Source organism: Oryza sativa, chromosome 7 (assembly GCF_034140825.1).
Source record: "Oryza sativa Japonica Group chromosome 7, ASM3414082v1".
Classification (NCBI taxonomy): Eukaryota; Viridiplantae; Streptophyta; class Magnoliopsida; order Poales; family Poaceae; genus Oryza; species Oryza sativa.
In genome coordinates this window covers 8,193,096-8,265,005 of record NC_089041.1, presented here as the reverse complement: position 1 = coordinate 8,265,005, position 71,910 = coordinate 8,193,096, and the positions used below count along the sequence as shown (strand labels likewise).

Below are 71,910 nucleotides of genomic sequence, written 5' to 3'. Positions count from 1 at the left end.
AATAAAAGTAACTTAAAAATATAATAAAAGTAATTATAAACATAAATATTTTTTATCATAATATAATCATGTAAGATCTTGTTATAAAGATTTAATTGTAACGAACTCAATGATGTAATTGGATTGTAGATCAGATAAGTAATGTAAGAGAAATTTTTTTATAAGAAGGAAAAAATATATATGACATAATAGCAAACATGGCATGCATGTGTAGCAAAGAAGACATGTATGTGGTGTCTCCCATTAAAACTAAATAGAGAGCTCTCTCGATTTAGATTTTACCCTCTCTAAAACATGATTAAATATCAAGCTAGTTGAGAGCTTACCTCTTACTAACAGACTCGCCAAATAGGATATTGTAATTCTTTTTTCTCCTCTAAGATATAACCAACAGTTGCACAATTGGATTCTGATATACCCAATTAACCCATAGTGAGCATGCTCTGTTTCTCTTTGTGCATACACATATTCAATCGTCCCGATCATTTCTTCCACAGAAAAAGGCACCAAATATTCATTAAGCGCATTATTTACACCAACGTTTGGCACTGTGCAATGTGGCTATATCAATCGGAATATATATTAGGTATATGGACATAGTTCGAGACGGAATTTGATTTGCTGAAAAATCAGACCTTTTGGACACAATAGTTCCATTCTGAAACTTCCGGTTATGAATCGGACCTTTTGGCTGATTTAGGTACTCTTTGTTTAGACTTAGGCTTATTGGTTTAGACTTTTCAATCAATGGCTTATCTGAACATTAAGTCGATGGATTTAATGTTTTAAGTTTAGTGGTGAAGTCATAGATCTACCTCACATAAGTAAAAAAAAATGCTTTTATAACCTAGCTTTTGGCTTAGGCCCTCTTTGTTTAGGCTTAGGCTTATTGGCCTAGACTTTTAAGTCAGCTTATTGGCTTATATGATTTATAAGCCGGTGGATTTAATGTCCTAAGTTTAGTAGTTGAGTCATACATCTACCTCACATAAGCCAAAAAAGCTTCTCCAACCTAGCTTTTGGCTTAATAGTGTTAGAGTGGCTTATGGCTTCAAAAAAAGCCAAACGGAAAAGCTGCTTGTTTGTTTAGGCTTAGACTTTTCGACTTATAAGTTGGCTTATAAGCTTAAACAAAGAGGCCCTTAGTGTTAGAGTGGCTTATGGCTTCAAAAAAGCCAAACGAAAAAACTGATTGTTTGTTTAGAGACTTTTTGGCTTATAAGCCTAAACAAATATGGCCTTATTTTAATCAAACAGATAGAAAGCGCACGCTTCTTCAGTATAGGAACTTCTGGTCCAAGTCAGTTTGTGACTTTTGAAAAGGATTTGAGTTGATTTTATGTTATATTTGAGTCCAATTGAAGGGTTTTGACCCCTGCCATTAATATAGGGGGACAATGGCTGTTTGAAACGTCACCTAGTTAACACAATCAACCTATAAATTTTACCTTTTTTGTTTATGTGAAAGTCCATTTTTTATCCTCAAATACAAAACTAGTTATTTCACCCATGTCTTTCAAAATCGGATACATATTTTCTAAAGAACATTTGTATGGTGGTTTTGATTGACATGATAGTGATTTTTTTGCTAGCATGAACTTTGTGAACCAAATTAAATGACATTGCATCAGGAACATAAAAGTATGAAATAGGAAAATCATCTCCATTTCAAACAAAACCAATGACAAACATGTATAGGTTCTGTAGCTTAGGGTAAAAAATGAAGTGTAAATTGCACTGACAGTACAGAAACTTGTGAAGTGGGTGCAACCCGATACACAAAAGCTTGCAAAACGCTTATTTCGATGCACAAACTTATTTGGTGCATGAGAACCTTCAAATGAGCATGCCCTAGTTAATCCTACTACCTACTTAGTTGTGTTTATTAGGATGTCATACAGGCACACATCAGGATGATGTCATCTTGACATGTATATATGTGCTCAACCAAATATATAATAAGAGATACCGATTATACGGACATAATATGAAATATAGCTAAAGAATGCAATGAATTGAAAACAAAGAAATAACAAAAATAAATACTCCGTTTCTAAATATTTGACACAGTTGTCTTTTTAGCACATGTTTGACCGTTCGTCTTATTTAAAAACTTTTGTGAAATATGTAAAACTATATGTATACATATAAGTATATTTAACAATGAATAAAATGATAGGAAAAGAATTAATAATTACTTAAATTTTTTTGAATAACACGAACGGTCAAACATATTTAAAAAAGTCAACGGTGTCAAATATTTAGAAACGGAGGTATTACCAAGTAGAGGCTATTCGCACATGTAGCGTGTATCATGACCCCTTATGTATGCTCATGCCATTCTAAGTAGGCTCCAACTCAGAAATTCTTTGTCATTGTCTGCCATTTTGGCCTTGTTTCGCACTCATTAAACAAGTTTGTGTACTGAAATAAGCATTTTGTAAATTCGTGTACTAGATTGCATCCAAATGTTAAGTTTGTATGCCACCAATGCAATTTACTCAAAAATAAACTTAAAGTAAAGTTCAAGTGCTAACCCTTTTTTTATCCATTTGCCTTAACGTACCCTTCTAACCACATATTATTAAGAGACAATTGCTTATTTGACTCTATTTTGAAACCTAACTACTAATATGACCTAGATTTTTTTAGTTTGCTTATTTGACCCCATTTTTCAAAATCGAAGTCACCGTTTGACCCTACTTTCACCACACTGTTAGGGTTTCATTTAGAAAAAAAGAAAATAGTGCTATTTACTAGTCAAATTGACCAAAATACCCATGGTGACAACTCAACCCTATCCATTCATTCGGTCCCAACCCCATCTATCTGGGTGCATGCGGCGTAGGAGAAGGCGGGGCGCGCGCGCAGAGGCATGGCGCCGCGGTGCCGACGGCACGTGCACGGAGAAAGGAGCGGCGGTGACGGCGGCTGTGGCGAGCGGAAGGAGCAGCAGCGGCTCGATGACGACGAGGAGGAGCAACGGCGGTAGAGCTCGGGTTGTGGCGGTGGATGATCCGTCAGCGGCTGGGCGTGCAAGCCGCGAATCCGGCGGCGTCAAGGCATGCGGGTTGCGTATCTGGTGGCGGCGGGTTGATGATGGCGGTGCGGCAGTGGTCTCAGAGACTGCAGGTCGGCAACGACGCGCGACACCTTCTCCACTCCGGCAAGCTCTCCAGCGCTCGCCGCCGCTCGCCGCCGTCCTCCGCGCCTCTCTCCCCGCGCGCGCGCCGTCACCACTCGTCCTCCGCGCCTCTCGCCTCCGCTCGCGTGTTGCCGCCGCCCGCCCTCCGCACGCCGACGAGCTCGAGCTCTGCACAGGGCGCCGCTTCCTCCCTCAGCGTGCGCGCCGGCCTTCGTCTTCTTCCGCGTGCGTGCTGGCGTCCGTCTTCCTCCACGCGCGCCGCCGCCGCCTGGTTGGCCACGACGATTGCTGTGGATTCTGTTTTTTTTATTCACAAGCTGCATGTTTTCTTATGCTATCCAATTTTTTTAATATTTTATTTATACTTTTGATAAAATAGGGTCAACTGACCAAGGGTAGAAGGGGTATTTTTTTGCTCCAATTAACACCGTTACATGCCCTTAACAGAATATGGTCACATTGAATCTTCAATTTTAAAAAGAAGGGTCAAACGAGCCAAGTTAAAAAAAAGAGAGTTAAATGGTAGTTAGGCTTAAAAAAAGAGGGTCAGATGCGCAATTGCCCCTATTATTAATTGTTTGTCTTTTGTCAATACGGTGTAAAACAATGGCCTAGAGCCTTCGGAGGCTGATGTAGGCCGGCACACTAGCACGGACTTGCTCTAATGAGTCTCTTTCTCCCGAATAAGCGTTCGACAGATTCACAACCCATAACATGGAACTTTTCGTCTGGTCAAAATTTCCAATATTCGTATAGTTGCGCGCCTTTGATGTATTACTGTTGGTTGCACTAGGGCTATTAAAATGGCTTGAGGTTCACAAGCTACTTGAGCTCGGCTCGCCCTAGGCTGGATTCGAGCTCCGCTCGAGTTCTATAAAAACCGAGCTCGAGCTTATACCAAAGCCTACTAACTTTATCGAGCTGAGCTCGATCTCTTAACGTGCCTAACAATATATGATTTTTATTGTTTATTAATAAACTAGAACATCAAATATATCATTTGTATGTGACCCACACAAGGAAGTAGCTTGTATTAGTACCATATATACTTTTCTCTTTTATTAATGTGATTAACTAAAAATTAATTATTTTTAAGAGATTATATTCTTAAAATATGCATACTTCTACTTAGAAGACTCCATTCTAAAGTGCAGACTTAGCTGGGCTGAGCTGAATTGGCGCTCTGAATAGTAGGTAGCAACACATTAACCTGCCACTTTAGAATGGGGCCTAAGCCAAGCTTGCTAGTGGAGCTTGAGTTTGATCGAGTTTGAACCAAGCTTATCTGAAAGCTCGAAGATTACACGAGTTTGATTTGAGTTTGTGTCCAGCTTGAGCCTAAGGTAGGTGAGCTCGCTCGAGCTCAGCTCATTGGCAACCTAAGTTGCATTCAGCTAGGTTGCGGCCTTTGGTGCATTACTTTGGGAACGTTTTCGCATTTAACTATTAGAAGCCGACCTATCGGGTCGTTCACTTACTATAGCAATAAAAGAAAACGCAACACTCACGTGTTCTGTTTACCAAATTCCGATGAAATATACAAACTCTTATCAGGAATTTAGAAGTTGTCACCTATGACTTGATTAATAATGGAGTACCATTATCTTGCATTCAGCTTTAAGATCAAGTTTGAGTCCTCCATTTCGCAACAAAAGAGATTCCGTATATCAGTCGACGACTTTACTCATACATGTGCCTTGACTAATTAATTGACTGTATCTTGACTTTTGTAGCTAAAATTACAGAGAACACTTACACATATGGATCATGAATAATGCAAGCGACTAATATATCAATTACCACCATACTATTAGTAGTAGAGGAGCAGCAGCAGAAGCAAGCAGCCGCGCATGGCGCCACCCTCCGCCGCCCGGCAGGTGGGACGTCGACCTCGCCGACCCGGACAAGAACGCGAGCTGGCCCCCACCGCCGCCTCCGCCGCTAGGCGCGCTGTAGTTGTAGACACCCGGCGGCGAGGGCGCCGCCGGCGCCGTCGTCGTCCCGCAGTTGCACGGCACCGCCGGCGGCGCGGGGTTGGTCGGCGGCGAGGGCCCGCCCCCGCCGGTACCTCCGCCTCCCACGGGCGACGACGGCGGCGGGGGCGAGTAGTAGTAGAACTGCTGCACCAGCGGGGGCGGCTGCTGCGCCGCGGCGGGCGCCAGCAGGAGCAATCCGGCCACGATGGCGGCGGCGACGGCGAGGAGGGGGGCTCGCAGCGGCGGCGACGGCGACATGATGAGCGCCATGCCCAGCAGCGAGCGTGTGAAATGGAGATCGATCATCGCTGCTAGCTGCTGCTATATATATTTTGGATGGATGGTCGACATGATCTGACATGGGAAGATGTGTGGCCTCGGGATTCGGGATTTATAAGGATGGGTAGCTGTATACTCATACTCCTATATTGGATCTGGCTAAGCTAGGGTTCGTGGCGATCGATCGGATTGCGTAGGTGGGGTGGTGGCGGTGGATCAGGAGCGCGCGCGGGTTGACCCGTCGCGCGCGCGCGAGGGCGGCGCTTTTCGATCGCGCACGCACGCACGCACGGCTTTAAGGGTAAGCTCAATGAATACAGTGTCTTAACCTTGAGAGTGGGTACATGAATACGGAGTAGTTGATACTAATTGTTAAAGCAATTTTCACGATGGTATAGCTAAGACCTAATTAACCACAAGATGAGACACACACATGAAATAGAAAAACTTGCTTAACTCATGTTCATGAGATGGATGAGATAGATAATTTTTTTTCTTGTAGTAGAACTTAAGCATAAGGTGCATTTCTAAGCTGAAGTTATTTCCCATAATGTACGTGGTTCCTTTTGCAAGTGTAATAATTATCTTAAGGTTACCTTTTTAATACATTGTGATTGCCTAGTGTCGAAACAAGAATTCGACAATAATAAAAGGGGGTAGCGCACGAAACCTAAAAGTGGATGGATGCGGAGACGAGGATTTAGACAGGTTCAGGCCATCTCAATGAGAGGTAATACCCTACTACTGTTTGGGGATTTAAATCCGCTTGATGTAGTATAGATCTGACGATCATATCTGCTCATGCCCCATAGAGGGCCTCCTGCCCACCTTATATAGGATGGGGGCAGGATTACAAGATAGAAACCTTAACCAATACGGTATCGGTTTCCTAAATCTAATTTACAATATTATCAAACCAGGACTTTATGCCGTTCCATAATATACAAGGAAACGTAATACCCAAGTCATGATTCCTTACATATTCCATAGATATAAGTTATCCCCTATAACTAGTCGGATAACCGTGCCGTGTGGGTATAGGGTACCCATAGTCTCCACAATAGCCCCTGAGACCTTCGCAGTCGAAAAGATAATCTTCTCTCGAACTAGATTACTCCAAAGCCGAGTGCTTCAATCATCTTCGCCATGATCTCCCGAGTACTTTTTCCAAATCAGAAGACTGTGGAGGGCTGAAAAAATAAAGTCAGGTGCATCGACTAGATGCACCTAATAAGTGTAGCCCCCGACTATGTGGTCAGTTGAACAAACTAAGCATATAGTCAAGGAATAAATAATCCAACCAACCAAGTGGTTTTTGATAACTATAGTCAACCAAGTGACTTGTGAATCCCTGAATAATATGATCCAAGTGATATACCGACTGCTTTATAAAATATGATGCGTGCAATCTAAAGTTGACTACATCATTGAAAATTCACATAGCAAAACAGCTATAAAAAAGCTTGAATGCTGTGAATAAAGAAATTTCCAAAGTATCGGGCATACACCATGCGCACATTGCTTTAACAATTGTGCTTAAGTCCCTAAAAGACACGTGGTTTCACCACACCTGGAAATATATGACATATGTAGTATGAAATCCGAGTAAATAAAGTCATAAAAGATTTACCAACCGCTTAGAAAATGACCGAAATATATAATCAGCCTAAGCCATAATATTGGTCAATAAGAAATGCACACTTACATGGCAAAAAAACAACGATATTGTATCTAATCAATTGCTTTTTAAACCCAAACAACGCCATGACTTATATAAAAAAGTCAGCGGGGCAGCTATATAAAACTTTACTATTTGACACCTTTTAAGATGCATTGTATCAACTCCTAAAAAGTTGAGTAACTGCGGTATAAAAGGATTTTAAGGTATTGGACACTTGATCACGTGCATTTTGGCCTAAGCAAAAAGTGCCTAAGTCCCTAAACGAACGTGACAGGCCACACCTGAAAATATGGGCTGCAGACATATTAGGCCTAGGCCAAAAAATATGCCTTCGACACCCTTTAAAGGATGACGCATGTAACATGCTCCCGAGTAATAAATCTTCCGGGTGATATAGACCAAGTGTAGCTCACATGAATAGCTTCTGATCTAGTGATTATCCCTTATGGGATACTCCAAAATAGATATAAAAATTGAATCCCGACTGGCGCAAGTATTCGGTTGATAGCCCTTACGGGGAATAATGATTGGTCTAGTCTTCGAGCATAGAAAATAATCTCAGGACTACGAGTGCATGTTGTCTGTATCTAGAACAAAATCCAACTTGAAGGTATGACCCTTGTGCTTGAGCTCGTAAGCCCTTGAGCATATAGCTTATCCTTTTGGAGTAGTTAAAATTGTCCATTGGTGATAGCTGATGCAATCGGCATGGAAGCGAAGAAACCAGTCGGCAGCAGTCAGATCAACTAGCAGTGAAGATGAAGGCGCCCAGCAATGGCGACAGAGTTGTGTAGCCATGGCAGCAAAATAATCAGTCAATAACAGACGAGGTGCCCGGTGAAGAAGACGAAGACGCCCATCAGTAGAGGCATAATAAGCCAACCGTGAAAGCGAAGACACCATGGATGGCGGCGGAGGCAAGCCGGTGGTAAAGACGTAGACGCTCATCAATAGCAATGGCGAAATCCATCAATCATGCAAAAGAAGAAAACAATCGGTGACGACAAATGCAATCGGCGATAATGACAATTGGCAGCAACAGAGATAACCGGGTATGATGATGAAGTAGCCCATCAACAACAGCAGAGTAGGCATAGCCGAAGAGGCATGGTAGGATGTTGATGAAGATGATGATATCATTAATCCAGTCAATAGCAGTGTCGCAGCCGATGATAATGACGATGTCTCCCATTGGCAGTTGTGTAGTAGGCCAACCGTGAAGACAAAATAACAAGTCGGCGATGAAAGTCGGTCATGACAGAAGCAAACCGAAGGCGAAGACATAGTCACCCCTTAGCAACGACGGAGATGTCAGGGCCGATGAAGTAGAGGTGTCGGTTATGATGTGAGTGACAATAATATCGAAGCTTGAGTAGTTTCCTTGATGCGAGCGTGTGCATAACGAAGACTGATGCGACGCCCCTTGATTTATAAAGATGATTGTAGAACTTATTGTTATAGCCGTAGAAGGTGCTTCACTCGAAGGTAAATAAATATTGTTGTCCAACTCGTCGAAACTAAGCTGATTGGTTGATAACTCTAAACTCCTGGACATGTAGATTAAATCTCAAACTTGATACTTGAGAAATTTGGAGTAGATTGTGGCGGCATGGAAAAGCCAAAATTGCCGGTGAAATAATTGAAGTTGCTGAAGTAGAACTTCTGCTCCGAAGTAAAGACGAAGATAATGACTCTTGGAGTTGACTCGTTGGCTGATAATTGATTGCTTCTGCTTGTTGAATTTTGAGAGTATTGTATTTGTATAGCCCCCGACTCTTTGGTTAGTTGGGAAACAACTGAACATAGAGTCGAGAACTGTAGCTTCTTGTCGTCGAGTAGCCATTGCTTGAGTGAAAATATGTGTTGAAGATGTCCGAGTAGAAGTCTTGAAAATTGAAGAACCACTTGTAGTAGATTAGCATGACGTCAAATTTGGTAGTGAATGCCGAGATGTCGAGGCTCTTGTAAGCGTTGTGGTTGGTGAAGTAGCAAAGTTTGCAAAGTAGGGGCAATAGAGTTTGCCGGTACCGAAGACAATGAAGATGAAGTCGCTCCACCATGGCGACAAAGTTGCATAGCCGTGATGAAGTGAACATGAGTCGGCAGCAACAGAAGCAAACCGGTAGCGAAGACGCGTAGTTGTGAAGATAAAAACACCAGCCAGCGGCGATATAACCAGTCGGCGATGGAAGAAGTAGAATGATGACGAAAACGAAGACGTCCTTGAACGGCGGCAAAATAGGCCAGCCGTGAAAGTGAAGACACCATGAGCGGCGACAAAGGCAAGCCGGTGATTACGTTGACGCCAGTCAATGATGACGAAGACATGCAGCCGTGGAGGCGAACAAGCCAGTCGGCATCAGACAAGGCGGCCAGCAATGAAGACGATGACGTCCATTAGTAGTGGTAGCGGTATAAACCAGCCGTAGAGGCGAGGGCACTAGTCAGCAGCAGACGAGACGACCGGCGGGGAAGACGATAAGGCCAATCAACACTGGCAGAATCATGCAGCCACGGAAATGTAGAAACCAGTCGGCAGCAGACGTAGACAGCTTGCGTTGAAGATGATGACGCCTATTAGCGGTTGCGGCGACGTGGCCAGCCGTGAAGACGATAGCACCAGTTGGCGTCATACGAGACGGCTGGTCGAGGAAGATGTAGACGTCCAACAACGGCGGCATAATAGGCCAGCTGTGCAGGCGGAGACACCAATCAACGGCGGCGAAGGCAAGCCGGTCGGTGAAGACGTAGACGCCCAACAACGGTGGTGTGACCAACCAACTGTGTTGGTGGAAACACGAGTCGGCGACGACAGAGGCGAGCCGGCGGTGAAGATGTAGATGCCCATCAACGGCGGCATAATAGGCCAACTGTGTAGGCGGAGACACCAGTCGGCGGCGGCGAAGGCAAACCGGCGGTGAAGACATAGACGCCTAACAACGGTGGTGTGACCAACCAACCGTATATCGAAAACACCAGTCGGCGGCGGACGAGGCGGCCGGTCGGTGAAGGTGTAGACGCCCAACAACAGCGGCATGATAGGCCAGCCATGCAGGCGGAGACACCAGTCGATGGTGGCAAAGGCAAGCCAGTCGGTGAAGACGTAGACGCCCAACAACGGTGGTGTGACCAACCAACCGTATAGGCGAAAACACCAGCCGGCGACGGACGAGGCAACCGGTCAGTGAAGGCGTGGACACCTAACAACAGCGGCATAATAGGCCAGCCATGTTGGCGGAGACACCAGTCGGCGACGGCGAAGGCAAGCCGGCGGTGATGTTCTGACTGATCCATTCCTAAAGCGTAGGAGATAAGCTTAAAGCCATGAATCCCTATTGTGCATATCTGGATCTGGATCCTGCAGAACAAACATATAGGATGAGTAGTATCTGATGTAAATACAATACTTGAGAAAAATTCAAGTATTTTAAAATGTTTATAAATATGTATTTCTCCTCTTGTCAATTTTGATTTCCCCGAGCGGATGACTCCTTACGTTTGAACACTCTGCCCGACTAGTCATAGCCCCCAAGCACCAGGAGTCAGCCTAGGCACTTCCCAAACATGCATACGAGTGACATGAGTTCGTCATTAATGGAACAAAGTTTCATGGATCAGAGTTTACTACTCGAGTACTTTTGCAATTGTTAAGAGCAGAAAATAAATTTATCTTATCTCTATGCTTTTGATTTATTCCGAACTTAGCACCTTGCATTACTCGGTCCATCCAACGAGCCCCCGGGTGCTAGGAATCGGCCCAAAGGCAACTATGTATCGACAAACCAAACGGAAAGCATAGGAAGATAGAACTCCATAACTCGATAGGCACTTTTGTACTTAGATTATGTCGCAAGCAATCAAGATAGACATTATGAAAAATGTTGAAAAATATGATATAACATCTGTAGCCCCCGACTCACTAGTCAACGGCGAGCAAGTTGATGTATTGAGGCAGAGGAAAAGGACAATATCATATAAATAAAATAAAATAATGATGACTTAGCTTTTTGATATTTCCCTCGGTGACGATAAAGGTGATCGATATAGGAACGAAGTAGTCTATCAATGGTGATGAAAACACCAACCGTGTAAGCAGCTGAGGCGACCGACGGTGTAGGTAAATAAATGCCCAACAATGGCGGCATAATAGACCAGCCGTGTAGGCGGAGACACCAGTCGGCGGCGGCGAAGGCAAGCCGGTCCGTGAAGGTGTAGATGCCCAACAACGGTGGTGTGACCAACCAACCGTATAGGCGAGGTCACCAGTCGGCGGCGACGGAGGCAAGCCGGCGGTAAAGTCGTAGACGCCCAACAACGGGAGGCCAGCCGTGTAGGCGGAGACACCAGTCGGCAGCGACGGAGGCAAGCCGGCAGTGAAGTCGTAGACGCCCAACAATGGTAGCATAATCGGCCAGCCGTGTAGGCGGAGACACCAGTCGGCGGCGACGGAGGCAAGCCGGCGGTGAAGTCATAGACGCCCAACAACGGTGGCATAATAGGCTAGCCGTGTAGGCGGAGACACCAGTCGGCGGCAGATGAGGCGGCCGGTCAGTGAAGATGTAGACGCCCATCAACGACCACATAATAGCTAGCCATGCAGGCAGAGACACTAGTCGGCAGCAGACGAAACGGCCGGTCGGTAAAGACGTAGACGCCCAACAACGGCGGTGTAATAGGCCAGCCGTGCAGGCGAAAACACCAGTTGGCGGTGGACGAGGCGGCCGGTCGGTGAAAACGATAGATGCCCAACAACGGCAGCATAATAGGCCAGTCGTGTAGGCAGAGACACCGGTCAGCGGCGGCGAAGGCAAGCCGGTCGGTGAAGACATGGACGCCTATGAACGGTGGTGTGACCAACCAACCGTATAGGCGAGGACACCCGTCGACGGCGACGTAGGCGGCCGGTGGTGAAAATGATGTCGCCATCTGCAACAGCGGTGGAATCAACCAACCATGGTGATGAAGAAACCGGTCGGCGACGACGAAAGCGGTCTACGATGAAATGACACCGGTTGGCAGTGGAGATCACAACTCCGAAAATCCAACTGCCACAATGTGACATGGTAGCTCCAGAGATACATGCATGAAAATAGATAGAAAATCTAGTTAGAATTCGGAAATTAATATTTCCTTATAGAAGCGTGATGCTTAGTAATGCATTATCAGTTGGATCAATTCATGGATGTATTTTTTCCGGGTAAGCCGTAGGCGACTGCTCCCATGTGCCCGTGGTGGCCACAAGATGTCCGTCGGCGCTGCTCCAGTATTTGGATCGCTCATGGATAAAACCTCTATGTACGAGGGCGCTGCAAACGGCTCCGTCTTGATCTAAGCCGACCTGCAGGAAAACACCAGAAGAGCAAATCATAATTGGAGATTAATCTAATTAAATTGAACAAGAATAACAAACCGATCCATGTCAAAGATTGGAGCCAACAGACTCGATGATCTGATCTGGTTCGTGGATTAATATCCTGATGCTTTGCTCGACCTTGCTGACTCGGGAAGAATCAACCTGGTAGTTAGACGAACTCCTTCTGATTAGATGGTCTCGTAGGCAGCCATGCATAGATGCATATGTGGCAGTGATCAGTAGATGCATGCGATCAACACGGCTGATCTGAATCTCCTGACATGGTTGAGTGTTTGTTCTCTTCTATAGATTGAATCTCTTCCGACCGGTTTGAATCCAAGTCAGAGAGATAGAGCATGTTCAAGTTATCGGCAGCGAGGAAGTAAAAATCCCGAAGCGAAGACGAAGCCGATGACTCATGAAGTTGATTCCATCGTACTCGTTGCCGGAAACTTGGCGAACCCCTACCTGGCGCGCCAACTGTTGAAACAAGAATTCGGCAATAATAAAAGGGGTTAGCGCACGAGACCTAAAAGTGGATAGATGCGAAGACAAGGATTTAGACAGGTTCAGACCCTCTCAATGAGAGGTAATACCCTACTCCTGTTTGGGGATTTGAATCCTCCGGGTGTAGTATAGATCTGACGATCATATGTGCTCATGTCCCCTAGAGGACCTCCTGCCCACCTTATATAGGATGGGGGGCAGGATTACAAGATAAAAACCTTAACCAACCCAACCAATACGGTATCGGTTTCCTAAATCTAATTTACAATATTATCAAACTATGATTTTAGGCCGTTCTATAATATATACAAGGAAACATAATACACAAGTCATGATTCGTTACATATTCCATAGATATAGGTTATCCCCTATAACTAATCGGATAACCGTGCCGTGTGGGTATGGCGTACCCATAATCTCCACACCCAGGCTATAGCCAATGGAAACTATAGCCACAAGAAAAGGAGGATGCCAACTGGAATGAAACCATATTTATTTCTGTAATTGAAATGGAGCATCAGGCTTTGTCAAATTTTTGCGCGTGAAATAACTGAAGTTTAGCCGATTGGACTGTGCCATATGCAGTTGAGCCCAATAGTGCAAGGCTGAAACTTTCATCTGGGCTGGGGTATTAGCACAAAGAAAGGCCCAAATAGCCCAAACAACCCCTAAATGACTATCGGATTTCAAAAGGGAGTAGCTATATTTATGGCGCCATATTTTTCAGCAAAAAAATAGTCAACGTGTATTTACATTGTAAGTCCATAAATTACATACTCCCTCCGTCCTAAAAAAGACAAATCCTGATTTCCGTGTCTAACGTTTGACCGTCCGTCTTATTTGAAAAAATTATGAAAAAAATTAAAAAGACAAGTCACGCATAAAATATTAATCATGTTTTATCATCTAACAACATGAAAATACGAATTATAAAACAATTTCATATAAGACGGACAGTCAAAGTTGGACACGGAAATTCAGGGTTTGTCTTTTTTTTTTGGACGGAGGGAGTATGTAAATTTAGTGTATTTATAATGTAAGTCCTAAAATTACATATGTAAGTGTTACGTAAGTGGGATGTAAGTGGTGTGTAATTAACTTTGTTAGTCATCTCTAATAATTACACTTAATTAACACATTACCTAGCTAGAAAAGATGTGCACATATAGGTCTGTAGTGTTAGTTTTAGGGGCCTCTTTCTCTCTCATTTGATGTTTGAGCGATTATCTGCTCTCGATCAATAATACATCGATGATAGATTGCAGGTAGCTAGCGCGGATCGCAAACCACACATACTCAAATCATAATATTCAGCACTAATCTAAAGCAAATCGGAGGGTCGAAGAATCAACTGTAATCGATGAGATTTTGTGGAAAATCGATGAAAAATGGGTGCTCTAAAGAAAAAAGAATAATGGGGATTATCCTTCGTTTCAAGAAAGATAAAGTCTTGCCTTTAATTAAAAACATTTTTTTTGGATCAATGAAAAAACATCTAACATTTTGTATAAATAAAAAATATCGCAATATTCGTTAAGGATAATGCAAGCATATTTGTGGGTCTCAGGCTTGTAGCCCCTGTCAACCTAGCGAGAGGGTCTTCCGAACTCCTTCCTTCGTCTCTAACGTCCTCATCACCACGGGAAAAGAGAATCAATTTCTTCCGTTAGCAACTAAGGGGGTGTTTGGATTCAGAGACTTAACTTTAGTCTCTATATTTAGACACTAATTTAGAGTATTAAATATAGACTACTTACAAAACTAATTACACAAATGAAAGCTAATTTGCGAAACAATTTTTTAAGCCTAATTAATCTATAATTAGAGAATGTTTACTGTAGCATCACATTTGCTAATCATGGATTAATTAAGCTCAATAGATTCGTCTCGTGAATTAGTCCAAGATTATGGATGTGTTTTATTAATAGTCTACATTTAATATTTATAATTAGTGTCCAAACATGCAATGTGATAGGACTTAAAAGTTTTAGTCCTATTTAAACAGGGTCTAAGGGCCTGTTTGGGGAACTTAAGATTCTGAGAAGCAGCTGGTTAGAAGGCAGCTTATGAGAATCTAAAAAAACTGGGTTTCTTAGCTTCTAGCTTCTAGTTCATTTTCTGGTTTCTACAACAACAGATTCTTAGAATCTAGACCAAAAACTGGACTGTTTAGGGGAGCTTCTGATTATGCGAGAAGCTGCAGCAGCTAGAGACTAAAAGCTCCCCCAAACAGGCCCTAAGTTAGGTTTTTGCTCGAATATAGTCTTTAGGGTTTTATATCCATCCTAGATTTTATTTTTATCTATAGAGTAAGATTTGTTTGGAGTATTTTCTTCTCTATCTTTCTTTCAATGGCTACCTCATTAGAGATCTAGAAGAAGTTGTTTGTTGGATTGAGGATGATCTAATTAGCTGTGTATGCTTTAGAATCCGAGGTACTGATTTGTTCGGTAATGTCAGTTTACTTAGCTGTTGGAAGAATGAAAAATGGTGATTGATACTCTTTCATATCGTTTTGCTTATGCCGGTGTTTTTCAGCGTTATACTGCTCTCGTATACTCATTTCTCTTATGACAATATAAGATATAGAGCCTCTTTATTTTGTTTCTTTGGGTTTCTGATTTTTTTTTAACAAGAAGGTTGTAATATCTTCTATTATTTGATATATTTGGAAAGAATATCATAAGATTAATGTGAAAATTTCAAAAAATAAAGCATAAATAATCAAATACTCTAAAAAAAAGGGGGGAAAAGAGCACAAAGTGCTCGTGCCAGTCGCGTGGACCTTGCAATTTCCACGCCACGTGACCAATGGCACCAGCCAGTACTGTGGCCAGTCACTAGCAGTAGTAGCTCGTGCGCGTGGCTCTGACAGGCCCAGATCTGTTCCGGGTCAGGTGGGACCCACCTACCAGCGAGACACCACGTCACCTGTGGGCCCCACCGTTTAGCAGGTCGTTGGCCCGTCCGCGAGCCGCGCGTTGTCTGTCACGTGGGACACAACACGCGCGAGCTGCTAGTGACAGGCCCGCAGCGACCTTCTTCTCGCTGACAGGTGGACCCCACGTGGACCAAGCGACGTAGGCCCCATTTGTCAGTGTAAGTGGCTGAAAAGGGCCGGAGCGCGAGAGGCTTACCAGAGTCCAGAGGAGCTCACTGCGAATATTCTCCACGTCGCATGATCCTTCCAGAAAGAAAAGATCCCACGCGGGGGGAGCGGAGCCGTCGGATCGGTGGTGGACGGCTGAGATTAGGGAGACTGTAGTAGCGTGGACCTTTTTGCTTGCGGTCTCCAGCGTGGTGGGGGATGGGGAGGGAATAGTCGGAAAATTGGAGCATCTTATCCGGATAACCAAGAGGGGCCAAGTAGCCAAGCGTTCGCTGACAACTCGCTGATAAATCTTAATTTAGATATGGATTTCAACATGGAAAACAAAAGAATGTCACTCTGTCATAAGCTTAGCTTAATTTCTATATATAAAATTTATATTAAAAAACTTCCTCGGACAACCCCGGACAATAGACTAGATATGTTTCGCGCGACAACTAAACTTTCACCCATTACACTTATCCTAAATGAATATGTATTCGCTCGCTCTCATATGTGGAACAACAAGATTTAAGCATGTACACATTATGTATTGTTGCCACCATTTTCGTAGGGATCTTTTTTAGGAGAGAGATCTTTCTTTTCTTTTACAAGTATATAGAGATTTAAGGGCCCGTTTAGATTGGTGCCATTTTAAACGATACCATTGTTTGGTAAAATTGACAAATATATGGCTGCATTTAGTTTGTTACCAAATTTTGATAACGCATAGGGAATTTTGACACAACATATTTATTCCATCCTACCAAAATTTGGCAATCCTGTCAACTTGCCAATAATTTGGCATAAGGTTGATTTTGGCCTTAATCATAATATTCCCTAAGTTTTTTTTTAAGAAAGACTAGAATATCCATGTGCGTGCTCTCCCTCTTTGAAAGGGCTATCTCGCAAACGTTCATGTGACGAACTTGCTTGAGTACCCTGCGCTTTCCTTCTTCACGTATTTTTTTCTTTTCTTTGATTTTACACATATAAGTACATAGACAAATTAAATCTCTTATATTTTAGGACATAATTAGTACTATATATATGAGCTAAATGCATGTGCTTTACTATGGTAAAAAAAAAGTAGAAGTGTGTTCCCCATCTTTGTGCTATAGGGAATATTAATCTTAATCTAATTTTGTATGTGGCTTTCCATTTAGATTTGATATTTTTAATATTAAGAAGTTTAAGGGCTAACTGCAAAATTTATAATGTAAGTAGATGGGGTGACAGATTTACTGTCATCACCAATACCTTCTTTAAAGGGTATAGATATATAACCTTTTAATGTAGAGATATTCTACTTAGGAAAACTTTTTCTATGTTGGTGTCGAACATATAATCTTTTGGTGTACAAAGTTATCGTATATTTTGATACCCAGGTAATACATGTGCTGTATAAAATTTCTGAGACAGCTCGAGGTGCTGTGCTGGAGACATCTAGGAGGTGGGCTGAACTGAGCACTGTTTAGCAGGAAACGTTCACCCATTAGATTTCTCATGGATAACCTCAAGTACGAGTATCTAGTACGGTGCCATTTTTCATTTCTTTTTCTTTTATTTTATTTGGGAGATTTGTGATCAACAAAGAGTTATATATTTTTGTTTGTTTAATTTAACACGAAATGCTTAATACTTGCTTGACCACGCATCGTTCCATAGCTGCTTTGACCAGGCATAGTGAATTTAAAGATGTGTGTCAATGGATCCGAGCTGTACTTAACATGCTCATTGATATCTTGTCAACATCTTACCAACGCTTGTTTGCATTTAAGTATATTTTGAAGTGGTAGATCAAAGATATGCTAATGGTCTGTGTGGATTTTTTAGAAGTCCACAAGGATCTAATTCAGCCCTTATCGATCACCCTTCGACAGGGAATGCAATGCAAGTAGATTGTAATTACTTTGATTAATTTTTTAGCAAAACATCAAATTGGCACATAGTGCATGGATGGCAGATATATAGTAATGTAACCATATTGTATGACTAGGATGTAGTAGGAGTCTTATCTTTTTGTTTTTTTTATCGACACTATTATTTACTCATGCTTGGTTATCTAAAAATGCCGACACTTGAATTAACTATATATCCATCATTTTAGTTACTTTGACTAGGCATATAGCTAACAAAATTTAAGACGTGAATCGATGGGAACTGTACTCTTTAGCCTCATTCATTTACTCCTATAAGCACATCCTACCCGCCTACCTCCATTGAAAAAATAATTAATACGTGAACCTATGCTAAGTGTAAAATTTAAATTTAGGTGGACAAATTTCACCACAAGATAAAAACTTAATCAGTTGCGCTACGCCCACTTCACTAGTCCCACTCTTTTTTTATCTAAGATAATACTATTTCCAGTTTATACAGGCTAGGATTTACCATGGTAGGTCAAAGAAAAAAAAACACTCTCTCTCTAGAAAAGCAGAATAAGAAACAACGTGGACATGTTAAATGATGTTGATTTGTTTAATGGCCACAAGGATACAGTGATAAATTAAACTCGAGAAGGATGCACATCTCACTCAACATACATAGAGATTGTGAGCAGATGAAATATTTTTGAGTAAAACAACAAGTTGGCACATATATTGTAAGATCATAAACACAATCATATTGTATGACCTTCCAAAACCTAGAGAAAACACATGTAACATGGTTCTGCATTATATCTTAACCATGTGGTAGCTTCTCCTTGGCACAATGACAAACTATATATTCTATTGCGCTTCTACATCCCAGCAAATTAGTAGGTGGTAGAACTATGCATGGTAAACATGAGAAACTTCATCCTCGGTATATACTTAGACTTATGTTTAGGATTGAAACTCTGACTACCAGTTTACATCGAATAAAATTATAGTACCTAGTAAGCCTATGATTTTATTATGGTACTTTTCAAGACAAATCTACATGTGCAATTTGTGCTTCTTAAGAGAGACTTCGTTCTTCGTTGTTTAGATTGAATGAGAGAGATAAGATGTAGTCAAGAATTGAATTATGTTGGTGTAATCTCGGATTGTTTTGTTTTTTTATTCTCCCCTCCTGTGTTCCTTATTTTTTTTAAAAAAACTCTCTGTCTATTTTTTTTTAAAAAATACTCTTTCTGTATCAAAAAGAATTTATGAAGATAAATCTCGACATACATATAGATTTATTTTCAGAAGTGTAATAGAGGGAGTATGCGTTAAAGAAGTTACTCTCTCCGTTTCAGGTTATAAAATGTTTTGATTTTGATCAAAGTCAAACTGCTTCAAGTTTAACTAAGTTTATAGATAAATATAATAATATCTATATTACCAAATTAGTTTTATTAAATTAATAATTAAATATATTTTTATAATAAATTTATCTTGGATTGAAAATGTTACATTTTTTCTATAAGTTTGATCAAACTTGAAGCAGTTTAACTTTAACTAAAGTTAAAATATCTTATAATCTAAAAGGGAGGGAATGCTAGGGAAAAAGCCTAGCCGAAAACAGAAAGACAAAGGAATAGCTGTGGGACGAAGCAAAGAGGATATCAGTAAAACAAGACATCATTTCTGCCAGGAATATATCGTACCAAAAAAGGCAAAAAAGAAAAGAACTCCAACGTGATCCGTCATAGAGAGGAAGATTTTTTTTTTATCACTCGAGTGGTGTTTGGTGCATCTAGCATTCTAGCAGAGTGTCGTGAGGTCAAGACTAGCAAAGGAAAGAAACCCCAAGCCCCGGAGTAATTAAGCGAGTGATTAATTAATTTAATTAACCCAACGGCAAAACAAACCTCGCCTCACCTCCCCTCCCTCCCTTTCCTAATTCCTCCGCCCCCGCGCCGCCTCGCCGCCGCCTCCCCCCCACCTCCCGCTTCAGATCCCCCCAAAACCCTAGCCCCCCCACCCGCCGCCGCCATGGTCGGCCCGTCTGGCGCCGCCGCGGCGTCCTCGTCGTCGTCGTCCACCTCCTCGACGACGTCGTCCTCGTCGCAGTCGTCGTCGACTCGTGGAGGCTACATGCTGAGCGACCGGTTCTACAGCCCGCCTCACGTCCGCCGCCAGCAGATGCTGCTGCTGCAACAGCAGCAGCTGCTGCAGGGGCAACGGCCGCCTTCGCTCTCCCCCTCGCCGGCGACGGCGCCCAGGGCGGCGAGGCAGAAGCCGCTGCCGTCGCCGTCGCCGCCGCCGCCGCCTCCCGCACCGGCGGAGGCGGCGAGGCAGAAGGAGGTAGAGAGGCGGGTGGACGCGGTTGTTCAGTCAAAGCCGTCGGTGTCGCCGTTGCCGTCCTCCGCGGACGTGAAGAGGCCGCCGGCGGCGGAATCGGCGCCGGAGCCAGCGCGGGCGGCGGAGGAGGAGGCGGCGGGGAATCTGGAGAGGTTCCTCAGCTCCACTACGCCATCCGTGCCCGTCCAGTACTTGCCCAAGGTGAGAGGCTCTCCTCTGACTTTTTTTTTTCTCAGTCATTGGCGAAAAAAATGGTCGCGGACTGGAACAGTGCGATGCCCGTTTAATTTTACTGCATTAGGAGATGTTTCGATAATCAGTTCTAGCAGAGTAGGTTCGGATTGTTAAATTTTCGCCCATCGGTTCGGCTGTATTTTATTTCGTTATGATTGGGGAAAGTTTGTGAATCGTGGTTACAAAGATAGTTCTCGACTATCTTTACCTAGTTTCAAGTAAAGTTGAGAGAACGTACGGTTAATTTAAGATAGTTTGGTTATGTTATTCACCTGCTTCAGATATGTAAGGTTCTTGTACTGTTATCATAATGGTAAATCGGTGGTGCATTGTAACCCCACATTATTTATTGATGATACATCATTTCTGGAGCTTTCAACACTGTAGAAATGTGCTTGTCTTGGGTGACTTTTTGTAGAACAAATTTGCTGGAAACTGGTAACAACTGTAAGGGCAAAATTTCAGTTTGTCATATTATACAAAAGATGGGCAACCCTTCTGAATCAGATTCTAAGGGATCAGGTTGAGCTCTCAATTGTGGTGATTCATGTTACCAAAATAACCAGCCTATTTGTTGTATTCAGTTTGCCACTTATGGTTTTGGGAGAGGCATAGTTGGTGTTATGAGGACAAAATGCTGTTACATTGCTATAAAAAATATGAAAAAGAAAAACACATCAATGATGGTTGTCAATTTCTGCCTTAGTTTGGTCATACTGAAGGATTATGTACTGTTGTGCAGACAAGCATGAGAGGGTGGAGGAGTGGTGATGCTATGAATTCATCACCATATTTCTGCCTTGGAGATCTCTGGGAAGCTTTCAATGAGTGGAGTTTTTATGGGGCCGGCGTCCCCGTTGTGTTAAATGGCAAAGATTCCGTCATACAGTATTATGTGCCGTATCTCTCTGCCATACAACTCTATGCAGACCCATCAAAGCATTCAACAAGAATCAGGTAGAAATTTATTCTAGTTTCTCTTGGCCCTTAGATTACTTATTTTTCTCCATTCTGCTTTGTGCATTGCCAGGAATTATAAAAGCTGCAAAGTAAGCTAGTGCAGTAAGCACTGGAGGTTCTTTTTTTTTTATCATTCTTCTGTCTCTGGTTATTTAATATGGGACTGCTAAAGAAAAAAAAGGTTTTGATTTGGTTAAACAACCAATAGAACTGAGAGTTGAGAGGATGTACTTATGGATTCATTATTATTATTTTGCCTTCCTTTGACTATGCAAGTCTATTGGTTCTTCTTTTGTGTTGGGGATGCAAGTCACAACTCATTTGCGTACAGAAAGCTAGTGCTTTGAATATCCTTGTAGAGAAATGTGATTGCTAGCTGTAGCCTGTAGGCATGGCTGCTTGCTGCCACCTTTTCTGTTCATTATTTGAATTGCTCAACCAAAATATTTCCTCTTGAGTTCACACAATTTTGTCTTTTGTTTAGAGATTGTTTTCCTCATTGAGGTAATTGTGGTCATCAGGATCTTATCTTATTACATCTGCTAGAATAGAAATGAACTAGTTAAGGACTTTCGTCATTGCCTAATAATCACCAGTGGCTTGTTAATTTGTAATTCTCTCTACAGGATTATATGTTTGACTACAATCAGCATTGAGTTGACAGTCATATGTTTGTAGGCTACCGTAGTTATTCCAAGAAACTTAGTTTTTATTTACCTGTGTGATTTTGAGCTGTCACTGGTGTATACTCTATCAACAATACATTATTTTCAATTATGTCTATTGATTAGTATCTGAAGTTCCAGTTGTTTGCCAGTTTTCTTGTTGGATTGTGGGGGAACTATAGCTACCACACTGTCAGTATTATTGATTGATTTGCGTAGTATTTGTTAGAACCAGTACAAAATCTGAATCTTACTACAACTTGTAGAACTGTAAACCTGCATTCAAGGAAAAAAACAAAAGAAACGCTGGTGGTGATAACTGCTGTATAACATTGTTCCAAATAAAGACACTATCAAAGAGTTATATGGAGATGAAAAAAATGACGAAGAGAGCATTGGTACACATTCCAGTGTGGATTTATCATTTTTTTTCTTCTGCGATTTTCATAGTCCAGAACTTCTCTTAGTTAATTTTCTCGCTTACTTAAGGCATCCTTGGGAGGAAAGTGATGAGGAATCTATGGATACTAGCAGCGAAAGTAGCAGTGGGACTGATGCTGACCAATTAAGAGGTTTGGAGAATGGTGGCTTTCAAAGGGAGGACAGTGAATCGCATTTTCCATCTACTCGTCCATTATTCGAGTATCTTGAGAAGGATCCTCCTTATGGTAGAGAACCTTTGACAGACAAGGCAAGGGCCCCTCCCTCATTTGACAAAAGAAAATTTGCCATATGTATGTACTGCTTTTATGCTTATTATAAATGTCCCATCAGGTATCAATTCTTGCAAGTAAATTTCCGGAGTTAATGTCAATCAGAAGCTGTGATCTTCTGCCAACTAGCTGGATGTCTGTTGCATGGTATATCTCTTATACTTCAGATTCATATAATTTACAGCGTCATTTTATCAGTAGCATCTGTGGTCTTGGTATGCTTTAGAGATTTTGTATTCTTTTGAAGGATAATTTCCACATTATATCATTATAGTATGTGCAGACAATCATATACCTTGTGTAAACTGCACCAAGCTGACCTTTTTGTTTTATTAGCACCATCAATATTTTCACAAGATTTAGCCCCATATTAGTGCTCGATCTACTTCTCCTATATATTTGAATGAAATAGAATGCTGATTTTGCAATAGCCAGATTCATAACACTTTCTGTGCTGGCCCAAACAGAGGATGCATACCCCGCTTTTGTGCTGGTGTATCAGCTGATACAAAAGGGCACTCACTAAGCTAAGGTCTTGCTCGGTGGTGCTAGCTGTGGCTGCACTACCGCAGCTAGCTAAGCCGAGCAGGGCCTAAATATCAGTTAATAAACTTGTGTAGAAGAGCAATACTGGAAATGAAGTATTGCTATGATTCTACATGTTGGTTTCATCCTGGGCCTTACAATTGCAGGTACCCTATATATAGAATCCCTACTGGACCAACGCTCAAGGATCTCGATGCATGTTTCTTGACATTTCACTACCTATCAACAGCGACACGTTCCAGGGGTAAGTACCATCTTATGCCAGTCGGCATACCGAATACATTAATACAATGTCATTTCTTGTGGTCTCAGTTCATTTCTTTGTAGCTTCATCTTTTCTTCTCAATAATAATTCATGTGTCTCATGCAGATGCTGACCCCAGTACACCAGCCTGCCCCCCTTCTGGGGGCTTTAACAGCTGCATGAATGCAGCTGGTAAGCTAACATTGCCCGTCTTTGGACTGGCACCGTACAAGTTGCGGAGTTCTGTTTGGTCGTCGAATGGGCCTCATGAGCAGCAGCTCGCAGCCTCATTGATGCAGGCAGCGGACGACTGGCTCCGGGACCGTCAAGTGCATCATCCAGACTTCCGGTTCTTCCTTACGCACTACAACACCGTATGGAGATAACAAGGTGCTTACCCCTTTCTTTGTAAATGGTTGTGAGCGTTTTTTCTGTTGTCGGCTGAGCCGGGCTACCTGTAACACTATATGTTTGACGTACAGTCGTGTGACGTAACGTTTGCACTACTGAACTTCTGTATCAGTCATCGGCTTATCGCCAGACAGCTAATTTGTAACTTCTCCAGTAAACCTTGTGTTGTAGGTAAACTTTTGTGAGGAAGAATAAATATCATAGTGGAGAAATGTAGAACAAAGGAAACTAGCTTCTGCAAATTTTTGTTGTTTAGATTTGAAAAGAAAAAAAAAAGAACTTGTGTATGTTGACTGTTTTGACGTATGGTGTGTTGTACCAGTTCTTTTTGGAGCTATGCTTCTTATTTCGGCTAAATCACTTGATCTTTTAATGGGTCTAACTTGAGAGACATTACTAGAAAAACGGGGTTTTTGCAAACGGACCAAAAAAAATTTTCTAGGCGATCTTCATCTTGTCTGTACTTCATTAGCAAACGCAACATCCACCCGCCTACAAAGACCACCTCACTGAATTAAAAACATCCCCCCGACCTGCTGCTACCCTCCCTTGGCCGCTGGCTCTCCTCCCCCTCCCCCTCTAGCCCCTCTGTCCATTGCTGCCGGCGGCGGCAGCCGGCTCCCCTCCTCCGGCCGGATCTAGGAGGGAGGGGAGTGCCACCGGCTCTCCTCCCAGTCGCCACGCACCTCCGCCGCCGGCCGGATCTGAGAGGGACGGGAGGGTCGGTGGCGCTGTCTCTCCTTCTAGTCGCCGCACGTTGTCAGCCATGGCCGCCGCCTCCGCCCTCTGCGCCACCGGTCGGATCTAGGAGAGGGAGGGAGGGGAGTGCCCTCCGTGCCGAAGTAGTGAAGGAGTGAAGGGGGAGGGGAGGGGAGGGGAAGAGAGTGGATCTGGGAGGGAGGAGTGAGAGAGTGAAGAGGGGAAAGGAGGGGAAGGGAGTGGATAGAGATAAGGGGTGGGTGGCGGATATATGAGGCCGAATGGATTTTTGCAGGTGGAGGACCTAAATTTCGGCCTGTGAAAATCTATTTTCGTAATGCGAAAATCTATTTTCGTAGGCGGACAACGATCTTGTCCTATGGTAGGGATGAAAATAGAGCGGATAGTTTCCGTCCGCTTCGAACAAAAACGGATACGGATACCTTTCGAATCGGATAATTCTCGGATAGTTCGGATACGGATACGAATACAGATATGGTCTCAGGGTTTCCGTCGGATACGGATAATAATTCAGATATCCGGTGAATAGTGCTATTCAGATATTCGCAGAAGCCATGAGACATACCCTATTTCTTTCTAATTCTAGAACCTTCAATATAGATTTATATATTTTAATAGTAGTTTATCTCTTAACACTAGTCCATACTATTAATATTATTTAAATTTTAAAAAATATTTATAAATTATACTTCATTTTATATAAAATGAGTTAATTATATATGTTGATATTTGTTTCTATTAGAAGTTGAGTTGGTTTTCGTGTTCCGAGAAAAAATTGTTTCCGTATTCGTGTCCAATCATATTCGTCTTATTCATATTCGAGATAATCCGTATTTGTTTCTGTATTCGAGCTATCCGTATTCGTTTTTATATCCGGTAAAAAAAAATACTAAAACGAATATGGCATGAGTATTATCCGTCCGTATCCACTCCGTTTTCATCCCTATCCCATGGTTGTCATTTTCGCAGGTGGCCATTTAGCTCCGAGAGGCTTACCCGCCTAAAAAAATACCATCATTTAGAAAAATGGTTTTTCTAGTAGTCTAGTAGTGAGAATAATATTTAGTTGGTGCCTAATTTTCTCCATTCATCGTAATTAGCTCTTCCTTATCCTCGGATTCGGATCCTCTGCATTACTGCAGAGGGTCACTGTAGCTACAGTAATATGTGAGGGGAACAGTGTTTTAATTTTCTCCTCTACAGCAGAGGATCCGAATTGCTGTAGCGTCTCATCTGATCCATCCATCTTCTATCGGACGCTTCACAGTACTCCTAATGCCAGGCACTGTAGCTACCTCTGAATTTTCTCCTCCACAGCAGAGGATCCGAATTGCCTCAGGGTATGTTTGAGATAAAGAAAAAAAAAGATAAGAAATACACAAAATGAGATAAGGAGACCGACCAGAGGGGGGTGAATGGGCGGTTTTAAAACTTTTGGCTAAAACCAAGTTTTGTATGTGGAGGCGTAAATCAAAATGGTTTTGCACAATTCAAAACCTAAACAACTAGTGTCAACTAAGTGCACAAAGAAGCTAGCCTATGTTGATATTGGCACAAATAAAATCTACTATGTAAAGTTGCTCAAAGTAAACTTGCACAAAATAAAAGAGACAAATGACAAAGGATTTTTCTATCGATGTTCGGAAGCTTGCCAACTTCCTACATCACCATTGGGGCGAGCCCAACTTCACCGCTCAAACCACGAAGCCACCACAAGTCCTCTTTGTCAAGGGGTGGGCAAGGTGGGAGCCGGTACCGAAGTGGTCTCCCAAGACTCTATCACTATGGTTGTTCTTACTCCACTGCGGAGATGGCGAACACCGAGCCACTCACAATCAACACCAGGCCTCCTCTACAACTCTTTTGGAGAGGTCACCGGACAACTCCTTCAAACCGTCTAGAAGGTGGCAACCTCCAAGAGTAACAAGTCTAAAATGTTTGCCAAGTATGATCAAGTGCCACACTAGCTCTAACAATGAAGCAATGCACTTCTGGTAAAAAAAAAGAAGCAATGCACTTGGGTTTTCTTTTTTTTGACCTTGAATACTGCCAAGGCTTTGCCTAGCAGTGTGATTTCATTAAAAGAGAATATTTACAAGAGTTTAATTACAACAAACCTTGAAATCTATAATGTTTGTAACCAATTTGCTTCAGTGGTTCCTTCATTCTACACATATGTAGAAGAATTTCTTTCGTAAAAAGAAACTTCCAGGACTGAAAGGAGGGGGCCACATTTTCAAATACAAGTCCATTCCTCTGCTTCCATATGTGCCAAGCAACTATGAAAAAGATTTCCAGGAAGCCCTTCCCACCCAGAGAACCAAATCTCCACCTTGCAAAAGTGACCATTTGAAAGAACTCCAAATTCAGATTCCAAATAATGCCCAAGTATTGCCAGCACCTAGCACTGAAGGGACATGCAACCGAGTTTCCTTATGTCCTCCATCACATAAGACACATGTGAGATCATCATCTTCCTTTGCGTAATGTCTTCGGTTCAGCATGCCTCTTGTATTAAGCCTATCACTAAAAAGCAGCCAAGCAAAGACCTTTACTTTCATAACACACTTCGTTTTCCATAGCCATACAAAAGGTCTTGGTGGATTCAAAGCCAAGAAATTAAGCTTGTAAAAGTGCTTTGCAGTGTAGACATCTGAAATCCAAATAAAACTCCAGCTATCCCCCTGCACCTCATTCAAGTTCAGAGAATTGAGCTGCTCCTCCAGCTGCAAAAACTCCACATAGGCCTGTGTAGACAGAGGCAGAAGAAAAGAGTCCTCCAAAGACCTTGAACACATATTGCTTATTGATTCCTCCTTCTGCAAAGCTAGATGACATAAATTTGGATATTTATCACTTAGGAGTTCATCATTCCATAGATATTCCCAGAAGAGGGCTGAATTACCAGACTGAATGGTGCACTAAGCAATGCCTCTGAAAATGTCTAACAAAACCAAGATGTCTCTCAGCCAAAAAGAACCTTTATTGAGTATGGGACCTTTGCTGCGTAATATGAATTCTAAACTAGGTTCACCCAAGGCAGATTGGCACTTTTATATAACTTCACCGAGTGCTTCATTAGGAGAGTTGTGTTCTGTACTCTCAGGTTAACTATGCCCAGTCCTCCTTTGTCCTTTGGGGCCTGCAAACCATATCCCAGGATGCTAGTGATTTTCTTGTAGAACCTTGGTTATTACCCTTCCAAAGGCAGTTTTTTCTTGCAGTATCAATGGCCTTAACCACAGTAACAGGCAACTGCAAGGGACACATATAATAGGTTGGGATTGAGGACAACACTGAATTAATCAAGGTCGGCCTACCCCCCCCCCCCTGAGGAAGAAACATTGAGCTTGATGTGAGTCTTATTTCCACTCTATCAACCAAAGGGGCAAAATCAACCACTCTAGGTCTGGTAGTGCCCATGGGCAGTCCTAAATATGTGAAAAGGTAAAGTACCAATAGGACATCCCAACAATTCAGCCAGAAGTTCAGCTTTTTTAGAAGAAAGATTAAGAGGATATATGCTGGATTTACTGAAATTGACCTTGAGACCAGTTGACTGAGCAAAAGAATTGAGCAAAGCTTTGAAGCAAAAGATTTCTTTCTGTGAAGCCTTGAGCAGAACAAGGGTGTCATCAGCATACTGAATTATTGGGAAGCATGTACCATCAGCTTCATTAATTGGTTTTGACAACAACCCCAGATTAAAAGCTTTATTCACCACTCTTTAAGCAGCTTAGCACCCAAAACAAACAACAAAGGAGACAAAGGATGTCCTTGTTTGACCCCTCTTTTGCAACTGAAGGGCTTACCAGGAACTCCATTCAGGAGCACTGTAGATTGAGTTGAAGAAAAAACCATCTTAACCCATTCAAGCCATTTCACTGGGAAATCCATGAGTTGCATGACAGAGATGATAACAGAATGCTCTATTGTATTAAATGCTTTCTCAAAGTCCAACTTCAATATAATGATCTCCCTTTTGGACGGCTGGCACTGATGAATATATTCAAAGGACCAAGCAAGACAGTCCTGGATTATCCTTCCTTTGATGAAACCATACTGATTTTCACTTATTAACTTCAAAATCACACACTGCAATCTATCATCCATTAACTTTGTTATAACCTTTAAACTGATCCCCATGAGAGAAATGGGTCTGAAATCATTCACTGTCTCATGAGATGTCTTTTTTGAAACCATTGTGGGAAAGGTTGACACTCCCATTCTGCTTTTGAAGCTTTGGTAGAAAAGAGAGGCTTTATGCTCATGCAAAGTAACTACTTGCCCACTTGGGTTATCTTAACTCACTAGATAAAGTGCACAAGGGCATGAGAGCTCTTGCAAGGATTCAATATAATGCAATGGAGTGCTAAAACCTTACCATTGCTACTAGGGAGTGGGTATATATACCCACAACAACCAAAACTAGTCGGTGGGGGCGAAATCCCAACTCACAGGTGTTGGCCGGTCAGACCGCCTTGGAGTGGCCGGTCAGACCGACCTTCATTGTAATGGCTAGAAAACTAGTTTGTTATAGTGCATTTAATGCACGAGCAATGGCTAGCTGGTATGACCATCAAAGGTTTGTTAACAGTGAAATTTGGCAAACCCCGAAGTCATCATCAGCCTAGAGAAAGTATCGGCTTTAGAGTCCTGGTATCGCCCGATGTGAATTATCAAGTCGCCACTAGTTGTATTCTTGGAGGATTCAGTTAATGAAATTAATCTATTCAAGGAAGCTTATCCAGAAGAGACCGAGTTCAAGGAGGATGAGTCATGGCAAGTTTATCTATTAATTAGGAATAGTTTGTTAGTTTCCTTTTATCTTTAGGAATGTGTGTTTAGTGTCCGATAAGGAATTTATATCTTTGATTATAATAAGGGTTTCATCGGAGTTTTAGCCGATGAGTTATATGGACGTTGCATCGGCTTATAAGGATTACGTACAAGTTAGTTTTAGCCGATCGCAACAAAGATTTCACTGTTTATCTAATCCTATGGATTTTATGACATCGAACCTCCAGCCGATGTATGCTTTAACCTTCGGATCAGTGTTTATTCTATCATATCATTGTTAGCCGATTGGTTTCTACTGGAGTATACTATTGTTATATTACATTATCATCAACCGATTGTCTTTATATCATTATCTACATTGGACATATAGTCGATTGCTCAAAACCCTATCGACATCGGCTAGTGTCGGCATCGGCTGGAATTACTCCATTAGCTTATCAGCCGATCGGCTATTTGATCTATTGTTTACATATCTTGTCAGTTGCAGGATCAAACTGACTGGCACGCCCACATCTCACCAAGATTTGGACCGCCACTGGAGCTAAGAAGATCTCCCATGCCGTTGTGTTCGTCGACTTAGTTCGTGCCAACACAGTTCTGGCACCATTGGCCAAGCGCGGATTTTTCGTCAACACGGTCATACCTCCTTCGGCTGCGTCAGATCGAGCACCTTCCAGTCAGACCGACTTTGGCTCACACTCCAAAGGATATTCCACCGGACAAAACCACTTAAGGCTACCCAAAATGTGTCCACTTGTCTCTTTGTTTGAGACTTGAGAAAACTCACTACACTTGGCTAGACAAGCCTACCAAATGCACCTACATGCATATGAACTAATATGGCCCAAGATCATCGACATGCTCGCTTCATAGACCCCTCTTGATAGTACGACGCCTATCTAGCAAATTCGTTCTACACCAAAATACTAAGAAAACATTCTTAGCTCCATTATACCTTTGCCTTGCGCTATCCAATTTGGGGTCAATGATTGAGCCATGATCAACACTTGTGATCATTCGGTTGAACCATGTTTATGCCGAGGTCTTAACCATCCTTTGTCAAGACTTTATTCTTATCACAAGCTTGACTTCATTCTTATCAACATGGCGATGTCCTTGGATTGGTGACCATCAACACATGGTGTCATCCATTAGCCTCATCACGGTGGGAAGGGACCTATTCCTTCATGATCTCTATGTTCTCAATGTAAAGGAGAATATAACTTTATCTACATGAATTTCATTTATCATGATTAAGGTCCATCACCAAAGAATGCATACCTACCACATCTCATTATCAGGAATTATTTAAGTTGACAACTTATGTAATAGAGATGTTAACCCATAAACATCGATTTATCAACTATCACCAAAGCAACAATTACACAAATTGTTTAATCCAAGATCTTTCAATCTTTTCTCTCTTTGGTGTTGAATAATAACCCGATATAAACAATATAGAGAGATGAGATGAAATATATTTCAAATCAAGGTAGAGATCTTATAATAAAAATATATATAATAAGCTCCCCCTCAAGATGTGCATATATATGGATATAAAGGAACACATATGCACATAATCAATTAAGATCAACGAGGGAGCTCACACTATATCTTGGATCCACAGGAGAGACCAAGTTAGAATATATGAAGTTTAATGCATACATATTATCATTTTTATTTTCATATCCAAATGAGACTAGTTAAAAAAAGCTCATAAAAACGTTAGTCTCATATAATTAGATTTGCCATTAATCACCAAAACCAAAATAGGGCACTTGAACTTATAGTTACCCATCTCAAACTTTGGAAGTTCTACAATATGATATTTCAGAATTTTTGACCAAAATTTGGAAGTTTTCGTCTAGGAGTACTAGTTTGGTCATTAGGACAAAATTGTACAATATTGACGACGGCTAACTAGGCGGCAATGGTATATTATACGTAGTAGAAGTTAAGCAAAACACTATGGCATATTAGAACTTGACAAACCTAGTGGCATATCATAAAATAGAGACAAAATCAGTGACTTGCAATAGATTCTCACTATATTTTATGGTTGTTCACTAATTAACCACCTATCTTCTATAGTGCGGTATTTTTAGAAAAAAAATCAAATCTTATACTATAAATCCATATCTTACACATTAAATTACATACACTTATAATGCAATTTTCAAATTATACAATGCACTATTCACATTTTGTAGGAGAAATATGAAAAATGATTTATTATCTGTTTAATTATGAGAAAAAATATTAGTCCAAATTAACATGTATGAAAAAAACAAAAAACAATATGAAAGAATTAGGAAAATACCAATATAGTTACACATTACTAGAAATATAATTCCCAGCAATGACGCAGAAATACTTCTAGTATATTATGGTTACAGAGTTCATCCGCAAGCGCACGGATATACCATTGTAGCATTTCACCCAAGAGTATTCCAAGGGTATCGCATTTGTTTAATCCCGTGGAAAGATTATAATAGAGAGAACCGTACTAATAATTTATATATTACTTGTAACAACCAAAGTCTAAGCAGGGGTTAATCTAATTCAGAGGGTAGAGTGACACTAAGCAGAAGCATTCATACTTTCATTCACAATTATCTAAGCTAAGTGGAAAGAATATAGAAAGATCATATTCCTATACTTCATGTTATACATGCATCCTAGTTATATACTTACTTACTAATACCCTCTTTCCGATGCCCTCCTGGTGCTTCGAGAAGCCACCCCTGACTGCCGAGTTTCTTACGACAACCCGTCATGACCATCCAACTGGGGATAAATACGGAGGAGTACCCTCCCCAGGAAATTAACTTAGGACTATATAAACGCGCGGAGGAATACCCGCACTGAGCTATCACCATCAGCGGCCCACATCGCTTCCGCAGCATATAACCCCAAATAATGATATCCAGCAATCCAAACACCACGCTTAAATTACCATATACTACTCTAATATCATCGTCATGACATAGAGTCATCGTTAATACGATCATTATACCCACACCATTGCATCTCTCAGATAAGCTAGCATCATAATAAATATAACTTGGACCTATAATAAAGTTGGTATTCATATACTCGGAAAGTAATACAATACCAAAATTGTATAAAGAAGAATATTTTAATAAAAGTACAAGTCTTACAAAAGAAGGAAAAGCTACTAGAGCCATACCCGAATTCTTCCGAAGACTCCGAGGACTGAATATTATATTCTATTTCTATTCCACTATACTCTAGAGACTATACTAAACTTGAGAAATGTATAAAGCTTCTTGCTTGAGGTGTGTCTTGAAATGGAGAGAGTGAAGGGTTTATATAGGCTGGTAATGACGGTTGGAAAGGTCGGTAGTACCCTCCAACCATCATTGGGGATCAATCCCAGCCGTCCAACCAAAACCTGGATCGAACGGAGCTGCGGTGGATTTGGCCGAACCATGGGCTGGTCCGGCCTGGCCCAATTTCGGCAGGTGGCCTCCTCTTTTGCTCCCAAATGCAGACTTGTAAATTTTGGTCCAATTGGTCGTGTCATTTTTGCTTTCTTGGCCCATTCATTGATAAGTCTGATTCTCAACATCGTCCGATTGATTGATCGCCTGTTTTGATGTCGATTATCCTCTATTTTATGGCCATTCTCTGCAAGAGGTTAGTAATCCTAGTGCTAGTGGAATATTTTATTATTGAACATAAATATGCATTGCAAGCATGACTAGTTCTCCTTTATTTGGGTAGTATTGATGGTCGAAACTAGTCGCTAACGACCGTCAACAATCATGCAATGAGAAAAGAAGACCACAATCGAATGCTTTACTATTGGGCAAAATTGTTGGTATTATTTTTATCTTTTTTTAGCCAGATCTATCTAACCATAATTAATCAACTCATGTTAGTAGAAGTTCGTATCGTCATGTATCAATATATTATGAGATTATTAGTAATAGCTAAATACACCAACCCAACCATAATGTGCAGAGACGATAAAACTGTACTGGGCTTAGCATATCACGAGACTATCGGGTAGTTTGTACTATGTATTTTTAAAAGTTTTCATATTATATCATCAATTAACCATTCTTTTCATTTACACAACATCAAACTTTACATTTCAATTTAGACCACCCTATTCTATCCATCTCCAAGTTCGGTGACTCTACAGCCATTTCGCACACTAATTCCCTTTCTCCTTTTTCTTTTTCCCTTTGACCGTTGGGAAACCGTCAGATCCACCAAGGAGGAGCTCGGATCTAGTGTCTCTGCTCTTTGTCGGGTCAACTCCTGCATGGCTGCCCCTCTGAATCCCTGTAAGCCCAACACCCCTGACCTCAATGATGACCACGACAATAGTGTGCATGATGACGGGGGAGGAGGAAAGTCATGTCAGTGACTAGAGGGTGCGGCTGCGCATGCAAAGGTGGAGATGAGGAACGATGGTGGCTCAAAGAGAAAGAGCAGTGGTGGCGGTGCGTTGTCACGCCCAGAAATTCCCGAGTAGAATTCCAAGCAGAATGTGCATTAAAACCCCTGTCCAGGACCGGCCGGGGTACACAAGCGACAAAGTTGACATACAGATCCACGTCTTACAAACATTATAAAAGTCTTACATAAATGCATTGGAAAATAAAAGATAACTGGAGCTAATCCTTGACTGGGACTGCAGCGGGAACACCACTCCACAGGCATCCTTAACGGCACGGACGAAGCCTACTCCTCAGAAAAGCCACCATCTGACGCATACTCAAACTCTGGGGTTGGGGAAAAGTAGAGCAAGACTGAGTACAACCACCGTACTCAGCAAGTCATACCGGAACAGGGGGTATGATGCAGGATATAACCAAAGGATAGGTAGAGCGGTACATTTGCATAAAGCGAGCAGTTATAAACAATAGTTGAAAGCAGTAAAACATTTGTAATAATTAATCAATGTTAACCATCCACTGTCCAACGCTACTCCACGTTGCAATAGGCCCAACCATCTACCTGAACTAATCAATTCCATTAGACTAAACTAGGGTGAGACTAATCACGGTGAATCTGGTTGACCGCCCATAACCGCGGGCACGGCTATTCGAATAGTTCTACTCTAATCAGAGATGTACAACTGTACCCACAAGACACAGCCCCACAAATAGCTCCACCTCGGTTCAATTCAGGCCTTCTGTAACAATAGAAATCCAAAGATCACCATTTCTAGCCAACCTCATCCTTCTCGAATCCAAAGACCTAGATGTCATTCTTGGGATGGATTGGTTGACCAAGTTCAAGGGCGTCATTGATTGTGCGAACCGCACGGTCACCTTGATCAATGAGAAGGGAGAAACAGTGGTGTACAAATCTCCAGCCCCACCAAAGCTGGGGGTTTCCTTGAATCAGATTGAGGTGGAAATTCCGGTGGTCACCGAGGAGAAGAGTTCGAGGAAATTGGAAGATATTCCCATCATCTGCGAGTATCCAGAAGTGTTCCCCGAAGACCTCACTACCATGCCACCCAAGGGAGAGATCGAATTCCGCATTGATTTGGCACCGGGAACTGCTCCAATTTACAAGAGACCGTACAAGATGGCAGCCAACGAGCTAGCAGAGGTCAAGAAGCAGGTTGATGAGTAGCTGCAGAAAGGGTACATTCGACCGAGTACTTCACCTTGGGATGCTCCAGTCATTTTTGTGGAGAAGAAGGACAAGACGAAGAGAATGTGTGTCGATTATCGCGCACTCAATGAGGTCACCATCAAGAACAAATATCCTTTGCCACAGATTGATGATCTGTTTGATCAGCCAAAAGGAGCCAAGGTGTTTTCCAAAATAGACCTGCGATCAGGCTATCACCAGTTGAGAATTCGGGAAGAGGATATTCCCAAGACAGCCTTCACCACTCGGTATGGGTTGTATGAGTGCACGGATATGTCTTTTGGACTCACCAATGCACCTGCATTCTTCATGAACCTGATGAACAAAGTGTTCATGGAATTTCTGTATAAGTTTGTCATGGTATTCATTGACGACATTCTTATCTATTCCAAGTCGGAAGAAGAGCATGAACGACATCTTCGTCTGGTACTCGAGAAGTTGCAAGAGCACTAGCTTTATGCCAAGTTTAGCAAATGCGACTTTTGGTTATCAGAGGTTAAATTCTTGGGCCACGTCATTACAGCTCAGGGTGTGGCAGTTGATCCATCGAATGTGGAGTCGGTTACCAAGTGGACCCCACCTAAGACAGTGTCACAGATTCGGAGTTTCCTTGGACTTGTGGGTTATTACCGTCGGTTCATTGAAAATTTCTCCAGGATCGCCAGACCTATGACTCAGTTGCTTAAGAAAGATGAGAAATTCAAATGGACAGCCGAGTATGATAAGAGTTTTGAGGAGCTCAAGAAGAAATTGGTGTCTGCTCCAGTTCTGATTCTGCCCGATCAGACGAAAGACTTCCAGGTTTATTGTGACGCGTCCCGTCACGGGCTTGGATGTGTCTTAATGCAAGAAGGCAGAGTGGTCGCTTATGCCTCGCGACAGTTGTGTCCACATGAAGGAAACTATCCAACACATGACCTGGAATTGGCAGCGGTGGTTCACGCTTTGAAAATCTGGAGGCACTATCTGATTGGCAACCGCTGCGAAGTCTATACGGATCACAAGAGTTTGAAATATATCTTCACCCAACCTGATCTAAATCTCCGTCAGCGAAGATGGTTGGAGCTAATCAAAGATTATGATATGAGCATTCACTACCATCCAGGCAAAGCCAATGTGGTGGCAGATGCCTTAAGCAGGAAAAGCTACTGCAACGCTTCGTGCACCGAAGACATGTGTAAAGAATTGTAGCAGGAACTTGAACATCTCAACTTGGGAATTGTAGAACACGGGTACATGGCTGCCCTAGAGGCACGGCCTACGCTCGTGGACCAAGTCCGAGCAGCTCAGGTAAATGATCCTGAAATAGCAGAGCTGAAAAAGAATATGAGGGTTGGAAAATCCCAGGATTTCCTTGAAGATGAGCACGGCACAATCTGGTTGGGAGAAAGATTGTGCGTACCTGATGACAAAGAGCTGAAAGATCTGATACTCACCGAGGCTCATCAGACTCAGTACTCCATTCATCCAGGCAGTACCAAGATGTACTAAGATCTCAAAGAAAAATGTACCAAGATGTACCAAGATGTCGAAATTGGCGGCGGAGGGGTGGACGGCATGGCCCCCGGGCTCGTGAACCCGACGGCGGCGATGGCGCGGCTTGGCGCAGCGGCTAGCGGCGACCGGAGCGGCGGCGGCGGCGGCGGAGAGGAGGGCAACGGCGCTAGGGCAGTGGAGGGCACGGGGGAGCTCGGCGAAATGGAGAAAAAGAGAGAGAGGAGAGCGGTGATGCTTAAATAGGGGAGAGGGGGCTCGGACGTGGCCGGGAGCGGCCCGATTTCGCCGGCCGACATGGGGAGGTGGAGGTGGAGAGAGAGGCGGATCCCGGCCATCTCGGGGGCGCGGGCGAGCGGGAGAGGGAGTTGAGGGGCACGGGAAAGGCGGGCGCACACGCGGGCGTGGCCGACGTGGCGCGGGGAAGGCTGGCGCGGGCGGTTGCGAGGTGGCGGCTGCGGACGGCGGGTGGCCGGAGGTTGGGGACGGGCCCGACAGGTGGGCCCCACCTGTCGGCGACCCGACGGGAGGAGGGAGGAGGCGCGGCTCAGCTGGGCCGTGGCCTTCGGCCGGCTCAGCACGGTACGGGAGGGAGGAGGAAATGGGCCGGCGGCCCATTAGGAAAAAAGGAGGGGAAAAAGGGAAAAAGAAAAAGGGAAAAGAATTTCCAGGGATTTAAATAATGCTTATGCTCATTTTTAATTGGTTAAAATTATCCCTAGAGTTCTGAAAATTCCACTAAAAATCTTGTTAGCATATTTCGACATGTAGAACTCAAGAAAAATTCCACATGCCAATTCCGATTATTATTTACATTAATTAATTAGGGTTTCACTCTTGCTTTTACACAGGTATTTTCTCGAGACCAATTATTAATTCCATTTAGGCTTAGGGGAAGAACTTCAGGGTGTGACATTCGTGAAGCATCAGCTAGTGGTTGCTAGTGGTCTGATGAGGTTGCTGTCAACACAATCCCCAACGGAGTTTGTTGTACTTTTTTCTCTGAGTACTGCTGATCTGTGGGCCACTAGTCATCATAAAGATAAAGCTAGTTTTAAAGTAGTAAGAAAAAGATATAAAGGTAGAGTACTCGATTGGATGGAAACGGTTCGGAAACCACTTTTATAGTTTCCGCTTCCATATTCTTTTCGAAATCGAAAACCACAGATACAAAAAAAAAGGAATAGAATATTATTGAATATAAAAATGGAGCGAATACGAATCGAAGCTAATACGGTAATGATATTTATTAGAATATAAAAACCCCTTAAGCTAAACTTCTCAAATCGATGAAGAGATATACCTCAATATCTTTTGTAAAACAATAAATCAATATTTCTAATTTTTATCAATTAATAATAACACAACTAGTTATACAGTTTAATTTCTTGGAGAAAAATAACTATATTCATCCATAACTCCAATTATAAGTACTATGGCACATAGTATAAATCTAAATATTTGGAGTAGAAAAGTCTGAAGATAATCAGCTGTATATGAGAAATATTTCGTTTCCGATTCCGAGAAAAGAAAATTCTGAATTTGTTTTCGAAAAGTCCACAAATTCGTTTTCGACGGATAGTAGCATCATCATATTTGTTTCCGTTTCTGAGAAAAAAATTCCGAATTTATTTTCGAAAAAATTCGGACGGACGCTTTCCATTTCCGAACTGTTTTCATCCATCTAATTCAGGATATTTGACTATTCGTCACTTTTAAAATATAGCATTTAACTATTTACCACTCATAGTCTATACCCTTCTCTATCTGCGATATATGGGTTTATGCTGTGTTTAGATCCAAACTTTAGTCCTTTTCCATCACATCAATATGTCATACATACACAACTTTTCAGTCACATCATCTCTAATTTTAACCAAAATACAAAATTTACGCTGAACTAAACACACACTTAGGCTGTGTTCGCATGCACCTTTTCCCATCCTCTTCCCCTCGTTTTCCGCGTGCACGCTTTTCAAACTGCTAAACGGTGCATTTTTTGTAAAAAGTTTCTATACAAAAGTTGCTTAAAAAAATCAAATTAATCCCTTTTTGAAAAAAAATAGCTAATACTTAATTAATCACGCGTTAATGGACTGCTCCGTTTTCCGTACGCAGAAGTTGGGTACCCATCTCCCCCATACGAACTCAGCCTTAGTATTTTAGTGTCAAATCCTTAATTGCCACGTCTAAAAAGTGGCTAATAGTTAAATATTCCCAGTAACTGCCACGTCTTAACTCGAGTATCTTCCCCTTCCCTTAGGCGTCAAAAAAGAAAATCTCCCGTCTCCTCCGCTCCTTGCGCCAAGACGAGTCGCGGCTGAACAGGGGAGGGGCGCCGATCTCCATCCGGCGAGCAGAGCAGGGCAGGGGAGGGGATCCTGGTGAGCATCCACATCCTCTTTCTGATTCATCTCTCTCCCACCGGGACTACTTTTGTCTGGAATTCGCTTGCGTTCCGTTCGTTTACCCTAGCTTCTCTTCTAGATCTGGAAGGAGCTCTTCTCTTAATTTCAGAGCCTTAACCTTAATACAAGTAACAGTTTCTTTGTTCACCCAAAAGTTTGGGGGTTCAACTGAACCCCCATGTCCCAAGTTGGATCCGCCCTCTGGGGGGCGCAAGATCTCGTGGAATGAGGGAATGGGTGTAGGTCACACCAGATCAGCTATCTTTCTTTTATTTTTTGACATGATAGAGAAGAATCAGAATTGTATAGATTTGGGAGCTGTGAAATAATGAGGGGTATAATTAATTTTGTTTTCATTTTTTAGATTATAGTCTATCGAAACTTCTGTTCTTCTCATGCCTGAGGAATTCAAATCCATGTTTGAACGTGTTTTGAGCTGTGAAATTGTTACATCCTGTTAAGTCAATTCATCGAATTAATCCAATGCCTTGTTATACTCATTCATGAGGTTAGCATGTAAGTGGTTCTGTTATTATTTTGAAGCCACCAACATTTACTATAGTGGTTTGCCACAAGTCTAACAAAGTTTGTGAATTAGTACCATTTGCCAATGGTGACCCTTGAGCCTCGTCTACATACTTATTTACAGTCTCGTTGTGTTTAATTCCATGGTTGATTTTATGAGGCGATGATACACCAGCATTGTTCTATTGCATCCCCCTTCTGTCTCTTTGGGAGTATGACAAAAAATGGTGTTTAGATTGTTAATATTAAGTTTGTGAGGTGACTATTTCTTGGTCCTTGTTAACCGTTTAGGGCACTTCGGGTGGGATTCTATTATCTAGTTTCGCAAATTTAGGCTGCTATGCCCATGAATTGGTGCTGAAACTTTTATTTAATCATGTGCAGAATTGTGGAGGACTTAGAGGTTGTGGCACACTACAGCTTTGAACCATGTCATCGAAGAAAATAGAGTTGGACCACAAGGACATGGTCCATGATTCAGCTATCGACTACTATGGCAAGCGCCTTGCAACTGCCTCCTCAGACTCCACTGTCAAGATCTCCAGCATAGGCGGCAAATCTGCCCCATCCCAGCTCCTTGCAACACTCAGCGGGCACTATGGCCCTGTGTGGCGTGTCGCATGGGCCCATCCTAAGTATGGTACTATCCTCGCATCCTGCAGCTATGATGGGCGTGTGATCATTTGGAAGGAGGGTGCTGGAGGCCACTGGTCTCAAGCCCATGTATTTACTGACCACAAGTCCTCTGTCAACTCCATTGCTTGGGCCCCATATGAGGTTGGTCTTTGTCTCGCCTGTGGGTCTTCTGATGGAACCATTTCTGTCATGACTATGCGAGCTGATGGGGGATGGGACACTGCAAGGATTGAGCGAGCTCACCCTGTTGGTGTGACAGCAATCTCCTGGGCTCCAGCAACAGCACTTGGTTCTCTGGCTGGTTCAGGAGAGCTTGTTTATAAGCTTGTCTCTGGTGGTTTTGACTCAGTTGTTAAGGTCTGGGGATTTGTCAATGGTGGCTGGAAACTGGAGAGTGCTCTTCCTTCAGATGTTCACACAGACTGTGTGAGAGATGTTGCATGGGCACCAGTGTTGGGCTTAGCTAAGGCGACCATCGCCAGCGCTTCTCAAGATGGGAAGGTTGTCATTTGGAGTAGAGGGAAAGTTGGTGATAAGTGGGAGGGAAAGGTCATGCACGACTTCGGGTCCCCTGTTTGGAGGGTTTCCTGGTCCTTGACTGGAAACATATTATCTGTAGCTGCTGGTGAGAACAACATAACTCTGTGGAAGCAAGCATCAGATGGGCAATGGGAAGAGGTGATGAAGGTTGAGCCAACAAAACCCGAGTCATCGGAAGAGGTGAAGAAGGCTGAGCAGTAGGAAGATTGTGTGACGGCTTCAGTTTTTTGGCATATTCACATTTTGATAAGATTCTGCCATACCTATTCTTTTTTTTGCAAGCAAACCAACAGAACATTCAATCACCTATTGTTTAGTACTTAGTATCTTTACATCAGCTGCATTTCTACTTTGGATGGGTTGTGATTTAGAATGCAACGCTTTTCTGATTGTTGTACCTATTTGTTTCTGTATATCTTTGGGCTTTGTTTTGATCATTGTCGAACATCACAGCTATTACAAGTGTTATCATGTACTGGAAAACGATTTGGTGTTCCTCTGATTTTCATCGTGATGTGGTTAGTATGCAGCATGCGTGTTTTTGTCAACCTTGATGGCTCAAGAGCTGCTGTGCAGTGTGGGGTGTTTTGTTCTTGTGTTGCCGAGCACGAGGAGGTCAAGGCGAAATCTCGAGGCAGTGCATAAGCGTAGTTCTGAAACATTTATGATTTTTCTTTTTTATAAAAAGGGTATACGATGGTGATGCTGATTTGGAAGGAGCTTCAATTTTCATTTGAGATGTGCATAAAGTGGTGGTCATTAGACCAGCAGAAATTCAGTGAACACGAAAGCAGAAAATAATCCTTTGCAGTTGCAGAGCGCGGGGCGAGGTTAGTTTGCCTCGGCCTGCTAGGCCAGCTGATGGGTCGGCTCGGCCTGGTTAAAGAGTGATCCAAAATAAAACATACTTCCTCCGTTCTATAAAAAAACCAACATACACTCTAGATTTATTTTTTATTGGGACGGAGGGTTTATTGGGACGGAGGGAGTAGGATGTAAAAAGTTGTAAAATTTGACACATTGTAAATCCAATGTGGCATTTACTCAAACAACGGTCATTCTAACCTATTTCTCTCTCCTGAACCCATTATAAAATCTAACGTGGCATTTACTATGAGATGCTGACATCACATCATTATTTATGCTCTACTTAGTACTCTCTTCAGGGATCACGTAACTGATGGAATTTCACAAAAATTGGTGGGCTGTGGTGAAACTGCTAGATCTCGGTTTATGAAAACCGGTCGGTATTAGGGTGTGTTCGGAACCCCTGGTTCCCAACAGTAAGTGCCCGCACGGAAAACGGAGCAGCGATTAGCGGGTGATTAATTATTTGCTTTTTTTTGAAAAATGGATTAATTTGATTTTTTAAGCAACTTTCGTATAGAAACTTTTTACAAAAAATACACCGTTTAGCAGTTTGAAAAGCGTGCGCGCGAAAAACGAGGGAGATGGGTTGGGAAGAGGGGCTGCCAAACACAGCCTTAGCCGGTTTTCGTACGGCTTTGACCGAAAGTCATCAGTTTTTAATGGTTTTCGGTTAAATTTTGGTAAACCGGTGATGAGCGTTTTCACTTCCAAATCGAAAAGTTAAACCCTTACTCTCTTCAGGATGATAATACTTATCGTTTTGAACAATTACACGGTCTCAAAAGCAACATTGACCACTTTTTATTTATAATATATAGAAATATCAACAAATATATTATTTTATTGAAGTACCTTTTAAGACCAATTTATTAATATGGTCTCTATATTTTTAGAATAAATACTTTAGAAAATATTTATAGTCAAAGATTTTAAAATTAACCTCGTCATAGTACAAAATGATAAGTATTATCAGTCAAAAAAGGTATAGCTACTAACACTTACTCTAAGCCACTGAGGTTATGACCTAACTAGTAGGTATCTTATCCGAGATGGATAAAGAGCTAGCTCGGGTTGTTAAGGCTAAGACTCGTTTAAGCTCATTATCTTAACGAGATAGCAATCTCGTCAACGAGCTATATCTCATATCATATTAATAATTTAAATCTACTATTTTATCATATATTAGTATAAATAATAAACACTAAATAACCAAAAAAACTCATTAAATACTAATAATTTTGATATAATTAAAATACTAAGCACTAGTTGTTATATCTCATTTATATCATATTAATAATTTTAAATTTACTATTTAATCATAATTAGTATAATAAGAAACACTAAATAAAAAACTCAGTAAATACGAATAATTTTGATATAATTAAAATACTATGCACTAGTTAAGGACTAAATATATGCGGATATAGCGATATCATGTACCGACGAACTACAAGCCTGATCCAAGCGCTGTCTGCCCTAATCTTATCTCCTACTCCCTTCGTTTCACAATGTAAGTCATTCTAGACCTAGATTCATTAGCATCAATATGAATGTGAGAAATACTAGAATGACTTACATTTTAAAGGTCTAGATTCATTAGCATCAATATATAAATGTGGATAGATTCATTAGCATCAATATATAAATGTGGAAAATACTAGAATGACTTACATTGTGAAACGGATGGAGTATCAGTTAACTTTATATCCCCATTAGGTTGTTTTGGCTAATTTTGTGGTTAACCCCCTTGGTTTTCAAAAAAAGCAATACCACTCTTCGGACAAGCATATTCCACCATTGCTTTGGATCTTGCTCAATTGATCAACCCATATTTAGTTATTTGCGGTCGTGGGAGAATATTGCCACAATAGCGGAATGCAAACAAACTATTTCTGATGGTATCAATAAACAGGCAATGTGAGGGATTTCTTTGATTAACCAGAAAGACTTGGCATTGGAAGTTTGGAACGCAAACTTGCCCAGCATTTCTATCTCGGCCTTCTCATCGATTCGACTCCATGCCATAGGTGACCAGGTGCCTAACGAGTAACGACTGAAGACGCTTTCCCTATGGCAAAACAATGGGAAATGGCACAAGCACATATACAATCACAGCAGGATGCAGAGCGATTGTGCAAAAGATTTCTCTTGTTCAATAAGTTATCAGTTCTTTTTCTTGTGGTGGGAAAAATGACACTACAGAGAGAGCTACAAAGACCAAATTAAAGTTCCTCAGCAATGCTCATCTACAGAGTACTTTCTTGTCAAGTTTCTGATCACGAAAAAGGGAACTTCATAACAATGGGAGAACTAGCAAATCCTGGCATCGTCGCGAAGGCGGCCTCCATTCTTCATCCTCACCATCTTAGAGCTCATCCTGGAAAGGAAGGACGGTGATCAGGACACATGGAGGTTAACAGGAAATGCATCACCAGAATCCAGAAGGTATCAAGAAAACGCAGGAGTGTTACATACATGCTTCTCATCATCAGAATCCTTGCCATCCTCTGCATCAGAGTCAGCCTTCTCATCGGCCTTGTCCTCATCCTCAGCATCCTCGTCCTGTGAAATATAAATGTTGTTGAGGTTTAGATCAAGCCCAAAAGGAAAATATAGAACATGGAGGAAGAACGGATGCAAATCTTACATCCAAATCATCATCGTCCTCACCGGCCTTGGCAGCTTCCTGTTAACAAGGACATTGATAATCAATGGTAAGCAAATTACATCCACAATAACCACGAGTGATGGCAGTTCAGCAAAGGAGAATATTTCAGTTGCTTAAAGCTATGCTGGTGTAACAATCAGAAGATAATACGTAAAACTACAAATAACAGAACCATGCCAGTGAGTTAAAAGGTTTTGATCACACCATAGTATAATTAAGTGGAAGCAATGGCCCACTGATCATCAAGGAACTGGTGTTCATGCCAACAAAAATCAAAACGTATAGCAAAGACAGTGAAATGGAGCACAGACTGAAATGCAATGACAAGGACAGTTGTACATCCATCATCCTCATATTAGAACATTGTAAGGTGAAGGAATTTACCTCCTCTTCCTTCTTTTTCTCTGCCTCGTCAAAAGCAGCCTTCTCAGCCTACAAGATTCACTAATGTTAGAGAATGTTGGGTCGATAACGAAACTATTACACGGTAAAAGCTAGGTGAAGAACGACATACATCCTTGTGCTTGCCCCATGTCTCCTCTGCGAATGTCTTGGCCAACTCAGGGTCGTCAGTAATAAGGAAGTTGTCAAACAGAGTACCTGATTTGACCTGTTGATAGAAGAGAGAAGGGATAAGTTCATAACTATTTATGTCTGTCTTCCTGACCCAGCAAAATAAATCAGAACTAAAGGCGTACTGTACTTTGCTTAACTAACCTGCCACAACTCAATGCCAATGTACTTCAGGCTGTCAAAAGCATAGATGTATGGATCATCCTTGAAGTCTGTGAACCACAAAGGAAACAGTTCAGAATGCAGAGTTCAACATCTGAAAAATGTGTAATACCAAGTTGTTCAATTAAAGGCAATTATACCTGGGTTGTCGATCATCGGTGCCTTCCATTTGCCTTGGTAGTTAGGGTTCTTGATTTTCTGGAAAAAGAAACATGTTTATGTCAGAAACCAGAAATATGCAAGTGTTTCAAGTGCATCTGCATCAGTAAACAGATATTCACACCTTTTGCTTCCATGGTCCCTTGTACTCAGGGTTAGGAATGGTTGGTGCAGTCCACTCACCATCTTCCTCATCATCCCAGTCCTCAGGCTACAGAAATCACATCAAAGAAATTTTAAAACCTAGAATGACGCTCATCATATATAACATAAACCATAAAATGGTATAACAATTAAGTACCTTCTTAGCATCAGGGTCAGGGATTTCCTTGGGAATATCATCGTATCCCTGGAAACAGCATACCACAAGTCATTACACAACAAAAACATGTAGCTTCTTCCTAGTTTCTAGCATCACGTTTAAATCTATTAAGACATATAGTATTACAAGAGTACAATATAGTGTGAACTTTTCTAATTCAGGTCAGCTAAGGTTCCCGTTTCTCATTCATGCAAGATACGAAGTTAGTCATTTTTACAAGATATATCGGAAGTCAGAACAAAGGAAAAGTACCTCAGGCTTCTTGTCCTCAGGGTCAGGAATGTACTCCTTGTCATCCCAGTCCTCTGGCTGTAATCATAAGGTAATATCTTAACATTCAAGAGACACAAAAGCAAGGCATTCCAAGAAAGCTAGGAATATGCAAAATACCTTCTTAGCTTCTGGGTCCTTGATTTGCTTCGGAGGCAGAATATCCCAGTGCTCGTAGATGCTGCCAGATTGCTTCTCAACATTGTCAATAAGTATGGTGTATGTAGCATCAGGATGGATGATCAAAGTGTACACATGGGACAGCTGATCAGTCTCGCAGGGGACATCCTTCTTGATCAAATGGTTCTTGTCATTCTTAGTAAAGATAGTATGGACCTTCTTGGTGCTGTACCCACAGATGTCTGGTCCAAACATAATGCTGCATTCAAAAGTACCAAGTTAGATAACTAGTACTAATCTTGAGAAAAGTGAGAATCAGAGCTACAATAGAAGAAAATCATTACCTGTACGGTGTGTCCCCACCAAATTTCTTCTGGTCAACATCACCACCAAGCAACTTGACATATCCACCACCACAGTCAAGCTTTTGCTCATGCTTTACAGAGAACTGCAGCACCAGGGTTTTATCCTTGTTGCTGAATTCTGGGTACTCCGCTGAAATAGCGTAGAACCTGTAGTCCTCAGAGGTTTGGATACCTGCAACAAGAAAAATAATTCAGTAAAAATCATCTGTTAGTGTCTGAATGAGGTGTATTGATCTTCCAATTTACCTTTGTCCTCAGGATCTCCATTCCACTTCCCAGATGTGTGGTTCCATTCACCAGCCATGTTCTCATCCTTCTTCCATTCTGACTTGACCCACCGACTTTCCCATCCATCTGTGCACACAATAGAATACATTTAGATAACACAGAACTCCATGTTCAGTGCATCATGTGCAGAACCAGCAAATGATCACGCAAATTCATTATCTGCCCGGAGATTTCCTTAAATAGTAGTACAGACAAAATTTTAACAGGCGACATTAGCAATACAGATCAACACATTCGAATTATGGATCTCCAGACATACCGTATAGAACTAATAAACTATACGCCAAAACCTGAAGTGTAAAATGCACCTGGTTCATAATGCCATATCCCATATGCAGATAAGTGGCAAATCACATTCTAATGGACACGGACAGGTGACAACCATCATAAGCTGCCAATTCTCACTAGTATGCTTCAAATGTAGCACTAGCATAGGCAGATCTTAAACATTTATTCATATTCAGGTTAAACATATGAAACATCAGAATTAAACAACATACATAAAGCATAAGGTTCAATCACAAAACATCACCAAGTCTGGGCTCTAAATTTTCCCATTTCGCAGTATAAAGTAAAGTAAAATTCACCACATTATACAGCAGAATACCAACTACTCCCTACAATGAAGTATCCAAACCTGCGGATCATATACCAAACAAACCTAACATTTTTCGATCCGAATCAACCCAACCACGTTTTTTTTCCCACAATCTAACAAAAAACCATAACCAATTCACATAAAGCAGATCGACACAGCGTCACAGCGCACGCTTACTAGACGACGCAACTAGATCCCATTCCCACGAGCAAATGCACGTCAGATCAATCAGATCCCACCATACCGCAGCAGCAACCATCCAAAAATGGCGAGACAAACCACGATCAGCACCCAATTTAGCGCCTAACACTCCAGATCCCTAACAACCAGCACGCCTCCTAGTCGTATAAACCCCAGAGAAATCCCGAAAACCCCAGAGATCCAAACAAACCCACCACCAAACACCCCCACGCGACGCCTCCACTACATCCAAAGCCGAGACCCGCAACGCGCAGCGAACCGGATCAGATCGATCGAGACGGGATCGGGAGCAGGTCAGCCATTCACCTTCGAACTTCTCCTGGAAGAAGACCTCGCCGGCGACAGCGGCGACGGACGCCAGCGCGAGCGCCAGCGCGACCGCCGCGGCGGCGTAGGAGGAGGACCTCGCGCGGATCGCCATCGCCCACGGAAACTTCTAGAAGCTTCCGATCCAATCTCCCGTATCGGCTGCAGCGGCGGAAGCGCGGCCTTGGCTTAATAGCGGCCGCGGATCGGGGTGGGTTTTAGGGGGGGGGGGGGGGTGGGGTTCCGGTCACCGACCCGGTGGGCTCACCGCGGCCGTACCCGAGTCACTGACGGGTGGGCCCGGCGGAGGTGACGGTAAGCGCGGCGTCCACGGTGGCGCGGGTGGGCCAGGGGCTGCGGCCAATGGGGAGCGCGGGGTGAGGGGGTCGGCCAGTGGGATCGCGCCACGTGGAAATTTCGACGTGTTGGGGGGGTGCGGAGGCGCGCGGGTAGGTCGCCGGTGCGTGGCAACGGCCGTCGAGAGGAATATAGTAGAAATTTTGGGGGGGAGGGTTTGGTTGGATGATGCGTGTGCATGGGGGGGGGGGGGGGCGGATGGACCGATGGGGTATGAGAGTGATCCGCCGAGATTGGAGGGATGGGCCCACTTGCCAGTTCGGTGAAGCCGGAGAGATGCTGATCTAATATTCGCACCTTTCCCTTCCTGTCGTAGTCTACACTCTGCACTCTGTTTTACGGTGTTTATAGCCCAAATTAATCTGTTTAATGAACATCTTTCTAAAATCTATTCTATCTTCTCTTTTAAGTAGATAATCAACTATTTTATCATATTCTCTTATATAGTGTGTCTAACAAAAATTTTATTTGCAGCTAAAATGTTTTGAATATTCTTTTAATAAAAATGTGGCATCATAAATTGTTCAGCTAATTAATGGGCATGTTTGGGGAGCTTTTGACCGTTGCAGCTTCTCCTATGATCTCCTGTTGTCAGAAGCTCCTCCAAACAGTACATATATTCACCTAGATTTTGAAATGTTGTAATTGTAGAATCTAGAAAATAAATTAGAAGCTAGAAGCAAGGTTTGTCAGCTTATCTAGATTCTCACTAGCTAGCTTTTCACCAGCTGCTTCTCAGAATTATAAGCTCCCCAATATCGGTTGTAGTAGTGATCTATATCGGTTGTATTATTTAGTTTATTATGTGAAGTTCATGTCTAACAAAATTGATCAGTTTTTTCAGTCCATCGGTGGTTGATTTGTATAAACCTATCGATTTGAGCTGGTTTTCCTATAACATCGAAAGTCATGGGAGATTATCCATTTTTGGCAAACCGGTGAAGAGAAGTTTTCAACTCTAAAACAATGGTTGGTGTAGTTAATTCACTTTATTATGGTCCCGTTCTAACCTCCAATAACATACAGATTTTTTCTCGGTTTCCGTTAGCACGTTTCAAACTACTAACAAGTATATTTCGTGCGAAAACTTTCTATATAGAAGTTGCTCTAAAAAAATCAAATAAATCTATTTTTTTATTTTTTTTAATAATTAAAACTTCATTAACCATATGCTAATGACTTGTCTCGTTTTACGTGCACCCTTAATCTTCATCCTATAGATTCAACTTCTATATGTTAAAGCATCCTTTTCTGTTGCTTTTGTTACTAAACTAGTAATCGTGCACGTGCAATGCACGTTTTTGACAAAATATATCACCCGAGTACATAATTACACTAAAAATTTTAGAAACTACACCTTCTGAAGCACAACCTATTTACCCAAAATTTATAAAACATATCCTCATGTAATTGGAATTTGTAACAATAAAAATAACCATTATCAGTACATGGTTATTTTTAGCTAAATCAAAAATGCAAAAAAAAAAGGTATCAAAGCAAGATATTGACTTGTCATTCTCTTAACAGTCATCAACATAACCACTCTCAGGCATACTACCAGTATGCGGACCAAAACCAAATAAGTAAAATCATATAGACCTTGAAATGGGGAAACAAAAATATTATATATACTTTGGATTTATTTATGTGGTTATATGTCAATAATATGTCCTAACAAATTCAGATTTGAATTAAGAGTACAATCGTGGCTTCTTTGTTGTGTATAGTAGAATTCGTTGCTTCTTGTTGTGCATAGTAGCATTTAATGGGCAAATGTGTAATCAGATTTTAGATGGATAGGTAGTGAGCTGTCCTTGTGAGACTGAGCAACAAAATTATCCCTTGTATATGAGCAACAACTATAGAAATTTCGAAAAGATAAATTACTGAGTGCTAAGAAGCCTGCACAAACAAGAAGGAATTATCCATGTTTTATTTGGCATTGCATGTCTGCACCAGCATAAAACTATCATTGATCCTTTTCACTTGTTAGTCATGATCCAGCATTCCAGTTGCTAAGGACTTACAATTAGCTGATAAGAAAACATGACAAAGCCATACTATTGGATCACACGTTCAACACATAACCCGTGTTAACCAAACAAATCAAGATTGACTCACTTCTATGAAAACATTATATTAACGCAAATTATCTCAACCAAAAAGAAGGAATAGAAACAACCAGTAATCTCTTTGATGCATAGTAGACAACATCAGATGCCATGGTGTCCTCCTGATGGATTTGCTTCGACAGCCTAAACGTTTTTCCTGCATTTTTTTAACCTAAAAAGAAAAGTTAGATAAGTTCGCTAGATATGAAAAAGTGACATGAATTGTGATAGTTAATCTACATATTGACTAAGTTTGCTAAACATTTCAGAATCTAGAACACACCATGTATATTTAAGGTAACATAGTTGATTAACTATAGAACATCTACAAATAGTGCAATTCATGCAATAGTGTTCTATGTAAAAATATATGGAACGTGATCCTGACCTCAGATTGTAAGTACAGAACCTCTATGCTCTCATTGCAAGTGCAAGCAGCTAACCAACATATTACCGTTTTTGCTTTGAGTATCTTGTAATGAACGTGTGATACAATGCAATTACCTGCTACAAGTTGGAAGTCATGATCCAATTTCAAAGAACTGTAATTGATTGATAAAATATGTGACAAACGGAATACAAAACATGCATTGAGGTGTAAAAACCAATTTGAGAAGTAGACCATTAGCAATATATGGATTTGAGATCTATCAGACAAATATGAATGTGGTACCTGTTCTTATTTAGTTTATTACGACTTTGCAAATGAAGGGAAATATGGTGTGTATTATCTGTATTTGCATACGATTATGATGTAGAGCATCCTCCGTTGTTTATTGAAGTAGGCCGAGGCAAGCAGATGATTTTTTTTTGAAACACGGCAAGCAGATGATTGACTCGAATACTTCTAGCCACACAAGTCAAATAGCTCCCACCTGACAATATCGGTGGATTATTTGGAGCAACAAATAACATCAGTTCTAAAACCTGAAACCAAAATAAAAAAATTCTGCTACTGCTGCTAACATGTGGCATTAGTTTAGTCAAAATAAAAAGATTAGCCACTAAGTGTGATTGGAATTTTGGCACTACAAAATCAAACAATGATTCTTTGACAACTTATTGCTTGTATTATTAAGAACCTTTGATACCATCAATTTTCAATCTGTTGCAGTTCCTGCTACAGTATGCAACAAAGTTTCTCCAAGCCAAGAGTTTCAGCCTAGAAGAAATCATATATATATATATATATATATATATATATATATATATATATATATATATATATATATCTATATATATCAATCTGACCAGGAAAACACATTTTTTTACTACTGAAATGATTTACCAGGTTGGCCAAAGGATTAGGCCTACCAAATTTATTAAGATTTAGGGAGAAACAAAGTACAAAGTACTATGATGTCGAACAAAGGTATGAGGCAAAGCATCAGACCACAATAAACAACTAACACTAATAAATAATCACTGCAGGATAAAAAATGCTAGCCGACTTCCAAATCGTGATCTCCTTGATGTCTCCAAATAATTGCTCTGTAGGTCAAGACCTCTGCTCAAATACCCAAGTGTTCCGTCTTTCCAGATCAACCAACAGATCATCATGAATAGCAAGAATCGAAATTATGCAGTTCACTATATAAACATTTGGTCTTTGCCATGAAGAAGAGGTTGTAAGCCGATGAGAAAGTAAACTGGCCATCACCTGTTAGCTAGCACCGAATGGAGTCGGGGCTATTCCTGGTTGAAGCTGCACCATCTAAATTTCATCCCACAACTGAAAGAACTCAGCCATTGCTCTGTTGGACAAGGAACTCTGTAGGTCTCTCACCCATCAGTGATTCACCAAAGCCTGTGCCAGCATCAATTGGATCTGCCTACATATGATAGAAATTAGTGTTAGTGCTATAGCCACGTGCTGCACCGTGGTTGGAAAAATTGCTTGACCTTTCTGTTCCAAGCTTGGCATGCCATTTTAGCCATAGTGCTTGGCCAAAGAAGTCTAAATCCAGAGTTGATCTGTTATAGAGTGAGCGATAATTAATTGAGCAAGAAAGAGCCTGCAGAGAATTTACTACAGAGTTCATCAGTGTATGCAAAGAAATTAACTTCTCAGAAAACTACTGATTGTGGTGAAAGGATAACAATAGGATTTGTTAACGACCAAATTTGGTAATATCAGCATCGGAAAGGAGGATTAGATTGAAGTGGAGTCGAAGACGGAGATCGATTCGAGAACAGAGCAAGAATCGGCTGGAGTCTGGATCGGCTACGATTGGATCGGCTAAGTCTGAGTCAGACTGGGTTAAGTGATACAGCCGATTCCGACAATATGACTTGGTGTACAACATCAGGTTGAGTTGATATGTTTCAAGATGATTGCCGCACATGGATAGAGTCCTGAGAAGGCAATTGTATCTATTAATTAGGATGTTTTATGTAATTTCCTTAGAGATATGTTTAGGGCAAAAGTCTGCCGCAAAGACTTATGGTATCTTAGAGTTTCTTAGGGATAAGAGTCGTGTCCGACATGGACATAGTTTGTAATTTTCGGGTATAAATAGACCCCGAACCCCATGTAATAAATTAACACACACATTCAATACAATTTTGGCGCATCGCCACCCTTTTGCTTTAGTTTTATTTCGACGAGTTCTTACTTTCGGGTTGAGCTGCATCAGTTTCGATCTTCAACAAGAGGTAAAACTTGTTATGACGGCTTGCGTTTTCGGGATTAGTGCTTCCATCTTTATGACACTTTAATCTTGTTTATGTAATTCGTCGAGTTATCATATGTCATGCCCGGAATTTCTATCCAAAACTCCAAACACTTACATGTGTGTAAAACCCTCATCCAGGAATCAGCCGAGGCACACAATAACAAATTGATAATAGAGTGCAATTATTAATCTAATTAATAGGCGAATATAAATTCATTACAGAGGTAGATAGTTCCTCTCAAACAATAAAGATCTAAGCAGCGGAAAATAAAATAAACAGCGCAGACGACTTCATCCCACAAGCAGCTTGACCAGGGCTACGCCTAATCCTCCACACCTTCAACGTCCGGCGGCGGCGATGGAAGGTTTAGGGTTAGAGGAGAGAAATCAAATCCGAATCAAGCTCGAATCCGATGATTTCAAAACAAAATTAGATGAAGTTTCTATAGGGGAAAAGATAGAGGAGATCAAGGGGATCATTTCCCCTTTACCAATTTGATCGGATCGGGAAAGATGCAACCGAATTTGGAAGGGGTGGCGGCGGCTTGCGCGCGGCTAGGGCGTGGCTGCGGTGGGAGGTAGACGACAACCCTGATAGGTGGGCTCCACCTGTCAGCGGGTGAGAGGAGGGAGAGCGAGCGGCTCGGCTTGGTGGGCCGACTTGGGCCGAACGCGAGCAGGCCGAAGGAGAGAGAGTGACTTGGGCCGACTTTCGGCCCAAAGCCAACAGAGGACTTTTAAAACCTTTTTCTTTTTAAATTATTCATGAAATGCAATTCCATTTATTAAAAATACTTCCTTGGCTCAAATAAATCCCAGAAAAATCTAGGAACTATAGAATCAAGAGAAGTATTTAATAAAATTTTATATAGCCCATTTTTATATTGGAATTTATTATTTAAAATTGGATCTTTTCTTCTAGGCTTTTAAAATCATTTCTTATAATTCCATTTAAACAACAATTTATAAATTTAGAATTTTTAGGGTGTGACATCATATATCTTGCATAATCTCTGGCAATATCTTTATCTAACCTACAATCGGCTAATATCTATCAGTAGAGGGTAGCCGATTAGGTTAGACACCGACGTTGACTTGGATTATATGAGATATCTACCACCCTATGAAACTTTCAGCGGCTTGATTGTCTAGATATTGTTCTTCTTTTCATACTTAATGCTGCATCAGTTGAGTTTGATCTATTAAGTTGTGCTTAGAATATCAATCTCTAGCCTGCCTTCTGGTTGCCGATTAGGGTAGTATCGGAGTTTCAGCCGATCTTATCTGATTTAACTATATTTGCTCTATATGCTTCATTGACATGTTAAGTCCGCCATTTATGTCAAGATCCTATTACACTTAAGTATATTAGGCTTTTGTTTGATATATTGTACTTGTTTTAATATCTTGATATAGAGTAGTATCGGAGTATTAGCCGATACATGCTAGATCTATCTGATCAGCTATGCTATAAACATATATAGTCCTGTCATTAATATATATTTCGATCTAAGTGATTTATACTGTCTCCGCATGGCGACCGATCTATCCCAATCACTTGATTTAAGTATATATCGATATAAGAATTATATATTGTTAATATCTACAGCCGATCGAGTAGATTTAGTTTTTCATTATCTATTTACGACCACCGATCGATTTACATATGACATTGGCTCGAGGATAAATGATATGTCATCGGCACTTAGCCGATCGGCTATCATTTATGGATTTAACCACGGTTTCTTTGTCTTTATTTCTTGTTGATTGCAGGATCAAATCAACTGGCACGCTAGCATATCCGAAGGCTAGTTTTGGACCTGCACTGGAGTTAAGCAGATCGCCTAGGCCTCGTGTTTTACGTCAACAGGATTGTATCCACTTGAACTGATAGCTAGATCAAATAGTGTAAATCAAGCCATAGTGAAAGAAAATGATGTACATTCAGATTCAGGTAATCCACATAGAGGACTATTGGGCTGAAGAGGGGAATCGGAAGACTCACTTTCAGCTGAAGCACTCTGCACTCTCACCTGCAAAAGAGAGGATGGCACACGTCCGTGAGAACCGAGTGCATGGTGTGGGCAGACTATAACCCTTACAACGGCGGCACCACTGGAGGCGCGGCAGAGTGTCGTTGGAAGGCAGGACCACAGGGCCGTGACGGGATGGTGATACCAGCCGAAAGGCATATTCACGGGGGAGTCGACTATGTGCGGCAGCGGAGACAGGCTTCATGACATACAGATCCACGGCGCCGGCGAGGGCATGGCATGGTGGTGTGTGGCAGTGGTGGGGAGGAGCGGAGCGAGGAGCGCGCGGCGAAGTCAGCTCCGTTGGGAGCAGGCCGTGGTGGAGTGTGTCAGCAGCGGGGAGGCGCGGAGCACGCTAGAGTGAGGAGTTGCGGATCAAGGGAAGGAGGAGCGTCGCGGAGTCATCGCGCGGAGGATGGGGCCGAGGTCGACTCCGGTCGCGGCGGTGGACCTCGGCGCCGGTGCCGGCGGATGGGGCCGAGGTCGGAGCCGGCCGCGGCGGCTCCGGCGGCGGGGAAGAAGCAGCGGCTCCAGCGGCGGGGATGCGGCGGCAGTCCACGCGGGGAAGAAGCACCGGCTCCGGTGGCGGGGAAGAATCAGAGGCTCTGGCGGCGGCAGTCCATGCGGGGAGGATATCCAGCGAGGATGCGGCGGCGCAGCGGCAGAACATCCGGGGAGGAGGAGGAGCTAGCGAGGAGGAGGAGAAGCGAAGTCTTCGCGTGTGGAGCGATGTCTTCGCGGGTGGAGGAGGAGGAGCGAAGTATTCGGCGTGGCGTGGATGGATGGATCGTGCGGTGGCGAAATCAAGCACGCAGATAGACGGTAGAGATCGATTCGAGTGATTTGGCCTGTAGGATTGGCGGAGGGAACTGCTCCTTTTTATATTAGTATAGATATAGATGAGTAAACTTCATAAAACCACACCTATTGTGGTTCAAATTGTAAAAACTATAGGGATTTTGGCACGTGGCACGTAACCATTATAGTCCTAAAGTTTTATAAAACTATATTGTTGACCATTTTGACATACTCCTATATAAAAAAAATAAAAAAAGATGCAACATCTATATGATAGTAAAATCCTCATAAATTTAAGATGTGATTGTAGAACTTGAAAGTATGGTAGATCAAAAATAAAATGATCAATAGTGTGATTTTGTGAAACTTTGGTATTATAATATCTAGGGTTATATGCGACATTCCAAAATCCCTATAGTTTTTGTGCAACTTTGATCATATTAAATTGGGATTTATGATATTTGCTTTTATTAAATTGATATGCTACATATTTTCCATGTGATATTACTATGGAGTAATAAATATCACCTAAATATCTTGACACGAGTACTTTTACATGTTTATGCTAGCAAAAATAAAAACTATTGGACACGAGTGACGATCTAATCTATGGAATGATAGGACTTAGCATTATATGTACTTTGATTATAAAATTTTGTCTACAGGCGTGTGTTTTGGTTACATGTATATATATTGGCCTTGTTTGAAGAAGTAGCTAAGAGTTATTTTGAGTGCTATTTTTAGCATAAAGAAATAGCCCTAAGTTATTTGGATGCAAGGGTTATTTTAAGAGCTATTTGGCCTTTAATGCACTTTTCTATGGAGAGAGAAGACATTTTTCGGTGGGCCCCACCCGAAATAGCCCCAATTAGCACTCCTTTACAGATTTTTGGGTGTGTTATTTCCAAAGAGCCCTGAAATAGCTCATATGTTTGAAACTTTTAGGCTGTTTAGGGGCTATTTGAGAGAGGGCTAAAAAGTAACCCATAGATCCAAACAGAGCTACTGAGAGTGTTCTCGGTACAATTCTATTGTGTTGATGTAATTGTATGAGCTTTTTTATTACCTTAAAAATTTTGTTGGAATTTAATTACATAAACTACAATCAATTTCTAAATTAATATATGAGATAGGACAAGATGATGTCTTCAAATCATGACACTTACAAGACACTCAAGGTAGGAGAAAAAAATGGGCTACCACAAGTTCATCAAAGTAAGAGTTAAGCAAGCCCCCTTCAGAAAATAATATAGTTACTAGGATTGGTGGGAAAGATTTCTTTTATATCGATAAGCTGGAGCGAACACGCTCATGCAAAGAAAAAGCTCGTAAGCTGCTCAACCAACAATACTCCTTTACAGGGCGAGTAGCATGATGAATGAGATGGCTGTAACGGAAGGGGAGCAGCAGATAACAAGGAATGTGGTGCGGAAGAAATGGTCGCCTCCCGGGCTGGTCAGCTTAAGCTCAATATTGATGGTGCTTTTCAGGAGACGCAAAAAACTGGCGGTTGGGGATTTATCTTACGCAACAGTGAAGGCCAAGGGCTGCTTGCGGGTGCTGGACGGCTGGCGTTCGTTCATGATGCTGACTCTGCGGAAGCTAGGGCTTGCCAGGCTGCCTTGCTTGCCGCTTCGGTGCAGGGCATCACTGAGGTGGGGATCGAGACTGATTCTCTTATCCTGGTGTCGGCCTTGAAATCCTGAGAGTATGATCAGGCCCCAGGTACTGCCATCTTCGGTGAAGTGAAGCTCCTTATTCAGCTGAATTTTATCCATTCCCCGTTGCTGTAATAGTGGTGCCCATGATCTTACTAAAATGGGCGCTAGTTGGGACCCGGGTCAATCCATCGTTTAGGTCGACCCCCTCCCAGAATTTATAAATGCCTTTGTGGTTCGTGATATCACTGAACCTGCTGGGTGAATAAAAAGGCATCGATGAAGTTCAAAAAAAAAAAACAATACTCCGTTCTTGAAACCTAATCACGAGCAATGTAACAACGAAACTGAACGAGGTAAGCATAGCATTGCTGATCTAAGCCATCTCGCCTTCTTGAATTGTATTGGATTCTCTCAAACCTATAAAGTTCCTTTTTCTAAAATTTAGAGGAGATTTCAGAAATTTTAAAACTCTGAAAAGAGTAAAATTGTTCAAAATAATATTGTTGGATTCTATGTTTGTCCCTTTATTACCTCTAACTAATGTAATTTTACTAATCCACGCAAAAGGACTAGGTTTATTGAATCCAAATTCATTTATCCAACAACATCAATGCTGGATTCATCACTAGAAAAAAAAGAAATAAGTTCACTTTTTAGGTTCCTCAATTTGTCGCCGAGTCTAAAATTCCTCCATAAACCGAAATACTATATATAATAGGTCCCTTAATTTACAAAACCAGATTATGTGAGATCCTAGGTAGTATTACATCCGGTTTTAGCTGACGTGACAAGCTGAGTCAACATGAGACCCACGCGGATCCCACATGTTAGTGACTACCACTTCTTCCTCCTCTCTGTCCCCTTCTACTCTTTCTGTCTCTCCCCTCTGCCAGGGAAGGACTCGCAGAAGAAATCGTCAAACTCCAGTAGCGCATGTACGAGCGGGACGCGATTGGAACGAGATCAAGTCAGAGAAGCATAGTATTGTGACTTTAGGGTATTCTTAGCCGTCCGATTTACAGTGAACGAACGAGATCGATCGCTACAGTATACCACAGTAACACTACTCTTGCACAGTGTACTTCACTGTTTGTTACTGTTGCTACAGTAAAAACCGCAAACCACTGTTCTGGCGATGAGGACTTGGCGCAGCTTCACAAGCGTTGATTCCCTCCTAGCGCCGATGCACCTAAGGGGAAGGAAGAATCCGCCGCCGCCATGGAGGTGGAGAGCGAGAGCCCCGTTGCCTCGGTGGAGTCCAGCTTCGCGCTGCCGATACAAACAAAGCAGGACTCGGATCTTGGCCCCCGCCGCCCATCCCAGCACCCTGGATTGGGAAGAAAGGGGAAGAGATGGGATATGGAAGAGAGAGGGGAAGAGATGGGATATGGAAGAGAGAGGAGAAGAGAGGGGAGAAGGAGAGGGATCCCAAGCTCGCTACCCGTTTTTTGTAGCTACCCGCTCACCAGCGGTTTGGCAACTAATGCATGATGGCGATCGATGGTTTCCCGGTGATCCGCTTGCCAGAAAACAAGGCGGGGGCAATGGTGGTACGTGGTAGGGGCCCGGCCAGTTGAGCCCGTCGCTCTCGTTGCCGCAATTCCCAACCGCTATTGGATCCGAGCGAAGGGGAACTACGAGTCCCAAGCTCCCAGCTTCCAGCTTCTGTGATACGAGTCCTAGGAGGCGTGAGCGAGCGACACATGCTGCCGGTGGCTGGTGTTAACAACGGAATTTTGCATTAGATTCGGAGAAGAAGGAAGAAGATCGAAGCGGATTTGGTGTTGAATCGAGTTGGATTTGGAGTCAGACTACGCATTGGCTAGATATCGTATCGGCTAAAAATAGAATATGGGTTGATCAAGGTTGATGAAGTTGATGGCCGATACAGCCGATATGGTATAACTTGGGCTCGGTTTGGGTCTAGATCGGGATAACCGTCATTATCAATTAGAGATAGAGCTCGAATAATACAATTGTATCTATTAATTAGGATATTTCAGTCGGTTTGTGTTAGATTTGGCAAGAGACCGCCGTCTATGGTCTTGTTTGTATTTTATCTTTAGAAAGGTTTGAATCGTGTCCATAATGGACTAAGTCTGTACTCGGAGTATAAATATGAACCCCATACCACTGTAATACGAGAGAGAATCCAATACAACTTCAGCGCATCGCCACCCTAATATACATGCTTCTTTACTGGTTTTATGTATATTTGCCACTTATTTAGACAGATCATCCTATATAATTATATCAAGCTAGATCAGTATCGGCTGGGCTATTTGAATTAGTAACTGATCATGATTTCAAATGTTTATATAGATTGATTTGTTTATATAAGTTCGTACTAAATTATTAGCTAGTACTTTATCGTTATCTATAGATTCTGCTCTAAATATTGTTCCATTGGCTATTTTCATAATATTGTCTTTATGCTTCTTTATCAAACCTAATAGGCAGTATTATCGTCGGTGAGGCATGTTTAGGGTTTGTTATTCACTAATCTATCCAGTCCATAGCCTATTTGGTCTACTACATCAGCTGAGATCACCAACTATACTCTATCGGCCTATCGGCTGACTAACTATGCTTTTATCTTTATTGCTTATTGCATGATCAAATTAGCCGGCCTAGCCTGCCCTTGACACACTCGAGTAGGACCTGCATTGGAGTTAAGCAGATCTTCTAGACCGCCGTGTTTTCACTCAATAGCTGGGTTGCCCCATTCGTTGCTACGGCGGACCGAGGTGGGTGGTGGGCATGGGCAAACAAGGATCCCATGCAGAGTTTTCCCCAGGATTGATGAGTGCTCGGAGGATGGCGGCGAGGGGACCTTCGTTGGATCGATGAGTGCTCGATGTCCGAAAGGACTTTCAACGGCAACGCTAGCCCCGACGCGGGCCGCATGGATCCCTCCGCTATTTCACTAGATTGGGGAGGATGAGGAGACGGGGAGATTGGGGAGCAGGAGGAGGAGAAGTGGGTCTGTCATGCCCAGAAATTCCTGAATAGAATTCCAAGCAGAATGTGCATTAAAATCCCCGTCCAGGACCGGCCGGGTACACAAATGACAATGTTGACATTCAGATCCATGTCTTACAAACATCATAAAAGTCTTACATAAATGCAGCGGAAAAACAAAAGATAACTGGGGCTAAGCCTGGACTTGAACTGCAGCGGGAATACCACTCCAGAGGCACCCTCGACGGCACGGACGAAGCCTACTCCTCGGAGAACCCGCCATCGGACACATACTCGCACTCTGGGGTTGGGGAAAAAATAGAGCAAGACTGAGTACTATCCACTGTACTCAGCAAGTCATACCAGAATAGGGGTATGATGCAGGGAATTATCAAAGGAGAGCTAGAGTGGTTCATTTGCATAAAGCGAGCATTTATAAACAGAAGTTGAAAGAATTAAACAGTTGCAATAATTAATTAATATTGATCATCCGCTGTCCAACGCTATCCCACGTTGCAACAGGCCCAACCATCCACCTATACTATCCAATTTCATTAGACTAAACTAGGGTGAGACTAATCACGGTGAATCTGGTTGACCGCCCATAACTGCGGGCACGGCTATTCGAATAGTTTTACTCTGATCAGAGGTGTACAGCTGTACCCACAAGACACAGCCCCACGACACGTTTCCGTGCGCCGACATGCCACCACGACATACCGGAAAGAGGCCGTGACAGAACCCTTCGCATAACCCCCTCTAGCCAAGCACACCACACCTCAGGTTTCACCACCGTCCCCAGCGGGCGACGGGCAGTCCCCTCTCGTGCCTAGGTGAATCCGGAAGCCGCATAGGCCGTCGCAGGGCCCATCCAAACTCCATCACGCCCACCCTTGCCTGGATGCGTCAGCTAGAGAAAAGCTACACTACAAGCCCAGCCGTTGCCCACGCTGGCTTGTGGTAAGTACGATAAGTTCTTCCAGGGCATCCCGCGAACCGGTCCTTAACTGCCATGGGTGCGACCAGCAAAACCATGCACCCACAGCCCACCATGTGATTTATTTTAATTAACCAACACCAAAGCGGTGGCACTAATCCAATAATACCATTAGAACCAACAGTCTAAACATTAATAAGATTTTCCCTATTGTATCCTAGTTGAACTAAGCATGGCTAAGCAACTCCTAGTCCAACGTCTATTCATGTTATAACCCAAGCTAACAAAGGAGCAAGGTACCAAAATAGCATGGCTGTAACAATAGGTAAACATCCCATAATAACATTATAAAACGCTTTGCAGCTGGAGGAACCTCGGCGACTATCTCGAAGTACACCGGAACGTCGGAAGAACCGGAATCTAGGCGACATACAAAGCAAACAATACAAACAGGCTACAAAACTACTGAAACAGAGAACAAACCATTTTTAATGGATTCTACGCATTTTTCTTGATTTACTGAGACTTGAATGGGCTTAAACGGAGCTCGGATGAATTAGTTATGAATTTTAGAAGATTCACTGTGTTTATTACTATAAAAAAATACCTTAAATAATTTATTGCGCAATAATTCCCAGGGCTGACGTCATCAAGGGGGTGCGGCGCCGACATGCGGGGCCCACCGGTCAGCGGCTCGGGAGAGAGGGAAAAGGGGCGCCGGCACGCGGGCCCCACTCGGCAGCGGCTCAAGGGGGGGCGGTCCACCGTGGACCGGGACCACGCGGGTGGTCCACCGCCGGTCCACGGGACCAACGGCCCAGATCGCTCCCGGGGCTGATCGGACGGGCGGCGGCGACCTGGCTCGGCTCGGCTCAAGGCCGGCCGACCGGCCACGGCGATGGCGACGACGCGCGGGCACACGTTGCCGGCGACGGCAACCAGCGGCAGAGGCGGCGGCGCTAAGCGGCGGCTAGGAAGGAGAGGGAGGGGAGTAGAGGGGAGAGGGCGCCTCACCGAGGGTGGCCGGCGCGGAGGAAGACGACGGCGAACGACGACGGCAAGCCACGGGAGGACGACGGCAACCGGCGGACGGGCTTCGGGGTGCCCTAAGGAAGAAGGAGAGAGAGATTAGAGAGAGGGAGATGAACCACGGCGGCCGGCATCCATGGCCGAAGGCGGCGGTAGAGGTAGAACTCACCGGAGCGCGAGGGGATGCGAATTCCGGCGACGAATCCCGACGGAGGAAGGGCGGACGGGGTGGAGTTCGTCCTTGCGAACCCGACGGCGGCGACGGCGCGGTGCGGCGGCGAGCCTAGCGGCGGCTAGCGGCGGCCAGAGCGGTAGGAAAGGCGGCGGCGGGTGGGTGCACGGCGCGGGAGCGATGGGGAGCACGAGGGAGTTCGGTGAAATGGGGAAAAAGAGAGAGAGGGCGACGGCGGAGCTTAAATAGGGTAGGGGAGTCTCGGACGTGGCCGGTAGGGGCGAGATTCCGCCGGCCAATGTGGGGGAGTGGGAGAGGAGAGAGAGAGGCGGGATTCGAAAATCGAATCCCGGCCATCTCGGGCGCGGCCGAGGGTGGGAGAGAGAGGGGAGTGGGTGCGGGAGGTGCGGCGCATGCGCGGGCGTGACCGACGTGGCCTGGAGGAGGCGGAGGCGTGGGCGCGGCGGCGCAGGCGCGAGGTAGGAGACGGGCCCGACAGGTGGGGCCCACCTGTCGGCGTCCCGGGTGGGAGGAGGGAGGCGGCCGGCCTAGCTGGGCCTTGGCCTTCGGCCGGCCCAGCGGAGGGGAGAGGAGGAAGGAGAATGGGCTGGCGGCCCACTCGAAAAGAAAAGGGGGAAAAAGAAAAAGAAAAAGGAAGAAAAGGATTTTCCCTGGAATTAAAATATTGCTTGCTCAATTTTAATTGGTTAAAATTATTTCTAGGGCTCTGAAAATTCCACTAAAAATCCTGTTAGTGAATTTCGACATGTAGAACTCAAGAAAAATTCCACATGCCAGATTCGATTATTATTTGTATTACTTTCTTAGGGTTTTCTCTTGATTTGCACCGGCATTTTCTTAGGGTCATTTATAAATTAAATTTTAGGCTTGGGAGGAGAACTTCAGGGTGTGACGAACCTACCCCCTTAAACGGAATCTCGGCCCCGAGATTCGGAGGAGCTGGTGAAGAGGTGCGGATGGGCAGCTTTCAACTCATCTTCCCTTTCCCAGGTTGCTTCCTCCTCTGAATGGTGACTCCACTGAACTCGGCAAAACCTGGTGACCTTGTTTCTGGTTCTTCTTTTGCTGGTATCAAGTATATGAACCGGCTTCTCCACATATGTCAGGTCCTCCTGGATATCAATATGCTCCGAATCAGCTTGTTCTTTGGGTACTCTTAAGCACTTCTTTAATTGGGACACGTGGAACACGTCATGGATGCCGATCATATTGGATGAAAGTTCTAGCTGATAAGCAACTTCCCCCCTTCGTTCCAAGATTTTGTATGGTCCCACGAAGCGTGGTGCCAACTTGCCTTTCGTCTGAAAACGGTGTACTCGCCGGAGCGGAGTGACACGAAGATACACGTAATCCCCTGCTTCAAAAGTGAGCTCCCTTCGGCGGTTATCCGCGTAGCTCTTCTGTCGAGACTGGGCAATCCTCAACCTTTCCCTGATGGTTCTGACTTTCTCTTCTGCTTCCGCTAATACCTCTGTCCCGAACAGTTGATGCTCGCCTATCTGATCCCAGAAGAGAGGTGTGCGGCACTTCCGGTCGTATAAAGCTTTAAACGGTGCCATCTGTAGACTAGCCTGGTAGCTGTTGTTGTACGAGAATTCCGCATATGGCAAGCTTTTGTCCCAAGCTCCACCAAAATCAAGAGCGCTAGCTCTCAACATATCTTCCAAGATTTGATTGACTCGCTTGGTCTGACCATCAGTTTGCGGGTGATAGGCCGTGCTGAAATTTAAACGGGTCCCCAATTCTTCCTGCAGCTTCTGCCAGAATTTTGAGGTGAACTGACTCCCTCGATCAGTTACAATCTTTTTGGGTACTCCATGTAGACACATGATTCTCGAGAGGTAGAGCTCCACCAACCTTTTGCCCGTATACGTGGTATGTACTGGTATGAAGTGAGAAACCTTAGTCAGTCGATCCACGACTACCCAGATTGAATCGTGACCAGATGATGTCCGGGGCAGTCCTGTTATAAAGTCCATTCCAATCTCCTCCCATTTCCATTCCGGGATTTGAAGAGGTTGGAGTAAACCTGCTAGTCTTTGGTGCTCTGCCTTCACTCGTTGGCAAACATCGCAGAGTGCGACGAATTCAGCTATTTCTCTCCTCATGCTGACCCACCAAAACTTTTCTTTGAGGTCTTGATACATTTTGGTGCTGCCTGGATGAATGGAGTACTGGGTCTGATGAGCCTCGGTGAGTATCAGATCCTTCAGTTCCTTGCCGTCAGGTACACACAATCTTTCTCCCAATCAGATTGTGCCGTGTTCATCTTCATGGAAATCCCGGGCTTTTCCGACTCTCATGTTCTTTTTCAGCTCTGCTATTTCAGGATCATTTACTTGAGCTGCTCTGACTTGATCCACGAGCGTAGGCCGTGCATCCAGAGTGGCTACGAACCCGTGTTCAACAATTCCCACGTTGAGATGCTCAAACTCCTGCCGCAATTCCTCACACATGCCCTCGATGCATAGGGCAGTGCAGTAACTCTTCCTGCTTAATGTGTCTGCCACCATATTGGCTTTCCCCGGGTGGTAGTGAATGCTCATATCATAGTCTTTGATTAATTCCAACCATCTTCGTTGTCGGAGATTTAGGTCCGGTTGGGTGAATATGTATTTCAGACTCTTGTGATCCGTATATACTTCACAGCGGTTGCCAATCAGATAGTGCCTCCAGATCTTCAAAGCATGAACCACTGCTGCCAATTCCAGGTCATGAGTTGGATAATTCCCTTCGTGTGGACGCAACTGCCGCGAGCATACGCAACCACTCTGCCCTCTTGCATTAGGACACATCCAAGTCCGTGGCGGGATGCATCGCAATAGACTTGGAAGTCTTTCATCTGGTCAGGCAGAATCAAAACTGGTGCGGATACTAATTTCTTTTTGAGCTCCTCAAAACTCTTGTCGCACTCAACTGTCCATTTAAACTTCTCATCTTTCTTAAGCAACTGAGTCATGGGTCGGGCGATCCTGGAGAAGTTTTCGATGAATCGGCGGTAATAACCTGCGAGTCCAAGAAAACTTCGAATCTGCGACACGGTCTTCAGTGGGGTCCATTTGGTAACTAACTCCACGTTTGATGGATCAACTGCCACACCCTGAGCTGTAATGACATGGCCCAGAAGTTTGACTTCCGTCAACCAGAAGTCACACTTGCTGAACTTGGCGTATAGCTGGTGCTCCTTCAACTTCTCGAGTACCAGACGGAGATGCTGCTCATGTTCTTCTTCAGACTTTGAATAGATAAGTATGTCGTCGATGAAAACGACAACAAACTTGTCCAGAAATTCCATGAACACTTTGTTCATCAGATTCATGAAGAATGCGGGTACGTTGGTAAGTCCGAAAGACATAACCGTTCGATGGATTCATGAAGGCCGTCTTTGGAATATCCTCTTCCCGAATTCTCAACTAGTGGTAGCCTGATCGCAGGTCTATCTTAGAAAACACTTTAGCTCCTTTCAGTTGATCAAACAAATCATCGATTCATGGCAAAGGATATTTGTTCTTGATTGTGACCTCATTGAGTGCGCGATAATCAACGCACATCCTCTTCGTCTTATCCTTTTTCTCCACAAAAATGACCGGAGCACCCCAAGGTGAAGTACTTGGTCGAATGTACCCTTTCTGCAGCTGCTCATCAACCTGCTTCTTGACCTCTGCTAGTTCGTTGGCCGCCATCCTGTACGGTCTCTTGTAAATTGGCGCGGTTCCCGGTGCCAAATCAATTCGGAATTCAATCTCTCGCTTGGGTGGCATGGTAGTGAGGTCTTCAGGAAAGACTTCTGGGTACTCGCAAACTATGGGAATCTCTTCCAATTTCCTCGGATTCTTCTCCTTCGTGACCACTGGGATTTCCGCCTCAATCTGATTCAAGGAGACCCCTTGCTTTGGTGAGACTAGTGATTTGTACACTACGGTTTCTCCCTTCTCGTTGGTCAAGGTGACTGTGCGATTCGCACAATCAATGACTCCCTTGATCTTGGTCAGCCAATCCATCCCAAGAATGACATCTAGGTCTTTGGATTCAGGAAGAATGAGGTTGGCTAGAAATGGTGATCTTTGGATTTCTATTAGCACTGAAGGGCTAAAACTGACCGAGGTTGAACTATTTCCCGGGGTATGAACCCTCATTGGTGTATTAAGCTCTTCTTTCCTTAACCCATGCATCCCCACAAATTTCTTTGAAATGAAAGAATGCGTTGCACCGGAATCAAAAAGTACTATTGCAGGGATTGAGTTAACAGGAAATGTACCCAGTACGACCTTTGGTTCTGCTTGCGCCTCCTCTGCAGACGCGTGGTTGACACGAGCCTGGACAAACCTTGGCCCGGCACGCCTGGGCTTCGGGCATTTGTCAGCAAAGTGGCCAAGCTCGCCACAGTTGAAGCAAGACCCTGGTTTTGTTCCAGTCTCCTTCTTGGCTTGCGCGGACGGGCCTGACTGTGCCGGTGCCACTGGTGGGCGTGGAGCTGCACCGCGGTTGGGCTGACCTCCATGGTGGTTCTGACTGCCACTGGCGCCCTGGTGGAAGTTGCTAGAGTTGAACGGGCGGTACTGGCGGACGATCATGGTGGTAGGTCCACCCTGCTGCCCGGGAGCGAAGCGCGGTCGCTGATGGTTTCCTTGGTTGGACCGGAACTGTGCCGCCTTTCTCTTCCTGTCCATTTTATTTCGCTGATCCTCCTGACAGATTGCCTTGTCCACCAGCCTTTCAAAATCCGCGTAGTCCCCAGATATCAGTTGGTTGGTCAGCTCGTCATCCAGACCTGCCATGAACTTTTCCTGCTTCTCGGCGTCAGTGCGGACATCCTCCGATGCATATCGCGCGAGGCGATTGAACTCATGGAGGTACTCGGTCACTGTCCTGTTTCCCTGATGGAGTGCCCGGAATTTCCTCTTCTTTTGTGCCACGACCCCGTCTGGCACCTGCGCCTTCCTGAAGCTACGACAGAACTCCGCCCAAGTGACTTCAGTGCCTGGCGGGCGGGTGGCCATGTGATTGTCCCACCAAGCTGACGCAGGACCTTGAAGCTGGTGTGTGGCGAAAGCAACCTTCTCCTGATCATTGCACTGCAGGAGATTCAGCTTCTTCTCTATGGCATGGAGCCAGTCATTCGCCTCCATGGGGTTGGTGGTGCTGGAGAAAGTGGGTGGCCTGACACGTAGAAACTCTGGCAACTTGGACTGAGGGGGAGGGGGACCAAACTGCTGGTGCTGCTGTTCGGCGTGCTGCAGCATCCTCTGGTGCATCTGCTGGTGCTGTTGCTGCATCTGCTGCATCATGGCTGCCATCATCTGAGTCTGATGTGCCATCACTTGGGCTAGCGTCGGATTCTCGGGAAGTGGTGGCGGACCATTGCCGGAATCGCTGTTGGGATGCACACCATCAGTGCGCTCTTCGTCGTTGGTGCCCTCGCCTGTTGTACGGCTACCATTCCTGGTGTAGACCATCTGGAGGAAGAGCAGACGGGGAAAAGAAGAAAAACAGATGCTCAAGAACTAAGCTTTATTATATAGGAATTTAAACTGCAATTGTTCTGATCTGAATTAAAACACTTAAAAAGCAAGCAAAAATCCTTATTAAGACAACCATATCATAGGCACATGATATCGACCGTCGACTGACCCACAAGCAAGCAACCTAAACACACAAACTAACAAATAAATGCTAGACAGTCGATAAACTAATGGAAAACGAGCCTAATGCTCGGAACGGCTCCTGCGGTCGGTGGAGTCGAAGGCGTCCTCCTGCTCGTCACCAGGTCCCTCTGAGCGACTCCTGGAGCCTGGCGGATAAGTCTCGCCGCTGCCCGGCTCTGAGCCACTGGAGCTGCTGCTGCTGAGGTCGCGACTGCCACTGGGAGTAGCTGGCAACCAACCTCCATTGCCACTGGCAGGGACCCTGACGGCTGATGTAGGCGCGAAGGAGAGAGCGGATGCAGGAGCTGACACGGGAACGGGAGCTGGAGCTGGTGCTGGAGCTGCAGGAACTGCTGGAGCTGCGGGCGGAACTGGAGGTGCTGCGGGAGCTGCTGATGGAGGTGGGTTCCTGGGCGCAAGCTGGATGCGCATGGGTGCCGTTGTCGACTTGCGGGGTGTAGTGCGGATCCGGACTCCTCCTGGCGCGTGAAGACCCTTTAACAGAGCATTCTCCCTCTTCAGGCGCGCTATCTCGTCCTTCAGAGCGACGATCCTCATGAGCTTCCCATCATTCAAGGCCTTGGACGCCTTGTGCAGGTCCGAGTGCATCCTGTCCATCCCCCTCATCACAGTGCACATGTGACCAAAGGTGGTGTCATTCTCGCCGGCTGTCGGACGGAAAGTACTGACATCATCACCGCTGGCTCGACGAGGGTGAAATCGGTATGCCGTGTCGTGGAAGATGTAGTTGTGGCGCTCCCGTAGTCTGGCCATCATCAGGTATGCTGCCTCCTGACAGGCGTGATCTGCTGTGCCTTCGGATGCCTCAACCACCATATTAGCTAGGCAGGTACCGACGTAGCCATGGACCTCTAGGCGGACACGGTGAGGAAGCTCGCCGCTGAGTGGTGGAACAGTCGTGTACTCTGGCGCGTTGGGGTAGCCCACCACCAGCGTCATACGTGCTAACTCTGCCACAAAGTCGATCATGCCTTCTCCGCGGTGGTTGGGTGGGTGGCCGGCCATCTAGAGAAGACAAAGGAGTAGGATCAATGCATGCTTAAATCCAAATTTAAATAAAGCAATAAAGGACTCAAATAAGAGAATCGAATAAGAGCGAAATTTTATGCATAGATAATTTTGCATGAGAGCGAATAAATAAGACAGACTTACATAACGATAAAATAATGGGGAAATTAGATACATACTAATAATAACAATAAAGGTACAAATACCTTGCAACCCATATTCCTGAGCTAGGACCTAATGCATTTCACCCATCAAATCCCAACTGACTGACGAATAAACCCCAAATAATTTTACTAAAACCCTAGACTGACTTGTTTTGCCAAATCTCACTTAAACAAGCGACCAAGATTTTTCCCTTGAACCACAAGAACAGATCCCAATTTTCCCGGAACAAATCCAATTGCAAAGAACATATGCAATGAAAAGGATTCAGAGGGCTCTTAGGTTTTTCCATTTGGCTTGTCCTACGGTCAAGGTCGGCTCTGATACCAACTTGTCACGCCTAGAAATTCCTGAATAGAATTCCAAGCAGAATGTGCATTAAAATCCCCGTCTAGGACCGGCCGGGTACACAAACGACAATGTTGACATTCAGATCCATGTCTTACAAACATCATAAAAGTCTTACATAAATGCAGCGGAAAAACAAAAGATAACTGGGGCTAAGCCTGGACTTGAATTGCAGCGGGAACACCACTCCACAGGCACCCTCGACGGCACGGACAAAGCCTACTCCTCGGAGAACCCGCCATCGGACACATACTCGCACTCTGGGGTTGGGGAAAAAATAGAGCAAGACTGAGTACTACCCACTGTACTCAGCAAGTCATACCGGAATAGGGGTATGATGCAGGGAATTATCAAAGGAGAGCTAGAGTGGTTCATTTGCATAAAGCGAGCATTTATAAACAGAAGTTGAAAGAATTAAACATTTGCAATAATTAATTAATATTGATCATCCGCTGTCCAACGCTATCCCACGTTGCAACAGGCCCAACCATCCACCTATACTATCCAATTTCATTAGACTAAACTAGGGTGAGACTAATCACGGTGAATCTGGTTGACCGCCCATAACCGCAGGCACGGCTATTCGAATAGTTTTACTCTGATCAGAGGTGTACAGCTGTACCCACAAGACATAGCCCCACAACACGTTTCCGTGCGCCGACATGCCACCACGACATACCGGAAAGAGTCCGTGATAGGACCCTTCGCATAACCCCCTCTAGCCAAGCACACCACACCTCAGGTTTCACCCCCATCCCCAGCGGGCGACGGGTAGTCCCCTCTCGCGCCTAGGTGAATCCAGAAGCCACATAGGCCGTCGCAGGGCCCATCCAAACTCCGTCACACCCACCCTTGCCTGGATGCGTCAGCTAGAGAAAAGCTACACTACAAGCCCAGCCGTTGCCCACGCTGGCTTGTGGTAAGTACGATAAGTTCTTCCAGGGCATCCCGCGAACCGGTCCTTAACTGCCATGGGTGCGACCAGCAAAACCATGCACCCACAGCCCACCATGTGATTTATTTTAATTAACCAACACCAAAGCGGTGGCACTAATCCAACAATACCATTAGAACCAACAGTCTAAACATTAATAAGATTTTCCCCACTGTATCCTAGTTGAACTAAGCATGGCTAAGCAACTCCTAGTCCAACGTCTATTCATGTTATAACCCAAGCTAACAAAGGAGTAAGGTACCAAAATAGCATGGCTGTAACAATAGGTAAACATCCCATAATAACATTATAAAACGCTCTGCAGCTGGAGGAACCTCGGCGACTATCTCGAAGTACACCGGAACGTCGGAAGAACCGGAATCTAGGCGACATACAAAGCAAACAATACAAACAGGCTACAAAACTACTGAAACAGAAAAAAAACCATTTTTAATGGATTCTACGCATTTTTCTTGATTTACTGAGACTTGAATGGGCTTAAACGGAGCTCGGATGAATTAGTTATGAATTTTAGAAGATTCACTGTGTTTATTACTATAACAAAAAGACCTTAAATAATTTATTGCGCAATAATTCCCAGGGCTGACGTCATCAAGGGAGTGCGGCGCCGACATGCGGGGTCCACCGGTCAGCGGCTCGGGAGAGAGGGAAAAGGGGCGCCGGCACGCGGGCCCCACTCGGCAGCGGCTCAAGGGGGGGCGGTCCACCGTGGACCGGGACCACGCGGGTGGTCCACCGCCGGTCCACGGGACCAACGGCCCAGATCACCCCCGGGGCTGATCGGACGGGCGGCGGCGACCCGGCTCGGCTCGGACGTGGCCGGTAGGGGCGAGATTCCGCCGGCCAACGTGGGGGAGTGGGAGAGAAGAGAGAGAGGCGGGATTCGAAAAATCGAATCCCGGCCATCTCGGGCGCGGGCGCGGGCGGGAGAGAGAGGGGAGTGGGCGCGGGAGGTGCGGCGCATGCGCGGGCGTGACCGACGTGGCCCGGAGGAGGCGGTGGCGTGGGCGCGGCGGCGGTTGCGGTTACGGCGGTGCGGGCGCGAGGTAGGAGACGAGCCCGACAGGTGGGGCCCACCTGTCGGCATCCCGGGTGGGAGGAGGGAGGCGGCCGGCCTAGCTGGGCCTTGGCCTTCGGCCGGCCCAGCGGAGTGGAGAGGAGGAAGGAGAATGGGCCGGCGGCCCACTCGAAAAGAAAAGAGGGAAAAAGAAAAAGAAAAAGGAAGAAAAGGATTTTCCCTGGAATTAAAATATTGCTTGCTCAATTTTAATTGGTTAAAATTATTTCTAGGGCTCTGAAAATTCCACTAAAAATCCTGTTAGTGAATTTCGACAT

At 43.6% G+C, this 71,910-nt stretch overlaps 4 protein-coding genes across 7 annotated transcripts; 3 read left to right on the top strand and 1 right to left on the bottom strand.

Annotated features, from left to right (window-relative positions):
- The first annotated feature begins 19,798 nt into the window (after positions 1-19,798).
- Positions 19,799-24,303, top strand: LOC4342828 (uncharacterized). Of its 3 annotated transcripts, none has more exons than XM_015789504.3 (6): positions 19,799-20,444; positions 21,220-21,434; positions 22,592-22,793; positions 22,877-22,962; positions 23,508-23,605; positions 23,732-24,303. In XM_015789504.3, exons 1-6 carry the CDS (start codon positions 19,935-19,937, stop codon positions 23,989-23,991), a joined length of 1,371 nt encoding a protein of 456 aa, XP_015644990.1. In that variant the 5' UTR covers positions 19,799-19,934; the 3' UTR covers positions 23,992-24,303. The 3 variants fall into 3 exon arrangements, with proteins under 3 accessions (XP_015644990.1, XP_015644992.1, XP_015644991.1); XM_015789506.3 differs by having other exon boundaries at positions 19,812-20,444; positions 22,637-22,793; XM_015789505.3 differs by having other exon boundaries at positions 19,852-20,444; positions 22,634-22,793.
- A 10,486-nt stretch (positions 24,304-34,789) lies between these two features.
- On the top strand, positions 34,790-35,155 carry LOC136357398 (uncharacterized). The gene has a single exon (XM_066312641.1). It carries the CDS (start codon positions 34,790-34,792, stop codon positions 35,153-35,155), a length of 366 nt encoding a protein of 121 aa, XP_066168738.1.
- A 3,756-nt stretch (positions 35,156-38,911) lies between these two features.
- On the top strand, positions 38,912-41,275 carry LOC4342827 (protein transport protein SEC13 homolog B). Its single transcript, XM_015789170.2, has 2 exons — positions 38,912-39,054; positions 39,988-41,275. Exon 2 carries the CDS (start codon positions 40,033-40,035, stop codon positions 40,978-40,980), a length of 948 nt encoding a protein of 315 aa, XP_015644656.1. The 5' UTR covers positions 38,912-39,054; positions 39,988-40,032; the 3' UTR covers positions 40,981-41,275.
- Positions 41,276-43,739: 2,464 nt separating this feature from the next.
- On the bottom strand, positions 43,740-47,872 carry CRO1 (calreticulin-like). 2 transcript variants are annotated; one of them, NM_001403040.1, is made up of 14 exons: positions 47,682-47,872; positions 46,535-46,642; positions 46,268-46,460; positions 45,924-46,182; positions 45,786-45,842; positions 45,513-45,560; positions 45,336-45,422; positions 45,193-45,250; positions 45,035-45,102; positions 44,832-44,927; positions 44,702-44,749; positions 44,297-44,335; positions 44,125-44,211; positions 43,740-44,026 (listed from the first exon to the last, which is right to left on the bottom strand). In NM_001403040.1, exons 1-14 carry the CDS (start codon positions 47,794-47,796, stop codon positions 44,015-44,017), a joined length of 1,275 nt encoding a protein of 424 aa, NP_001389969.1. In that variant the 5' UTR covers positions 47,797-47,872; the 3' UTR covers positions 43,740-44,014. The 2 variants fall into 2 exon arrangements, with proteins under 2 accessions (NP_001389969.1, XP_015647166.1); XM_015791680.3 differs by having other exon boundaries at positions 44,011-44,211; positions 47,682-47,845.
- Positions 47,873-71,910: the final 24,038 nt, after the last annotated feature.

Excerpts from the sequence above, each read along its gene's own strand:
- LOC4342828 (XM_015789504.3), top strand. The coding sequence starts at position 19,935 with ATGGTCGGCCCGTCTGGCGCCGCCGCGGCGTCCTCGTCGTCGTCGTCC. Across the intron at positions 20,445-21,219 it reads CCGTCCAGTACTTGCCCAAG|ACAAGCATGAGAGGGTGGAG; the intron begins GTGAGAGGCTCT and ends ACTGTTGTGCAG. Across the intron at positions 22,963-23,507 it reads AGCTGGATGTCTGTTGCATG|GTACCCTATATATAGAATCC; the intron begins GTATATCTCTTA and ends TTACAATTGCAG.
- LOC136357398 (XM_066312641.1), top strand. The coding sequence starts at position 34,790 with ATGGATTGGTTGACCAAGTTCAAGGGCGTCATTGATTGTGCGAACCGC.
- LOC4342827 (XM_015789170.2), top strand. The coding sequence starts at position 40,033 with ATGTCATCGAAGAAAATAGAGTTGGACCACAAGGACATGGTCCATGAT.
- CRO1 (XM_015791680.3), bottom strand. The coding sequence starts at position 47,796 with ATGGCGATCCGCGCGAGGTCCTCCTCCTACGCCGCCGCGGCGGTCGCG. Across the intron at positions 46,183-46,267 it reads GGTGGGGACACACCGTACAG|CATTATGTTTGGACCAGACA; the intron begins GTAATGATTTTC and ends TTTTGAATGCAG. Across the intron at positions 45,561-45,785 it reads CTGAGGACAAGAAGCCTGAG|GGATACGATGATATTCCCAA; the intron begins GTACTTTTCCTT and ends TGCTGTTTCCAG.